The sequence below is a fragment of the Danaus plexippus genome, chromosome 8 (genome assembly GCF_018135715.1).
Source record: "Danaus plexippus chromosome 8, MEX_DaPlex, whole genome shotgun sequence".
Classification (NCBI taxonomy): domain Eukaryota; kingdom Metazoa; phylum Arthropoda; class Insecta; order Lepidoptera; family Nymphalidae; genus Danaus; species Danaus plexippus.
In genome coordinates, this window is record NC_083542.1 from 9227363 (window position 1) to 9299451 (window position 72089).

The window sequence follows — 72089 nt, forward strand, 5'->3', positions numbered from 1 at the left end:
TTTCTGAAGTAATACCTGAAAATATTTGTTAATCAAAGATTTTATTTAAATTATTCAAAAAGTGTTTGTTGCAAAATGTAATAATTTTTAAAATGTTTCGAAGTGGTCAGCAAGAAAGTTTTCATAAAATAACATTAAATTCTCTCGCAAAAGAAAATTGTTTCTTTATTTTGTGACCACCAGTACAAAAGCTTTCTTTTTAGAATCGGTTAAAAAGATTGTTTTATATAAAGAAGTATGTAAATACACTTAAAAATATGTTGGAAATCAAATTCAATATTCAAAATATTATGTTAACATTTATTATAAAGATATTACGTATGACACTATATTACTGCCATTAAAACATATTTTATTGTTTCTTGAGGAGTTGTTTTAAGCGCTAATAAATCAAGAACAATACATTTCGTTCCATGGTCATTGCTTACGCGTTTATGACCATCATCCCCCACTTACAGATATTTGGGACGAATTATGCGAGCATAGAAATCCTTATAGCAATAAAACTTTAGATATAGCACATTCATCTTATTTTTATTTTAGGTAATGTTTAATATTACATTTGAAATAAATCAAATGACTTACTTTAAATATTTTTTTCTAACTTTTCTTGATATAAATAAGGGCTTTCATTTATTTTAATAATAGTCCACTCTTGACAGACAATTGATAATGATGTGTGGGTTATCGATGGGTTACTATCATATATAGCTTTATAAAATATATATTTGCGTGTAAAGATTATATTTGTTACATTTTGGTTAGATTCACGAATAAAACTTAATCTATAGATGTTGAAATCATCGATTACTTTTACTTGTTACGCTAAAAATTTAGTAGGGCTGTACCAACCGCATTAACCTTTTTTTTATAGTTTTTTAATACCCTTTATGTTTCTAATATTGTAAAAGTCGGTAAATTGCGGAAAACCTTCTAAAGTTCACAAAAATTAACAACTATTTAATTTTTAAAGTCTTTTAATATAATCTTTGCTAAGCACGTTTGAAATAAATCTCAGTGGTTCAGACATATCACACAACTTTATTATCGTTTACAAAGATCACAAATTTTCAAAGGAACGTTATAATGTATTTGCATGAATTATTTTCAGTAATCAAGACCTTTATCATAGAAATGTATGGTCGCCATTAAGAATGAAATGCAAACCTTACCTTAAAAATTAAAAATTAAATGCAAAACCTACCTTTGATATTTAGTAAGACGTCTGTCCGTTCTACTAATACATTGTATCCCTAATTTTATTTCCCCATAATGTCAAACAATCAGTAATGTTCCAATCGGTTGTCGAACATAAAAAATACAAGGATAGATAAAGGCATGAAAAGATTTAGAAACACAAACAAAATAGGAATAAAGGCGAAAAAAGATTTAGTTCAGAAATGAAAGAAAAGCTATAATAAGAATGCAATCTTAAAGTCGAGAGGGTCTCAAACCTTTGTCACAGGCCTTTGATTACGGGATTCCAGACGGTATAAAATTCGGAATATTATCATACAAAACACCAGTAAAGATTGGAAAGCAATCCGCCAGTCACGTCTTGAATTGTCTGCGCGTTTCTGTTAAGGAAGCTTCTGACATTCGCTGAAAATACGAACAGAGATGAACACGGCTCCGAAGCAGTATGGGTTTTTAGAATTTTTTTGGAACATTCTGCGGAACTTCTTTCAACATTCTTTATCCGAGCATGTGGAGCCGAATTTACGAGATTTTATTCTCCGGAAAATTGGCGAGTCATAATAATACGCTGACTCATAAATAAGGATCGACATCGCCTCTCGAGGAATTCTTTTTACGGTTCATTCCACTGCTACGTATATAAAGGTCAGGATAAATTATTGATGTATTATTCTAAGTTCAAATGTTTATCTACAATTTAAAAAAAAGATGATATAGCCTCTTTTATTTCAAATCAAATATATAAAGACTATATTATTGTGCGGTAATCGCATTATCTTGAGACGTAAAATAATACACACCAGAAACGTTGTATTTTTTATTACAGATTTCCGCTATCGCTTATCTAATATAATCGAATGCTGTCCATGTTTTACGCTCTGCTCGTTGGAGGACATATTTTATGACTTGTTTCGTGTTTTGCATAAAATGAGTGCTATTAGAATTATATGTATATAATAAACAAGAATTAATGGTTAAACAAATAAATTACGAATATTGGTTTTAGAAAGTTTCTGTTATTGAATTTTTAATGCCTAGGAAGGATTTTGTAGAATATCTTATCATTTAAATAATTATATAATGTTTAGCAGAGGAATTCTACAACGAATCATTTATTATTTACTGGAATTTACACAATGATTTAAAAGAATATATACTTTTCAAAATTAAACCTTATTTTACAATATGGTAAAGATGTTTAAAGATTTATATAAATTTGCTGTCCAACCAATTAACGATCTTATTATTATGAAATTGTAAATTTAGTAAGTACACTTAAATGGATACACATTTCAATCATACTTTTATTTCTTTGATTTTTTCTTGATAAATAAACATGAGGTAAAAGAACCTTTGTCTTACACAATTATTTTTAAGATTCTTGATTAAAAAAAATAATTGTGGAAATAGAATTCTTGACAATTAAAGCATTAAAAACAAAACTTGTAAAAAAATCAAGTCTCTCAACACAGCTCTTCTCCCGTAAAAAGTTGTGAGATATATGTAATACCAAGTCGGTTGATTTATTCGTATAATGCTTGAGCAGAAGCAAAATGATAAAATAATGTCTTGGATGTGCTTAAAAATACAATGAATAAACATATTTATCATTATAGAGTTTAAAATTAAAATATGACTTTCGGTCCTTAATATACAGCTGAAAGTAGAGTCACATAAATTATCACAATTATCAAAGCATATCTCTGGTCATCTAAACTTAGCCAATTACGTTATCAACGATCGTCCCTTCGCTGGGACATTTTGGTCCTTTGTTTCATGCAATTACTTCCTCAGTAGTCTTGTAGACATGATAAAAATGTTGTCGGTAGTTTGCTAAATTAGCTTTATTTTATCTGACTTGATGTGTGCAATAATTTTGAGCCAATGACTCTGATAATTCATTAGCTACGGGTGTTTATAGCTCTGAGTCAACCGTTTGATGACATTATTTGTTTAAGTTTTAAATACTGTTTTGAATTTTGTGCAAAACTACTTTGAAGGTAACATTTAAGTCTTATCAAAGAATTGGTCACAAAATTGTGTGATAAATGTTTAGCAATATTGAAATTAATCCAATTATTTGGAATTTGGATTCATATTTTTTTGTTTCATATTGTTAGCACTGTTTAAATTTCATATAGCTTTAAATATATTATTTCTTCCGCAGTTTTTATAAAGGTAACAAGATCTTTAACAAAAATAAAATCCATTCAGTATTTAACAAATTCATACAATTTTTAAGTGATACTTCACTAATCTAACTAATGATATCAACTGACACTTGTATGGAGGTATGTATATGTTAGTTAATTGGATACAACATTTTAGTGTTGGGTAGTATAATAAACCAGTAATAAGAGACAGCCACTTGAGATTAAAGCTTCAATAAAAGTATCTATCCATTAATAATAGTAATCGCATTAATAATTTTGTTTAGTAAGATGTCCCGTGGAAAACATAACACAATATATTTTAGATTATTTTACACTATTTTATAATTATATTGTTAAATTTGCAGTTTTATACAGTTTATATAATCTATAAAATAATTAATGTCGTATGTAATATTAAAATTGTTGACATCATTTTATAGCAATAACAATAAGTTTAATATAAAATATTTGTTTAAGGAACTCCAATAAGATACACATTATTAAATATCATGAAACACCATGAAATAATCTCTTATCAATGAGCGTCAATGCGGGTTTTTAAATTAAAGTCCTATATTATTTTTAAACTTACGTCAATTTGATTTTTTTTATCGAGGGTCATCTTCTTAGTGATATTTTACGAATAGAGATGTATTGTAAGAAAGCACTCAAAGCACTAAAAATAAAATACGTCATTAGTGGATTTATAATAGAATGAGGTTATCTTTCAAAAATCAGCGTTGTCAGGAGGCAAAGTAAGGAGGCAAACTTTACTACTTCCAACGCGCTTCGGTAATTGCTGCGTGTAAAGAGAGCAGCTGATTGCAATTGTCAATGTGTTCAAAGCATCAGGAGTTCAAAGCAGTAAGATGATATTTGGTAGCCCAAAAGTGACAAAAGAATTTCACGACTCAACCAGACCTGTGCTTTGCTTTAACAAAGAAAGTGTCCTGGTTTGAATTACTAGAGCACATTTGTAAGAAAACAGAGTTTATTTATAGAGGCCTTAGCCTTTATCTCAATGAACCGTCCAAATTAATGGATCCCTATGGCTTTGCAAAAGCACGCTTTTTAATGGTGTTAAGTTTCACAAGATTTCCATTGCCGAATTCGATGACCGCCTAAAGTGTGATTCATACCACTTCACAACAGTGCTGTCTTCTTCTGCGTAACCAAAAACACCGAGTAAAAGCAGGTCAATAATGTGCAGCAAATATAGAGTTGCGGAGAGAACAGACACCCAAGGAACCCTTCTGGAGACCGCCAGTGGCTTAGACGAGCAGCCATTAAGAACTATTTGTATAGCAAGCTCTCACAAAAATCGGGGGATTCAGACTAGAATGTATGTCATAGCTAGAAAGCTGACCAATAAGGGTATCATGCCAGTCCCAGTTAAAAGTTTTCAAGATGTCAAGTAAAACTGCCAGAGCTTAACTGTTGTTTTCTAAAGCTCTCCCGTATTAATGTGTAGCTTGTAACAATAGATCCCCAGTAGACCTAATTCGGGAAAATCCACATTGCCGATCACTGAGGAGATCATTGTCTTCTAGGCATGCCATGTGGCGTCCGCTCAATAAACCTTCCATAATCTTGTAGATTATGGAGATAATTGAAATCAGACGATAATTAGCAGGATCTGTACTTTTCCTTTTTTCGGCACAGCAACCACGTTCATATAAATAGTATCTTTTTATTATTTACAGCTTAATAAGTACCAAACAATAATTTTCTATACTACGCTTAGTATGTATTAATTCACGCTTGAACGTAACATAGGGTTGAACAAATTTTTTGTTTATTATAAATATGTGATATTATACTCTTTAATAACAAACGTGTTATTAATATGTATTTGTATAATGTATTGATAACATATATTGTTATTTCATGATAATAATATTATTTGTCAATAAAATGGGTAAAGGAATACGACCGAGGACAAAATAAAATATATAGATTCAAAATTGCATCGGTAAATGTGACCCAATGTCATTGTTGTCGAGCTAAAATTTGAACATACAACCTCTTTTATATTAGAAAACTTATAACAATTTGAGAATTCATTTTCATTTCCTGTTTTTATGTTGAATATTTTTATTTAAAAAAATATTCAAGATCAATAACCATGTTGACATAATTTTTACAACATCTGATAAATTTGTATTATACCTTTCTTTTTAAGTAACCGGATGTTCATTAGAATAAGACATAAAAAATAGAAATATTTATAAATATTTTTGATATTCGCAGCTACACTTATATTTTGACAAGCCAAATAACCTCAAAGTGGTGTCTCTACTTGTGATTTTGTCTTTTAATACATTCTAGTGACTAGATGAGTGTTTAAAGGTAGCTAACTTTATACTCTAACGAGGTCATTAAATGTTCCATTTGGGAATGTCTTAGTGCCTTAATTCTTCTAATGTTAATGTCATAAGAGTTTCCACAGGACTTACGTGATGCTTTTTATCAACTTTTTAACTGTCTCCCTCAAGTGTTCTCGTCGTGGTCTTAGACTAAAAATATTTAATCACAGGTGTTTTCTGAGACATATATATATATGAAAATTTCAAGATTTACCTTTAAGTCCTGATATTATAATCTGGTTCTATTTCAGAAAATTAAGCAATATGAAAATAATTCCTATAGGTGTATTGAATTTTCACTGTGAATAATTATTAATTATGAAAAGTTATACCAAATATCAAATTGCAGAGGATATACAAGTTTCAGGGTATTACATTTTGTAGGGAAACAGGAATGTCATTTTTTGTCGATTGAAATAATTACATTGTAAACTTCTTTCTATGATTTTTAAGGGTTTCATTCATGATTCTAATTTTATTGTTCGTTTTATAAACAGGCAAATTAAAGTGCCGATAGAACCTTTAGTCTTCCGCGATGAAATAACAAATAAAAAGAAAAAATATATATTATAAAATAAATGAAATATATAATTTATCAGTTTGCATACTATCCAAATTAATATAACGATAATCATCAAATCATATGAAACTCAATTACCACTTTTACGAAAATTTTTAAATCTTTTTTCTTATTTCAACGCAATGCATATTTTGAATGAATTCATATTTTTTTTAGTATAAATTAGATATACAAAATAGCAATAAATACATATATGAATACGTTTTATATGATTACGTTCGATTGGAAAAAAATGTTGTTGTTGTAATGTTTGAGCGTATCAGGTATCACTGGCCTGAGATTGGTCTGCTACCTTTTGTTTTTATTTCATCCCCGGCGATATTGTCATGATACAGTTTTATGCAAGTTCAGGTCAGTATTTTATATTATCAGCAATGCAATGTGATATTGCTTGACTTAAATATAATTTTAAATTTTTAGAAACTTATTTATCTTAATTAATTTTTTTTTTTCTGATTGCTGAGAGAGACCAGTAATTAAGATTCTCTTTTTTGTTTCAATTTTGTATAATTGGCTTGAAAAACATAATATTACTTAACATGTTATAAAACGTTAAGTGTAAATAACTGTAACAGATGGTTCTACTGAATTTAGCGCCAGAGGGGAGAATAAAAACTTAACTGCACTATATCAAAAGTTTGATCGTAACTCGTCGCAACAAGTTTAAAACTTCGCGCAATGGATATTGGATTTATACTTGAGTTATCTTAAATTAAGATATATTTTTACATATTATACAGTAATGATATATCTAAATGTCATATTTAAATTAAATTTCCCTTATTGCTTACTTCGTATCTGTTTTTTTTATTAACTGATTGCTATTCAACTTTTGTTTTCCAATTGGTTCTATTAGTAAATCAAATACCTTCACTACCATGCTGCCAGCCGTCTGCCAGAAGTGTTTAAGGTTACTACACAAGGATTACACTGACAGTTAAAGTTTATCTCAGACATACCCATCAGGTTAAGGTACTTCTTAACATCTTAAAAAACATAAAAAAAGGCATTAATAACACTAAACGAGGAGAGCAGATGAATTCTTGAAAATGAAAATTATATCACGTCTTTACTAGCAAGCGTATATAACCATAAGTCGAACTGTTAAGTAACAAATAAAAAGGAACATTGATATGCAACAATTTCTCAAAACCCAAGTGTTTAGATATACCACTTTTTTTAGAAAATAGATTCAACTTATAAATATCGCAATATTACAGATACATTAGAGTATTACACTCATACAGTTTCTTACTATACAAAGTTCGCAACTACAATACTAAATACTAAAGTTTACCAACATACCTTTGAGAAAGTTTGCAGAGTTGGAATAGTTTTCGTTTGACAAGTTATATTTGATGTTCATATTCTATTTAACATACATAATATTTGATGGCAAATTTTCGAATCAATTCGTGTTCTATTCTTTATACTAAAATATTATTTTGAACATTACTATAAAACATCATTCTTGCATTCCGATAAAGACAAAATGTCTTTTTCAATGTGTATATGGTTCAATTAACTTTTTATTTAAGAGAAAATGACAGTTGTAAGAAGGTAATCATTAAGGTAAATGCTTGCTCTGTAATTGTGTAGCTCGCTGCAGCCACGTGTGACGTAATAGTTAAGTTTCCTTTGCAACTGTTCTTCTTGAAAATGTTTTTTCATAGAAGCAACAGGAACAACATTTTTAAAGTACTATAACATCAATTTAAATGATTAAGTGTTACAAATATTCTTGAAACATATGCAATTTGTTATTCGTTATGGTGTTATTTTAATTCTTCTGATTTCGTTTTCATAGTTAAGTGAATTTAATCCTAAGGTAATTATTTATTAAGGGAATAAATAACCTTTTTAAAACTGCTAGAAATTGAAACCAGTTGCTCTCAGAAAACAGAATTTGTAAGCCAAACCAAAACTTTTCGTAAATTTTGGGTTACTGACACAATTTTTATTATATATATATATGTATATATGTATATATATATATATATATATATATGTATTTGACATATAATTAACGTTCTTGGGAATGTCTTCAAGAATATAAATTATCTTAATAATTTTCTTTACATTAAAATGATTAAATAAGCGTATATGTAAATTGTAATAACTAAAGTGACATTTCTAAACCAAAATGCTATAAATGGACCGTCTGAATGAAATATATGTCTAAACAGTTGAGAGCAACCGTAAATTCACTTAAAGTTTTGAACTTTTAAAATATTTCATTCTCTTAAACACTACACCATAATTCATGTTTTCGGCGCACCGCCCCCGATGACTTTAGAATAATAAATGGTCTGTAAAGTAGAACTTATTAAACTTTTCCACATTACTTTGATGGATTTGATTGAGGACGAGTTTAGAACCGATAGACTTGAAATGTAGAATTATAACACATCACAGAACAAACATTTGGTTGTGCTTGTTATATACTAATTAATAATTAATTTGCACCCTATTTTTATATAATGCAACACTAGCTGTTTAGGTCATCTTTTTCATATCCTTGTTCATATATGTATATTTTTGTCGATAAAAGATCATAATCAATGTCAATAAACTAGACATGAAGTCGCACTAAGAACTATTCTGATTTTCAAAAAAAAAAAGAAAAGGAGTTTAAAAAGAAAAAAAGAAGGTCTTTCTGCACCGTTTTACGAAATTGTTTAAGTTTCTTATAATCCTGTAAGATTACATACGACTATATCCTCTATCAATATAATCCATACACAAAATGTCGGGTTTATTTTTAACAGTTCCAAAGTTATAAGTTACACAAAAGACATTATTTACAATAATGAAATATTTTTATTGAGATTAAACATTTTATTTTACATTTATTTATAAAGAAGACCGAGGAGTATAACTTGCCGCCTCTGTCTAGCGTTTGTGGACTACGAAAAAGCCTTTGATTCGGTCGAAACATGGAGATTCTGGAGTCTCGCGAGCGATGCCATATTGACTATCGGTATATCGAAGTCCTGAAGTATTTGTATAGAAACGCCACTATGTCGGTCCGACTTCAGAAACAGAGCTCGAGGGCGATTCCCTTAAAAAGAGGCGTAAGACAGGAAGACGTCATATCTCCGAAACTGTTAATGGCCGCTTTGGAAGACGCCTTCAAGCTTCTGGAATAGGAAGGACTGGGCATCAATATTAACGGCGAATACATTACTCACCTTCGGTTTGCCGACGCTATCGTAATCATGGCAAAAACGATGGAGGAACTCAGTACGATGCTCGAAAGCTTTAATCGAGTCTCCCAACGGGTAGGTCTTAAAATGAACATGGACAAGACGAAACTCATGTCTAATGTCCATGTTGCACCTACCCCTGTTATGGTTGAGAACTCGGTAGTTGAAGTGGTAGACGCGTATGTATACCTGGGACAGACAGTTCGGTTAGGAAGGTCTAACTTTGAGAAAGAGGTCAATCGCCGAATCCAGCTCGGATGGGCGGCGTACGGGAAGCTCCGTAACGTGTTTTCTTCCAAAATACCTCAGTGCCTTAAGACGAAGGTATTTAATCAGGTTGTTTTGTCCGGATCCGAAACGTGATTTTTCACCAAAGGGCTTATGAATCAGAGTCGCTCAAAGATCTATGGAGAGAGCTATGCTCGGAATTTCTCTACGGGATCGAATCAGAAATGATGAGATACGTAGAAGAACGAGAGTCACTGACATAGCTAAACGGATTAGCTCTTTGAAGTGGCAGTTCACGGCCGGTGCAGGCCGCTTCCGACCGAACCGCTTAGAAGTCGATGAGGGAAGCCTATGCATAGAGCGAGTCCGACCTCCGCACGGTGCAGACGTGCGGCAAAGTGTTCCGATGCTGATTGTTAGTGTGAAAGTGACAAAGTGATAGAAGAGGTTAGAAGATCAACGTGTCCGGCGTTGATCAAGCAGACTCCGAAGAGGGTAGCAGTCACCGTCGCTTAGTCGCCGTTGTTCTGCCGCCAGGTATCACAGTCGATAGGGAAGTAGGTACACCCCTGTTACCTAAAAGCAGGGACTAGTATTCGTACTTTCTTACAATTATACACCTCCCTGTCAAGGCAGGGAGGACACTCCCCGTTCCGTCGTCCATCATGGGCGACAATTATAAAGTCCGATTCGAGGGACTACTACAGTTCCTCGAAAACAAATTTCCCAATATCTACCAACAATACACCGACCCTTGCAAGCCACCGAGGATGGCCTCTTTCGACACGGATAGCCCGGCTTCACCAGGCTGCCCACAACGCCGCATTCCATCCGACATGGAATGCTCCGAAAACGAGTGGGAGTCTTCTTCTTCGCTGACTTCTGACTCCGAGGAGGACAACGACGGGTTCAGGCCCGTTGTATCTAAATCGGGGAAGAGGAAGGCGGCGAAGTCGCTGAAGGCTCCGACGCCAGTTAAGAAAACAGTGACGTCACCCGCAGCTGCCGGCGCGGCTGCGCGCGCACCTGCGGGCACACCTGTGTCTGCACCTGTGGGCACATCTGTGTCCGCACCTGCGCCCGCACCTGTTCGCACAGCTGCGGGTACAACACTACCGACCACCGCGTGGAAAAAAGACAAATCGATGTTGCCTCCGCCGCTCTACATTAGAACCAACAAAAGCTGGAACGATATTTCCAGCTTACTTAACGACAAGAATATTAATTTTACGTCAGCCCGGAACACGGCAGTAGGGATCAAGGTCTCTGCAGCCACTCCAACCGACCACCGTGCATTGACTGCGATGTTACGGAAGAAAAATATAGAGTACCACACCTATGCCCTCCCGGAGGAGCGTAGGCTTACCGTGGTCATCAAGGGTCTCCCCGCGGAGATACCTGTAAACGTCATAAAAGAGGACCTTCAGTCCCAAAATCTGCCGGTGTTGGAAGTGCATCGAATGCACAGGCCCAACAAAAACCATTCGATATGGTTTTAGTACACTTATCTCTTACCCCGGAAGGTAAGAGAATATATAATATATCTTCAGTTTGTCGATTGTCGGGCTTGGAAATCGAGCCCCCGAGAAACCGCGGCGCCCCGGGGCAATGCCACCGATGCCAACTATATGGCCATTCGCAGAGGTTCTGCTACGCACGCCCGCGCTGCGTAAAGTGCCTAGGCGACCATGGCACATCCGACTGCAGCAGGGTCGGGCCTACGGAGGAGCCGCCTAGCTGCGTCTTGTGCGGCCAGCAGGGTCATCCCGCGAACTTTCGCGGATGTCCCAAAGCGCCGCACTGGGCGAAAGCTGGGCGGAAACCCAACAAAGCCCAGGAGCCGGCTCCCATCCCTGCTGCTCCTCCTGCAAAAAACGCCTGGCATAGGCCTAGCGTTAGTAACGAACCGACAGCAACCCAGGCCCCTAAGGCACCCATGGCCCCTCAGGCAACCCAGGCCCCTAAGGCAACACAGGCCCCTCAGGCACCCGCGCACATACCGGCAACCGGCCTCGCAGCTGACTTGCAGTTAGTCTGTGACTTCGCGAGTCTTATAGACCCCGCGGAGGTGCAGACGTTCGCTGCCAAGCTGAGGGCCTCCGATGGCAATCCTCAGGCCCGCATGCTGGCAATGTGCCAGCACGCGGGCATGTTGAGTGCCATGGGAGCGTTCAAAGCCAATGGCAATTAGTACTTACGATTAGGCGTCCCAGACACCCCTCCTAGACCCTGACAGTAAACATATGACCGACAGTACAGACATAAAAGTCCTCAAGACACACAAGACAACAAGACACAAACACACCGCCTTCGCCGGCGAAGACGAAGTCCCGTTTCTAACACGTCGCTCCGGCGTTCTGCCGTCGGGGGACGTCATGTATTCCAATATCCAAATCATCCTCCACTACAACGACGTCCTAAGCCGAGGTCCGGCCTCTTAGAGGCACCCTTGGGACGGGCGTATCCCTATGTCGGGCCCTTTGGGCCCGAATTAAACGGGTAGGTCCCATCGGGCCGCCCACCCCTCCCGGTGACGCTGTAAAAGCCAATAGGGCTAACAGCTACTGTCAACTCGAAAAAAAAAAAAAAAAAAAAAAAAAGGAAGCCTATGTCCAGCAGTGGACCTCACATGGCTGAAGAGAGAGAGAAAAACATTTACGAAAAGGAATAATTTCAATTATATAAGTGATATCATATATAAACAAACTCATAAACAAGGTTTAATAAAGTCTTATAGTGCCTGATGTTTTCACCTCTTCAACATAACTCAGCTTCACAGCTGCATAAAAACTTATTACAAAACCCCTCACCCACTTACAACCTTAAAACTTTGACGTGCATCTAATTATAATTTGAAAGGGAAATTTTAAATATAATGTCGTTTTAATAAAAACCTTATCATCAAAACACTAGAGTTAAAATTATATTAGACACCCGGAACTTTCGAATCTAAGAAGTTTGTTCTAACTAATCTGAACTTTAAAACATTGTGGTAAAGTCTGTCTTAGAACAAAATGTTTTAGATTATAAATTGCGTGCGTCGCTGCTGGACGCCAGTTTCCAGTTCATTTCCAAATAAAGTCTTGTGAAGTAATAACAAAGTTTGGTCGGAGTAATATTGGGAGCTGAGATAAGAATTGCTTTTCATGGGAAAATAAAATCTGTGATTATTCTATTTTAGATAGAAAACCAAGTCAATGTCAAAAGATCTTTATTTAAAAAAGTTTTGAAGACATATTTCAGAAACATCAAAACAGATTAATCAGGATATACTATAAATACTTTCACAATGGGTTCTTCTCAAAAACGAATGACAATAACATACATTGAACAAAAACATACATATAACTTTATTTATGTTTGCTTTTTGGAGCAGAATAATATAAAAAAAAAAGTTGCAGCTTTGGTGACGCGATAAGGAATGCTAAACATCATGCAAATAACTGAAATTTGACTTAGAGAAGACAGGTTATAAAGAAGGTATAGCGACGATTTACAAAAATTTAACCATAATAGAGTATTTAATTATTGATGAACGAACAATATTTTTGCATCAAACCACAGAAGAAAATTCTTCCAGAAAACCCAATCAAGAGCGAAATTCTCGCAATATTTATTAAACGACAAATGTTGATTAATTATTATTGAATGTTATTCATCTTTATGTATCAAAAGGAGACAAACCTAAATAAACACTTATTTTATATATATGTAATTAGAAAATACATTATTTCGTTCTGGAAAGTAGCACCCTCTCGTACACATAGACACATTTTGGTATAAGTTCCCTTTTATGTGATTCATTTTGTCTTTCAATGAATAATTGATAATTTATACTTTTTCTTTAGTTTTATTTCTATATAAAGTAGATCTTTGGAAGTGAGCCCTAAACGATTTTCATTATTGAAAAATAAAACCAATGAATATTTTCTTAATATTGTTAATTTTTACGTTACAATTAATAGGATAGTAAAAGTAAAGGTTTTAAAACAACAATCAGAAGAAAAAATCCCCTAATTTTGTAAATAAACGATTTTTTAAAGTCGTCGTTGTTTTATCGAAAAATGCACTAAAATTTAAATTATACTAAAAACTTGGAATATAATAACTGCATAATAATTATACAATTAGAAAAAAAAATATCATAACCTTGCGCTGAAATCTTTGCTAACCTCATAGGATTGCACAATAATCTCTCGCCAGTTTACTATAACTAGATGACTAGTAAAACTTACTAACACTTGCTTACACTTGCTTAATTGACTGAGACGCAGGTTCAATGTCCTACAGATGCGGCGGGAAATGATTGAGTTGAAAGTATAGATCAAGGAAAATCTTGTAAATTTCACAATTAACCAGTTTTCTATGAAATTAACGGGATGATAGGAAAAGGAGTCTGTTCACTTGGACTCCAACTTTTAGAATGCCTCGTTTGAATACACTGACCATCTTTGGCTATTAGGTACAATTCTCGAATCTTAACGATTTTCAGTTTAATGAATCCAAACTTCCTGCCAGAATGGTTTTTATCTAAACAAAGTACACTCTCGGCTATAAGTCGAATACTACCATCGCATTTGTACAGGCTCTGCTAAATGTTACCTCACTGCTTTGGAATCGATGGAGTGATGACTACAACATGTTTAAAATCGAAACGATACACTTTCTTTTTTCTCGAGCTTACATCACAGGATTGTAACAGTTTTTAATCTAGATCTAGAGATTCCCAAACTTATTTTATTTACTGGCCACTTTGAAAATCAATTATTTTTTAGCGCCCCCATTTTTTCACCTACTGAAAAACGACTTATCTTAGCTAAATTACTTATCTTAGCAAAATGAAATTACAAATTACCTCCCAAGCCTCTACACAACACCCCCTTAATTTTATAGGTTTCTTACCACCAAATCTATAGGCTTGCAGCGCCCACAAAGGGGCTTCTTGCCCCCCTTTGGGAAAGGCTGATCTAGAGTGAATAGACTGTCACAAAGAAAGTGTGTTCTTCACCCACATCTTCATTTCCACCAACCAACGCATGAATAACAGTGAAACACTATCTATATTAAAAATAATATAAGAATAAATTCAATAAGAACAGTAAGAGAAGTATATTATTAACAGTTCTCATTGGTCAACTGACAAAGATGGGTTATAGGGCGAAAAAAAAAGACTAAGTTTTGCTTTTGAACGAATAGTATCTTTGTAATTTTTAATGCCAAAGAATTATACGCTATAAGTACATACATATAGCTGAAAGATAATATAATTATATAGCAATGTTTTTATACTTAAGAATGAATTTCTGCTTGAAAATAAAAAGAAAAGTTTCGGGACCAAATCCCCAAACTAGTAGGCCGCATGCAAGGTTGGGCAGTGGAAATAGACAAATTTAGGAAGTTGAGGTCTTTATCGGTTTGAAAACCTATAGCTGAGTTGTTAACACTCTGTTTCTTAAAGGTGGCGGAAGGACACGGAGTCAAGGTAATTTGGGTGAAAACTTAACTGTGTCACTGGCAACATATCCTCTATCCTTTTCTTATGATACGATAAGCCTGTAAACTTTCCGATACGGTAATTGACGAGTGTACCAGACATATGGTTAAACTGAGTAAACTTCATCGTCTGGGGAATATCAAATGCTATCCGTCGATAAATGGAGAGAAGACGACCTCTTCGAAGTAATGCTTTTACATTCCAGTACCACTATCAACGTGTACTACAATAACTCAATATTTTTACTTGCTTTAAAAAATTCTTTTATTATTTACTTTAAGGATAAATGTTTGTTTCGGTAATATATTTTTACTCTCATTAATAATTTATTAATTTTAAGCAAATACTTTTGATTCGTTTACTAGTTTGTGAAACTGAATTCAAGTTATTTCAATTTTAATACAACATTATCATAATAGTCGATCTCTAGAGAGAAATATTGTAAAGTTTATATTTTTTTCTGAATATACATTTTCGCATCCATATCATGTTACTTTATATCAAACTTATTCGATTTAAAATACTGTTATAGATTTCCAAATATAATTTACTCTTACAAATATTCAGTATCCAAATAAAAATGTATATCTCGGTTAAACATTATTCATATAAATTCTACGTACGTTTTTCTGGGCTGCCCATTAACAGCATGATCACGTACTAGCTCGGTCGGGTGTAAAATATTAACTTCTCTTGACTCATACCTGCCTGGTACAAGCTCTCTAACTAATGCATATTATTAACCATTTCCTGAAATTTAAAACCTGCTTGTTTTCCTACAAAGTTAGACCATCTTTAGTAAAGATATTTTTCAAGATTAAACACATGTACACTGTATTCATACAAAATGGTGTGAAAAAAATAATTAGATGTCTAATATATGTATATTAGTTAATAACATATGAATATAGAAATGTAATTACTTTTTAGAAGCTCATCAGCTTATGTTTGTTTAAAAGTCAAGAGGCAGAAAGCACACCCGATACCACGTAGGGTATAAATCTATTGGTACCAATCTAAGTAAAACAGAAGTAAGCCCAATGAAGCGCACGCTGCTAGTTCTTTAAAAAATGAAGTCCCGTTGAAGAAGTAAAGATAGAGCTGATTGCTCTGATGGCACTTTTTAAAAGTTATTGAAGGACCCACATTTGGATACGTTCATATGTATTTACCCAGTAACATAAAACACATGTTACATTCATAAAATAAAATTATCACACACACAACAAGATCACTATAAAAAGGACTGTATTATTGCTAACAAGCCATACCTCCGAGATAATTCAAAGATATTTCATGATATAAAATATTATCGTGAGTATTCATTTAAATAAAACTAACATTTTAGGAAATACTAAAAGTATTTTATTATTTTAAAACTAAAAAGTTCCGACGTTTCGGGTCCTTTGCAGCAAGCGTGATCACGGTCTGATAAGATGAAAAATTTAGTTTTATTTAAATGATATTTTCATTTACCAAAATGTAAAAAAGGGCCTTTGGAGGTGCTGGGATTTGAACCCAGGACTTTCAGCATGCGAAGCAGACACTCTACCACTGAGTTACACCCCCGTTGAAGTTAAGTCTGAAATTGTGTGATATATAACAGTTAATAAAATTACACATAAGAATCATGTCATTGAAATTTACAATTATATTACACAACAAGATAACAAGAAAACTATAAGAACAATATTATGTAATCTAAATATTAAAAACAATTTTAATATCCTTCACAACACCACGTGCCCTATCTTTATTATTCGACTAGAATTATTTATCGTCCATTTTTTAAAAGTAATAGCAGGTCCCTGAATATCAGGACCAATAACGTTATTGATTCTACCAACATTGGTCCAACATGGAGAGCTCGTAAAAGTCGTAAACTTAACCTCATATCAACATGTTGATATTAATATCTGAATTTACTCTCCGAATTTTCTCGTAAATTATAGAAACATATACATTTTTTGTGTATGATCTTACAAGTAATTGACAAGATATGAAAAACTTCATATTATCAAGATCATATCTATTTAGTAATAATATTACTTTTTAAACAATGAAACCAAATAATAACCGTGCTACAAAACTAGTTTAATTTATTAAGAACATTGAAAGAATATGAAGATTTAAGACATTTTATTTTCCTATATGGTAGACAGGTGACCGTAATGTTAAGGTTTTATTGCTCTTTTATATCATACTTAACCGTTATGTTTCATATGTCGTATTTTACCGCACTTCTGAGTAAAATGGTTAAATTAGCAGATATAGATTATTTTATACCAGAACATTCTTAAATAATGAAGAAGTGTTCATTAAATTTATTATATGTTATATTTCAATAAAAATGCAAGATAATAAAATTTGCCCATTGTCAATATATTCGCACGCAAGTACCTGTGCATTTTATAATTGAGGATAAGTTAGAAGTAACTCGCCCTTTGTCGATTTCCTTAAATATTTAAGGGGTTTTTGCGGTGTTGTCATTAACTTTATAAATGGATCCTAGATTATTCAGTAATTCCAAAACTGCTTATTCTTCCAGTTCTTCTGAAACTGAACTTACAACCTATCAAAACATTCAATAGATATAAAAAATATTTATTCCAACTAATGATCCTGCCCACAATCAGTACTCTTATGATAAATTCCGTTTATTTTAATGAAAAATTAAATTCTTTTCAGATGAAACAATAAAGATTTTTTCAGATATTCTTTACATTACTTACACTGAATACGGCGAGAATGGTGAATAATTAATTAACAAAGACAAGCAAAACGAACCATTGTACAATACAATATCTCGATTTAGCCGCAGACTAAATAATACAACTCTGCTCATTAGGGGACGCAATAAAATACAGCTATCTTCAGATTCAGTGACGTTTAAACAGATTCTACTTGAAATACTTTATTGTTATAATAATTTATACGGAATAAACTTTAAGTAACTAGTATTTACAATCTTAATTAAATGTCAGTTTAAAAAAATATTACTTCCTATATTTCACTTCTGTTATAAGGAAATTTAAATTAAAAATATATATTTATGAAAACGTCACAACTTAAATATTGGTGATATTACAGATTGAATCATATTCAATTATTTATGGATATTTCGACACACAATTTTATACCTGAAGAATAGCAATTTGATTCAGAAGAGACAAAAGACTAGGTTGCTGTTAATATATAGATATCAAAGTTTTCAGAGGTAGTTGTTCGAAATATTATTAAATCTTTGACATTTACGACGTACTTATATATGTAGTTAATAAAAATCTTTGCACTTCTCAAATGAGTTTCAATAATAACTGATTGCGTCCAGTGATAGTAAAACCGTTATTGGATTGTTTTATTCTCCTTAATGTCTTTATTCAATTAGTGCTTAGAAAAAAGTTCTGTTCAGCTTCATTATTGTTTTTAAATCGTTTGCTAAATTGAAAGAATGCATCATATGTTTTGTTTTGGATAATGATTATGTAAAGGTTTTATTAAAATTTTTACTTTTTATTACCATTATTGTGACAATTTATACACATATATTTCAGACAATGATAAAAATTTAAACCACTACATATTTCTTTATTTCTATTCACGTTAACGGCATAAAGGAACAGACATGATATAAGTAAATTGCAATATTTACGACGAGCAAAGTGTGGTTTCTATTTTTTATGTATTATATTTTTTATTTATATCAATTTTTTTTTGTTTATATCACATCATTGAAACACAAGTCTAATAACAATTTTAATTTGAAATTAAAGAAAATTTTAACTTGAAATTTAAAACCAAATTTTAAACATTTGTACACAATTAGAAATAAAAGCTTTTTAATAGCGTATGGATAAAATATCTGTATTAATATTTTGGTGTTTTTTATAATTGTGTGTGTGGCACGAGTGCCTGCGTGAGTATTTGTATGGACAAACATACGTGCACATCGAGTATTTTTTTTTCATTTAGGATAAAGTTTCCTTGATATGGTTTTTAGCTTTACTTCGTTTTTATCGGTTCAGCAGTGCAAGGCGTTTTGTGTCAGTGCAATTGTTAATTGACAATTAATGTGTATTTTTTTTTATAATTTAATAAAACATAGTGATAAGTCTAAGTTCTGTAATGTCAAAGAAAAAACTAATTCTTTAAAAAGGGTAGTTACACTCTCCACCAAAAGTTTGGATTTTTAAAAAGCTTGTCGGTCTTTAGCATTAATATTTAGTTGCTTCCGCCGGCAGTGGCTATATATCTAAGAAACCTAGTCTGCGCGGACTTTGTCTCTCGTAGCTGCGGGCTTAGCTCCCGCCATGAGGGTCAAATAAAACATAATGAGAACCAATTTCGTACTGTACATATTATTTATTTATTTCATCCACAATTTATTTGAACTAGCTGATAATTACTGCTCGTCACTTTGTCCAATTATTATCGAGCAATGCCCAATGGGTTCAGGGTACCAATCTAGCTTTTACCGCAAACGACCGCAAAGATATAACTCGTCACAACTATCAATCACGACTTAACTCCAAAAACCTGGACAAAAGCAAAAATGAGGCTCGAGAGGCCATCTGCACAGATCGATCGTTTCATGATTTTTATTCAAAACTTTATATCAACTACATATAAAGGTGCTATAACGACAAAAATAATTTACAGAATATAAGATCTTAAATAATGATTTATGAGAGTCATTACAACAATAACAAATAATATTATATACAACTCACAAAGACATAATCAATATAATCAACTCGATGTATGGATTCCTCCGACATGTGTGACTCATCATTCAAACTTCTGTATGAGACTACTCCCAAGTATCTTTATCAATAAAGTAACAACATGTTATTAATATTACTATTCCATTTTTTTACTCTGGTTATCTGTAAATTGTCAATCCAGATTGAGAGCGGATATGACAAAGAAAAACACAAGACACAATAAACAGATTGTCCAACTTTTATCGCATATTACATTTGCATTAACAAAATACGTTTGTGAATAGGTAAAAATCCGCCCATTCCAATTATTATTAGGAATATAGTGCAAAGAGTACAAGTTTTGTTTGTCATAACAGACGTAAATTAGCAATACAGCACCCACGTGGGTAAAATTTACAAAAAAATATATGATATTAATTTTTAACTACAAATTAAAATAAAATCATCACATTGTTATAAATTTTAATTGAAATGATCTGTTTATTTATTAAATTTCATTGAAATGTTTAATTAAATCGTTTTACCAATCGAGTTTCGTATAATGCACATTGCAAATATATGTATATGATTCTCATTCCACCTTTAAATTAATTTAATTATATAACATTACTTCAAAATTAAATATATTGCGATCAATGTAATCAAATTTAATAAATGTCTTATTACTATGTATTAATTATTATTAAAATTTTTAAGTGTTTTTTTATGTAACTGTGACGCTCGTCTAACCGAAAACAATTTCTTACTATTGAAGATATACTAACTGAATATAGTTTGTCTTTGTAAACAAATTCTTATAACTAAAGTACCTTATCAAGTCGAATTTTATTACTATAACAAATTATAAGCAACAAAACAACAATAAATAATATTTCACCGTGTTACAGTTATTCGAATAATTTATTTAGAGAGTTAGAAACCTTCACTGCTTATTAAGACTTGATCGAGTAGGGTGGGTAATTTTATTTATCAAGCCACATTAGGGTAACACCATATCGACCTGAAGATTAGAACACAAAATGTTAAAAGTCTCATTCAAATTGTAAACAAACTTTACACAAAGTTAGCAACCGATAATCAATTAAAAGGAATTAAACTATTTGAATTTATTAATATTATAAAGTTTTAATTTTCGTCGAATTTTAAAGGTAAATTATGTTGAAAATCTATTTTCAACGACAATTTGAATTGGTTATTTTAAACCTATCGTTGTTAAAGTAATGATCAATATAAATATAGTCTTCCTCATAAAATGTACTTACTTGAAAATATTATAGTTATATTCTAACTGAACATCAAGAAAATTAAATGGTCATAATTATATTTCTTTATATTTAATTCTATACATTACGTTATTATTTTTAACTAATTGAATGTTTTATCTGCTTGCAACTGAAGACAGAGATTTGTAATTTTCTCCCATTAACTGTCTTACTCTGGTTAGGGGGCAAGGCAATCATTAGGCGTAAAACCTTTTTTCCAACTTTTATTGCTTACGATGTTTTTTGTGGAATGTACATAAAATAAACACAATACTCAAGAGGGAAAAAAATATAAGCTTCGTAAAATAAAATTAGAAATAAGATTGTCACTATTACTTTCCCATCCCAGAATACTTAATACTTAATTTGCCCTAACACGTACATACATACTTATACATGTATCATATTGAATAACATTTTAGTATAATATTTATTATCGAAATTTTATGCTAATTACTTTTTGAATAAAAAAACTGATAGACATTTTTCGTGTAAATTTAAGTATTGGAACTTTTTTTATAGCAAATTTCGTCACTTCCTTGCTGTTTTATATAATATTGTATTGCAAAATTTTTAGGGAAAGGTAGTAACCTCGGCTTTCAGCAAGTCACATTATTATTTTTGTTATAATATTATAAATTCAGCATTACTATAAATTATAGAAAAGAAAATGGATTACAATGATGACAAAAGTGCAACGAGCATTAGAAATAAATGTATAGAGTATCACCTTTTGGTTTTTGTACTATTATTTTTACGTACAATTCACCATTGAACAAGTACAAGTTACGTTACTTACAGTCGGAAGGTTAAAGAAAAACCGAAAACTACTCTAAACTACATTTATTCATTAAAATTAAAGTTAATGCTACTGATCGTTGTACGACCTGCTCGATGGACGTCTGTACAATAAAATGGTTAGAAATATTATAATACTGAATTTATGTTAATAGTAAGTTGCAATTTAGCATCCCCCCCCCCCCATAAATGTACGTCTTTGTTTCTATCGAAGGAATTATATATCAGATATTTTTTTGCCTTACACAGCAAGAAAAATTACCATAAACCAAGTAGCAATTTAGCATTCTTCATAAACGAATATTATTATTTCTTTGGATGGAAATCTATATGAGCCATGTTTCACGAATACAACTTGCATGTTTAGTTTATATTTAAATAATATATATATATATTTTTTGGACAACTAATATACCAAGGACGAAATAGGAGTTGATTCTAAGTTGATTGTCGAATTGTTACTCAGTTTTGTTTTCGAAGGAGAGTTGAACATGACCAATTTAGTATAAATTCTGACCAGAATAGATGCATATTCATAACTCCTACAGCTTTGAGTATAATCTCTAACGCAGACTTGTATGTTTAGACAGAACTGTGCACGATTACACCAAGAAGTTTGTGAAAACAGAAATCTACCATTAGGGTTAAGTTTTACAATACAAATAGACCGGAACCCATTATTTCTACTATACATTGTTTTATATTCATCAAAATATTAATTTTATTCAAGAAAGGGAGAGTGGGTAAATACAAAACGGTAAGATTTTTATGAAAGTTTCTAATCTCTTAATATATTCAAAATGAAATATTTCGTATATGAAAGCGCGATTATATTATCTTATATTTAATATTTTCCCAACATTGCGATCATTTTACAGCAACCGTGATCACGGGTACATAAAAAGGTAGTGTCACAATGTATTGTCACATCTCTTGAAGTTCTCAATAGAGTTTCAAGACTTAAAAAATGTTTAGATTGGTGAAAAAACCATTTTCAAAATATTTTTATAACAGTTGATGATGTGATATTTTAACCTAACTTCACTTCTTCATCACCAAAAAATTTTTGCTTAGGCTGCTATTATTTTATAATTTACATAAAAAATATGATTAAATTTTAAAGTTAAAGTTAAAGTTAGTAAAGTCCTCGTAGAGGATATGTTAGTAAGAAAATAAGAGAAGACGATAACGTTAAATAAAATTATCTTCAAAGTTGTCTGTATGTAACTAGTCAAAAAAATATGCAAATGAAAAGCCTTTTTTCAAAATTAACTTTGAATAAAAAAAAAATATTTTAATCGATTTCTTAGAAATCAATAACACTTTTTTTTTTAAATATATAGAACACAAAATCACAACAGAAAGAAGATATGATACTTAACAAACTAATGTGACGGTCAATATGGCCATGATTAATGTTCTAGTGAAAATTAATTATTTTATTCGATATAAAAATAATAACAATAATGTTAATAATAAGGGTAGCAAAGTAAACTCCAAAAATGTTTTTGCCTTCACAATGTCTGAATATTTGAATCCCTGTTCGCTTCGCTTCACTGAAACGCTCTCTTTGCCATTCTTTTATTCTTCGCTTCGGGACGTCCACCGTGACTATAGCTTTTGTGTAAAATCCTTAGTATGATAATGTGCCTATGTGATACAAAATTTGTGCTCTATAGAGCTGAACTATTCATTGAGTGTAGAAGCAGTAGCATTTTAATGGCGAAGTATAAGTTTATAACTCTTGAACATGAATATTATTGCAAATAATTAATTTTTCATTTGCGAAAAGAAACGAAAATATGTGAGTTTATCCTATATGGCTAAATTGCAGTTTTACACTTCTTATGCAAAGTTAAGGCTATGAATTACACCACCATGCATAAAAAAATGTGGACGTTTTTCATGATTCAAACTTTATTAGAGACATATAGTTAATACACATATAAAGCAAATCTACAATTTCGTTCATTTTTTGTTTATGAAAATATAGTTGTATTTTCAATTTACACTTTTGATGTTCAAATGCTAACATTTGTTTTTATATATTTGTTGAGATTAGATTTCGTTCCTTTCACGTTGAGATATAATAGATTTCACTCCGTTCCGGATCCGGTACTTGAACTATAAAAATCACAGTGTCAGTGCTCCGAAAAATTATATCATTTATATAGTTAGTGGCTACAATCCTCACAGTTATACTTAACCCAAACCAAAAACTAAGTGCGATTGAGCGATATCAATAATAAACATCGCAATATTTGCTGGATCTGCACACAAGATTGGAATAAAAAAATTGGCAAAACATTGAGGTTAGAATTACTATAACCATAAATCATCAAACTATTATAGAGAACTGTCAGTGTCTTAATAACTGTTACAATCACATTTTCGTCAAAAGTCAAAACAGAATCGCACAGCGCCACTTCAGTGTTACCAACAATTAAAAATAATAGAATTACGTTCCATTACACTTAAAATATAGATGAACGATTTCAACTACTATTTGATAAGATGCGGATTGAAATGCAAAACCAAATGATTGAAGTAACTAATACAATACTCGAAAGTATAGATGAAAAATTAAAACCCATCTTAGAAGAAAAACAAATATTGAAACAAAAAGTAGATAAATTAGAATAGAATGTGGAACTTCTAGACAAGGAAAAAAAGAGCAACAATATTATTCATGGATTACCAGAAAGGGAGCAGACGACGCTGGATTTGATCAAACTTATTAGAAACTGTTTCCTAGATGAACTCGACATAGCCATAGAAAATTATGAAATAAATAAAATCTTTCGCATTGGCTCAAAAAATAAAAATGAGAAATCGAGGCCTACGCTCCTTTCATTGGTTAATGGATGGAATAAAATGGAAATAATGAAGAATAAAAAGAAATTAAAAGACATATATAACAGAAGATTACTCAAAAGAACCATTGTAATCAGGAAGTCATTGCAACCCAAAATAATTGAATAAAGGAAAAAAATAAAATTGGTTTATATAAAATACGATAAACTTATTGTCAAAGAAAATTCAAGGGCCATAGACAAAAGGAAGAGAAGGAAATCCACTTGACCGCAAACTGAATTAGTACAGCCATGGAAACAGCAAACGCTGAACATGTCCAGAAGTAATAGAATAAATGCATTCAATGTAATGAGAGGCCGATCTTACTCACTTTCAACAACCTAGGTAACAAAGAAGCAATAACAATTAGGTACCAGCGTAATAAATAAATACTCTCGCACAAGCCGGCTGGTCCCTGTGAGGGAAAATGACCACAACCCTCCAGCAAGGTTAGAAAAAACAAATGGAATAACACAACAACCACAACAAACTCTCAAAATTGGAGCGTTAAACGTAAGATCTCTAGCAACAACAAATAGATTTATAGAAGTAACGTATATGCTACAAAACATTAAAATTGACATACTAGGTTTGTCAGAAGTAAGGTGAAAGGGCTATGCAATTGAAGAACGTGAGGATTATACACTCTATTACAAAGGCGAAACACCCGGCTTACATAGAGTTGGATTTCTAATAAAAAAAGTAAACAGAATTAACATTGTCAGCTTTACAGCGTTTTCAGATTGGGTTGCACTACTAAAAATGACAATCAACTGCTTGCAACTATACAAGTATGTGCGCCTACTACAAAAGCTACAGATGAAGAAATTAACTCTTTCTATGAATATCTGCAGGTAGCTCAAAGCCAAGCAGGAGATAACGTATTCGTTATCTATGATTTCCATGCAAAAGTTGGCCAACTCACAACAAAAGACAGTGAAAACTTTGTTTTGGGAAAATTTGGGTACGGAAACAGAAATAAAAGAGGAGAAAAACTAATTCAATACGCCTTGGAATATAAATTGACAATTATGAACTCTTTTTTTAATGCTCGAAAAAACAGGAAATGGACTTGGCTCTCCCCTTGAGGTAACTTTAAAAACGAAATTGACTTTATACTGTCAAGCCCACCCACGAGGATCAGAAACGTAGAAGTATTACATGGTTTCGGATTCAGATCTGACCATCGACTGGTTAGAGTCACGTACATGCTATATCAATGAAAAAAGTGTAGAACGTCATTCAAATCACAACCTAAGCCACTAAAGACGGACGAGGATAAATCAACATACTTAAAAAACCTAGAGATTTACATACATCAACTAGAAACAGAACAAGAACAAGACATTCAAACTTTTAACAATAAACTAGTCAACATCATCCACACCAGCCTTATACACAGATTTAAGAATAATGAAATGAAGACTACTAACAAAATACTTTGTGAAAACTCTCCTCACAAGACGAACTGAACTATTGAAAACGAAACAAAAAACTAAAGAAGCAAGAGCTCATCATATTATTTAAAACCACAAGTAAAGCAATAGATAAAGATTACAAAGACTACAGACACAAAATAATAGAAAGTAATACACAAAATAGTAGAAAGCACAGGTCAAGTACCAGTACAGTGGAAAAGATCTGACATAATTCTATTATACAAGAAAGGAGACCCTCAAGACATTTCTAACTACCACCCCATTAGTCTTCTTTCAAGTATCTATAAATTATGCACCACAATTCCTACGCCTAGCCAAAGCGTTCGACACAATTCCTCATGACGCGATTTGGGAAGCGCTGAATAAATGCCACATAAACGAAAATTATATAAGGGTACTGAAAAACTTCTATGAGGGTAGTGTAAACCAAGTCAAACTAGAGACAAGAGGACCTGTTATACCGATTTGTAGAGGAATGAGACAAGGAGACCCTTTTTCACCCACACTATTTATAATGGTACTACAACAAATTTTTGACAATATCGACTGGCAGTCAGAAGGGATTCGTGTTAATCAAGGTCGACTTACGCACCTCAGATTTGTGGATGATATAGTCTTATTCGTTGAATCGAGTAAACGATTAGAAAAAATGATAAACACCTTAAATGAAGAAGGTGAAAAAGTGGGCCTGAAAATGAACGAGAATAAAACCAAAATAATGACAAACAGCCACATAAACGCTATAAACCTAAACGGGAAGCCGCTAGAATACGTGAACAATTACATATACCTAGGAAAACAACTGTCATTCGAGGACAAAAGTGAAGATCCAGAGGTAGACCGGCGTATAAACATGAGCTGGAAAAAATTTTGGTCTCTGAAAGAAATCTTAAAAGGGAAATATCCTGTCCACCTAAAGGAAACAATCTTGGATACCTGTGTCTTACCCAGTCTAATGTATGGTTGCCAAACGTGGACATACAACACTAAACAAAAACTAAAGTTGTAGTGAGCCAAAAAGCTATGGAGAGAAGCATACTGAAACTAGGAAGGATACAAAAAGTCAAAAGCGACAAAATAAGATGAAAAACGAAAGTTATAGACGAATTACAATATACCCTAAAACAGAGGTGGCAGTGTGCAGGACATATAGCGAGATAGACAGATAAAAGATGGACTCTAGAGACAATTTTATGGAAGGGACCAAGAGCCAAAAGGAAAAGTGGACGCCCTCAAAAGAGGTGAATAGAAGATATAGAAGGAGTAGCGGGTAGTGAATGGATGGAGAAGGCTATGGATAGAAAGGTCTGGAAGACGCTGGAGGAGGCCTTTACCCGTGAAGGGGTTCCCATCAATGGCACTGAAGAAAGTAACGATAGCGAATAGAAGAAATGAAAAACAAGACTTATATTTAAAATTACTAATGGCACGTCGATATTTGTAATATATATTCAAAAAATCATGTAAAAACAATTGTAGATTGGAAATAAACGGGCTTTATTATTTATTATTATTTAATAGATTTCATTTATTTTTCGTACAGAATTTTAAAAACTATTATGATGATTGCATTTTAAGACACAAATTAGTTAAAAATATAGTGAATTATGTTGGGAAGGCTGAGGCTGTCATTACACAAAGTTGTCGTCACACTTTATGATGCTCGGGGATAAACAAACTTTGTAATCATTTTATTAGCTTTTAAGGGAAATGAATATTAATCCCGTGCCAAGTATAAAAGATAAAGCTTTACTGAGTTCAGTGGACGTCGCCCTCGGGAGGATCCGAGCGTTACATTAGATGGAGCAATGCCGAGATAAAGGTAAGCTAACTTTTGTTTAACCCGTAATTTATAACATTACTTAGGTCGATATTCCATAGAGGGAAAATATTTCATAAAACTTTTCTTTTATTGGAATTTTTTCGTATGATACAAAATGAAATATATGCGAAAATTAAAAGGTTTTTGAACGTTCACATACAGAACTTCCTGTTTACAATAAAGGCGAACTTAATGCTAATTGATTAATCTCTAACGAATTTCTCCCATAGGCTCCTGTCGTAATTAAGTTCACCATCTGGATCGGGATAATCGCCTGGCTTTGATGTACGCTTGTATGGTTTGAATCTTCAGATTGCAGTGGCGCGAATTATTTTGTAAAGATCTAAGTATTACGTGAGTACCATTTAGGATTTAAAAGATAAACTAAGGCCAACTAATTATCGTTACGTTGAGAATAAAGGATATTATAGTTATATTGTTAATTGTTTATTATCAAATGTACTTTATATTTTTTAAATTTAGAAAGATATAAATGTAACTTATAGATTTATACTGCCAAAATTGTATGATACTGCAAGTGATGCATATTACAAAATTATTTTGAAATGGCATTTTAATTTTTTATATATCTAGTGATACTTCAGGTCCCAAGAGATTTCTAATTCCGTACAACTTCAGCTCATATGGAAACAGGAAATTCAGTAATGGCATTACACAACATTGATGCAAATATTTTTTTTGCAAAATGTAAATAAGTACAAATCATATTATCAATCAATACGTTTAATCAAGATAAAGAATTAAAACTTCTCAAACCGACTAGAAAAGCCGTAGGTAAAACCACGGTAGCCGTATTAAAATAACAGAATAAACGAGTTACACAAGGCAAACTTCCAACACAGCATTGATATTGATCTGTAATTCACAAACAAAATATTCCCAGTTCGACTCTCGACAACATGTCGCTAAAGTTTCACATAAAATATAATATAAACAAACTTGTGTTTTCTTTCCATTCGCCCCAACTTTCGGGTAAATTGTTCACAAAAAGTGGACAACTGTGTGTTACTGGCTTTATCAGCTAATATCAAATTTTTGGAAAGTTTTTTATGTCTAACACACATTTCTTTATTCCCTTGCTGTCTTTTGTTGGACCGTTTTATGTGAAAGTTATATATGTAATTTAATAAACAATGAAACAAAGCTTAGTAGGTTACATACAAATAATGAATTCTATTGAATGGAATAGTTGTAAAACATTTTTAGAACGTTAAATGTTATTTATTCCGTGTCTAATATAACAATTCGTTGTATTATATTTATGACATGTTTAAAGAATTGACAATGTGTGTCGCAATTTCTGTTTGGCACAGACGTTTGGAGCACTCTTCCTAAAGCTACGTGAATGGCATTGAGTTCACTCTTCAAGCTGCTTAGTAACACGTGCTTAAATCACATGAATGGGACGTGCGGTTTCCTTATTGTAGTGAAATGTTCTGACGAATATTTATTATGGAATTATATTCCGGTCTTGATATTAATAGTTTACTTTTTATTATTACTATATTTTTACTCCATACTAAAATCAATAAATTAAACGTACAATCCCGGTTTTTTATAAAACATACTCTACGTCTTTTTAATAACTTCCAGTTATTAAGAGTGTTTAGATAAAAATCCTTAATTATAGTAAACTTTCCTAATTTTAAGAAAGAATTTTCTACTATGGATATAAACACCAGTTTTATAGGGTTTTTTACTTACTGTAGTAACTTTAATTATATTTATGAATATATCTTTTCGTGACCTTTTCAGTCGTGGTGGCCTGGGGGTTAAAGGCCCGCCTCTCACACGTGAGGGCGCGGGTTCGAAACCTGGCAAGTACCAATGTGATCTTTTCATATGTACTTTCTAAGAGTATTTAGACACCACTGACAGACTGTGCAGGAAAACATCTTGAGGAAACCTGGTCTTATAATTTCCAATTATAAGATTGAAATCGCCAACCCGTCTTGAGCTAGCGTGGCGATTAATGCTCTTACCTTCTCCATGTGAGAAGAGGCCTTTGCTCAGCAGTGGTCTCCGATAGGCTGATGATGATGATGATGATGATGTGACCTTTTCGTTTGTCTCCACATCTTTACATCATAAAATTGTTTTTATTTAATGAAAATAAACTTCAAAACTCCTGCGGGGTTGCGATTTTCGTACGACGTTTAAGTTATTCCACAAGGTTGTAAACATCAAGCAATCTGCAAATTAAATTATACGACTAACTTCATGCGCTCCAATTCTGAGCAACCTTAATATCACAATAAAAGAATTTGAATTCAATATACTTAGTAAATATTTCTATAACAGACTCTTTTTTCAAATGTGATAAAGTTTTGTTCCTGAAATATGTTTCAAGATAAAAAATATATACATGCTAACAATTCTGACATGAATATAATATTATTTTATTACGTAAAACCTTAAAACCAATACTTTTTATATGGTATCTAAACGTATAAATTTACTATGTATGAATAATTTACGCTCTCTCCATTTATTTCTAAAACCAGAATATGTTCAACAATATAAACTAAATTAAACACAAAGGGTCAGTAAATGTAAAAACAAACAACGTTGTCAAAATGTTGTGAACAGTAACTAAGTCAGGGCTGTGCAGAGATCACAATTAAAATTAGTTAAGCAAACTAAAATTGTCTGACGGTTATAAATCTTGTTAAGTTATTTTCAATGTTCAAGTTTTGCGGTGGCCAATTTGTATACTATTAATTTAATTAGAATATACTACGGTTTCAATGTTGATTTTATTAAATTTGCTTTTATTAATAACACATCATAAAGAAATGAAATTCAAGCAAGGTTTCTGATCGAGATAACACAGGAAAGGTACGAATAATCACACATGTTTATCAAAAATTAATATGTCTGAAATATAAAGTAATTTTATTTTTACTGTTTCATAAAAAATCTTATGAAGAAAACGTTTTGTTATGACCAATTTTTGCAAATTTATCTAAATGTAGTTTTACTGAATCCATAAAAAAATTAGTTAAAAGTTTGAAGGTATTTTAAGTGATAGGCTTTTAATTCTTGCTTTAGTATACACCAAATAAACTATAAATTTGAAGCTGTTTCTTTAAGCTGGCTTTATATTTTCAATAAAGTTTGAGCAGCACATAATTTATAAATTTAAACGTTGTTCTAAATGATTCAAACAATGAAATAACAATTAACAGAAATATTAAAACAATTTTGAAATTACCAAGTCCCTACACACGAACGTAATCTAATTATTAATTACAAAGTTCAAAGCGAGCAATAACTTGAAATTCTAATTTTATTTCTTTAACTTTTCTTACGAGACACAATACAATTATTAAAATATGTCAAAAGTTGCAAAAAAATTATTCTTGTTGTATTTACATTTAATATGTGAGTAAGTTTTATTTAAATATTTTTTTTAATATAATTAAAACACACGTCGTTTAGAAAGTATTTCTTGCCTGTAATAATTTTTATTAATGTTATCAATGCTGTTTTTCTCAATATAGCCACTAGCCAAGGAAAAAAGATAATATTTCCGCTATTTCCAACATTCTTAATAACAAAAGGTTTAATGATGATCAAATATTCAACTTCCTATATATATATAATATGTATGTGATTTGTTCTAGTGTAATTTAACATTTCAATTTTGAAGAAGACTTCTGCAACCGATTGAGCTAAAATTTTGATACAAGTTTAGTTTGGGTGATAGTGCGTGGTTTTTGTGACGTCATTGCTAAACCAACATGGTGGCTTATTCAAGATGGTAGACTTAAACACATTTCTACAAAATATATAAAAAAGAAAAAGAAAGTGACGTCAGTATAACCAAAATGGCCAACTTCTAGTGCAACATGACATTATATCCAAGTTAGCAGAACAGTTATTTTTTTGGTCTTCTAAAATTTAGGTATCAAATGAAAGGCTTCGTTAAGAAAAATACAAAAATCTTGTCTAGTGATAAGTATAGGGTAAGAATAAATTAAAAGGAAAAAGGTTTTGACAAAAAACAAGCTCTTATTCGAATTTGCTAAAACCAAACAACTAAATCGTTGCTTAATTAACATTTACATTAAATAATTTATACAGTATTAAAACTTATCACGACATTTACTTATAAAGAAAACCAGCTAAATTGAATAACTTGTTCTGATTGATACTAACTATTAAGATTTCCTGACTGAGTAATTAAATCTCGCTTGTAGTTTTATATCACAAAAATGATGTTATGACTTTTATAACAGACACTAAAAGATTTTTTTTATATTTAATTTATTGTTGCTTTAAGTTTTGTCCTTTTATAGCAAGGTCAGAGTCCAGTAATACTCAAATCAATTATGACTTACAATTAGACGTTTATTACCTACCAAGTATCTTATAATTTGCGAAAAATACTAAAATGTGTAATACAAATACCTAGAAGTAAATATTGAAATAAAAACATCAAAGGGTTTAACGAGTAGAAAATTATGTAGATGGATCGCTATTCATACTTCAAAGCGCATTGTAATCAACTTCAAACTAGATATGAATTAAATTTATATGGAGAGAATTTTCTACGAATCGGAGAACAGAAGTTTAATTTGTTTTGTAACTAGGTACAATTTGGTGAGAAACTTTTATGCTTTTCATTTGATATTGCACTATTCTGAATTATTAATACAGAAATACTTTATTAGGTACTGCTACTAACGCGGCATCTATGTATCTATGTATAATAATTACATTTTCTGTTTTGAAAAAAAAAGAATATTACAATTGTAATTACAATATATAGTATCAAATACCTAATAAGGATTTCTAATACTATTAAGACAGAAATTTGTTGTTAAATAAGTCGTTGGTTTTTCACTGTTCTAAGCAGAAAAAATTCAAAAACACTATGAAACTGACCGGAACAGTTGGCCGACAATGTAATCGCAATCCTGTCCCGTCCTATCTTCTGGGATTAGCGTGATGTGGGAAACAAAAAGGCCCGATAAAGGATTCCCCTAAACCATAACCATTTCTTCTAACCATTAAATAGAACATTTCCGTATTCACTGTTCATTGCTGTACACAAGAAGCATATTTTCTACTTACCCTAATAAAAGCCGCAATGGTTAAAACGTAAATTATTATTATATGTGGTGGGTAATGTGAGAAGTTGGGTAATGGACACAGTGCCTAAGTAAACGACGTGTCGCCATTCTGTGGTCTGAATGTGCGGCCACTGAAAGAGCTCAGTAAGTTTGGGGCGTGACTTCACCTTTTGTTAAGGGTTAAATATGTTGAAACACCGATTTAGAGTTATATATGTTGAAACACCTTCTAAATAAAATTCGGGTTTATTTAGGTAACACGTAGTTTTAAAGTTTGTTACCTTATAAGTTATAGTAAAGGTAATCGTTTTTCTTAATAGCGTTATTTGTTTGTTCTTCGTAATTTTAGTAAATTTTATTGGATTTATTTTAAGTTAATTCTTTATTAATGTTAAACATATGTGAATATAAATAATACACTATTATATTAATTATTCAAGCGAAAGTTTGAATGGATGGTTGAATCTCTTTCATGGTAAACCTACGGAATAAATGTAAAATTCCATGTAGTTCATACAGGAACATGGGATAATTTTATGCATAATATTTTGTACGAAGTCACGTAACACAGACTATAGGTGGAGCTGATGTTTGGCCTCAATACAATTTTCTTAACGCCCTATTCTTTTATTTTCGAGCCCAATTTTGAAAGTCTGCACAAATTTTATCCTGTAAGTCGTGTAATATTTGTTAAATTGTACATCATCCAATACTAGACAAACGTTTAATACTATAATGCATTAATCAGTTAAATACTTCTTGGACATATTATACTTTTCAAATGACAATGAATTATGCCTCCCTGCTAATAATCGTCTGTGATTTTATTTTATCATTTAAAACAAGAACATACTTTTGTAGAATAATATCAAAGATAATCCACTGTAATAACAAATATGGCGGTACAAGGGATAAATTTCAATACAAATGGTAAATTTTGTTAGCAACTAAGTACCCCCGGGGCTTGGTGTGTTGATAACGCGCCACTTCCCCCTCGCATAGACAAGTTTTTATGCTGCAGTGGGCAACATAAAATAGCGTTTTGTAAAGAAATCGATATGACTTAAAAAGTCTCTTTGATTATTATACGCAATCGAATGATAGTGTTAATATGATCACATTATGTTTAATAGATAAAATACATTAATTTTTTAATACTGAAATTAATAATAATGGGGTTAAGATGCAAAGAACAATTCATTTTTGCAATATACAGTAATAATGAAATTTATATTTTTAGGAAATAGACTTTCCTCGGCTTTCCTTTTATGTACTAATATACAAATCAAGACACTTTGGAATACGTCGAGACAAATGAAAGTAAAATTATTAATAATGATATATTCTTAGTTACACTTAAGCGTGTTTACCGGATCCATATATCAGGGACGTCACCTCAATAACAGCCTATTAATATTCACGGGACAGGGCTCTCATCCCTTGACATATGCGATCTATCCGTGTAATACATATTAATATATACTTTATATTGTAACCTCATGTCAGTAAACACAATTTTTTTACTTCATTGTATCAAATGTAGTAAGTGAAGTAACAATGTATAAAAAAATAAGAATTTTATTTTATTTAACTTGTGGTCTCTCTGAAGTTTTCATATAGTTTGTATTCAACGGTGGCACGGCACAGCGGCGAGCTAAGAGGACGTGTGTGTAACGACAAACTTCACGGCGGACTCGGCACGGGCTCCCTCAAGCATTATGACGTGACACTTCATAACGTATTTTTTTGTGCATCTGAAGTAATAAAAAATGATAATTATATGTACTTTAATAGTGGTATATATAATTAAACAACTATACAATTAGCACCAATTACAGAATTTTTCACGTTTATTAAAAAAATATTTAAAAGAAATATTTAATTTAATCTGTCTAAGAACACGATAAAGCTAAAAGCTTATTATAAAACAGGTTTATTTAGATTTACCCGCTGATTTATTTTCCTCGATAATAAATAAAAAGAAAGAATCATAAATATTCAATAAAAGAACAAGTATTATTAATTAATAAATTATTGAATAATTCTTGTAGTAAAAAATATCTCAGTTATTTTAACACTATTCTGAAATAGAGCTATAATTTTTTATAATGTCTTAAAATCATTTACGAGGTCATTACGTCGCTTTTATTTCTTTAAGCTTAAATTTTTATTTCTAATTAATACTGACTAAAAAGTTCTTTTGAAATTTTCCCCAGTTCCCTTGGTGCTAAATTGAGATACGTACACTTTTCCCTTGGAAACTCAAGCTTTTGACGAATCCAAAAAATAAATGAAAAGGTAATGTTTTTAATTTTTTACGTTTTAAAAGTATTTTTTTTTTTATATAGATCCAAATATTGCTTACCTTATTTTTAAAAATTAAGTACACATGAATTTTCTAGCGATATGCTTAAATAGTTTTAATTATAAATAAAAACTTATAACAAAAACAATCTTTTTGATCAAAGGCCTAGAGAAAGTAAAAACTTGGACGTTTATTTTATGACTACGAATCAAGATGTCGTGTTATATAGAGACAGTTCCAATTAAACGTTGCTTTGTTTGGTTGTCCTTTTGTGTATGAAGTAATTCCATCTTTGACAGAGAACATCAGAGGCCATTATAAGAAAACATGGACCAAAGATTAAAACGAAGTCTCTCATTTGTCTCAGCTGTCTGGTAAATAAATTATTTCGTTTAAAAGTCATGTTAGGAATATAAGTTTTCACAATATACACTGAATATAGGGTGCTTTCTCTAAAGAACCAAATTAAACAAAGTGGAATTCAAATACTTATTTTCAAATAAACACCGTGAATTAACATCAATCATCCCACTGAACTGTAAATCAGATTAACTTTTATATATAGTAACGGTTCGAATTATACATTATACAGTATTTGTTTTATTTTACTAGATAAAAATAATGTTAAATGAGAGCCCTCTATACATTTTTCATCTTTGTCGCCCCCTCTATCCGGAGAACAAATAAATAATTCCGGTAATGGGACGCCAAATCGAGAGAATGACAACCGAATTACGTCAAATGCAACTTGACCTGTTCCGATGAGCAAACAGAGTTCACGTATGGCCACGTTTGATTGGTTGTGAGATTTATGTCCCGTTAAGAACTGATAAGGATATATTTATTGGGACATGTTTACTTTCTTTCTTGATGTATGATTACTTTCTTTTTTATTTATGTTTTGTTGACCCTGACTGTTTTTACTCTTGTTGACAGTATTTTTCTTTTTGTATTTTACTTAGTATTCGTTTGAATGATTAATTTAATTGAAACTAGAAATAATATAATTCGTTTTATATTTTCTTGACCCCCTTAATATTAATAATTAGTTGTTAGATATTTTGTTTCATTACAGAGAATATTTTTAATTTTTTACTGAAAGAGTTTCGTTACTTTTCTATACAGCATACAACATTTCATTCGACTTGAAAACTCGGAACGTTCATTGGAGTTAATTAAAGCAGTACAAACTTCTTTTTCATTCGCTTTGAATTAATGAAAAAATTGTTCTAAAAAGTCTCAAGACGTAACTTATTAGATCTTCTTTTAATACCTACACAGCGGTTGATAAGTTTCATAAAAAACTAAAAACTAAAAAATCTGAATGTTACCGTACGTTTCGTGAAATTAATTATTATTTATTACTACCTTTAATTTAGTTTTTATAATCGTCTATAAATTGGTATCTTTCATCGCTTTTTAGAAAACAATGGTTGAAGCTGTCCTTTTAAAATTGTATTCTTTGAAAAACAAACCGATTTAATCAAGCCTCAGTCAACTGTTACTTATGTTTGGAATTGTTTGAATTATTTTAAATATGTACAACGGATACGGCAATGAAGTTTACCTTTAACTTTCAGTCTTTTAATTATAATATTAATTCATTTATTTTTCCTGTTCTTTTTCAAATTCGCATTACGGAAACGTGGTAGAGCATTTTAGGTGGTAGAGCCTAGCTGTGGTCAAGTTGGAACATAGACTGGCTCGACCGGGGAAGCACCACCCTCTCACAGAAGATCGGCATGAAGTAGCCTTTAATGGCTGCGTTTCGTGTAATGAATGAGAGAGTCGGTGGCCTTTTCCCTGTTTCCCATCCTTTCCTGCTATCTTCTTAATCCCACTCCTCCCTTTTCTCAAAAACCAAGGTTGGCAACGCATACTCAACATATACGTTGTGGATATCCATGGTCGAAAGTCACTACTGCCCATCAAGTAGGCCGCCTGCTCGTTTGCCACTTTTCACTTTAAAAAAAACGTATACAAGTGAAACTTTATATCCGGCAATCGATTTTCAATAATAAGTCTTTATATAAACATATTTATTATATAAGAAACATCTAAAATGCTTTAATGACATACTACAGTGACTTTTCATATATATATCTACGTTTATGTTAAATGCTCGATCAAAATGTTATTTTCAGGTAAATTTAATATAAATTTATTGCTTAAATGAAGTGAACAGGAGATATTACGTACTTGACTTAATAATCTATCTCTGATAACATGATGGCTAAATCAATTCCAATCAAAGTGCAAGCTGATGCTGGTAGAAAATTAGATGTGATGGCTACAGAGTCCGATATTAATGATTAACTATATGATAATACACTATTGTTTACTATTATTTACTTATTTATTTTTATTTAAATTGGAGGCCAAAAATTCACAAAGGCATTAATGTATATTGCATATAATTTCAATCCTTTATTTTTCGTTTCTAAAACACTACATAGTATGCAGCTATCATATAAATTGGTTAATCTTTTTATAATAATAATATTGTCAGCGAAAAGAAGAAGTATTATATGTTACTTAAATCTGTAATTACCCAGAATCGATTCAATTTCACAGTTCCTCTTTGTTGCGGTATACCTTTTAATTAACTCCCCGACTTCAAATGTAACTTGAATTACGTCGCTTCCATCGGTTCTTCAAGGATTAATTTAGTATCGAACTTTTTTATGGGATATTATTCATCTATATCTTAATGATGAAATTTATTGTGTTTATAATAAAATAAGAAAGAAACCAAGACATTATTAGCAATAGGTCATTCAATACATTGCTTTCAATGCATTTCGCCTAATAGAATTCTCTGTGACATTTAAAAGGTTTTCTTTACCTTGATGTAATTTATCTAAAACACGTCAGAAAAATAGCTATTACAATGAATTTTGAAAGAGAAAGAAATAAAAATTTTCTATACTATTAAATTAAACAATCACTTCAATTATTAATGAATATACAGTATATCTGTGGTGTTTCAAAATGGCAGTATTTACTTAGGCTGAGCTCCAAATGTATCGTTAAAGTAACAAGGTGCAGCTTGATAAGAGATAGGTATTTATACTAACTTCTATGCGGGCTGAATGCGGGTGCCGTGTTTGAATTGTCTACAATGTTGCAGTGTACTCTGCGCCTAACGTCGGATTAATTTAGTGCAACGACGTTTCCGTTCCTAGTCCATGTAAGTCTGTTACTTGATGAATTATTAATTATTATTAAAATAACCGAAATATATTTAATAGCTCCTAGTTCAATTTTCCAAACATTATTCCTATAGCAATGAAAGACAAAACATTTTTTTTGTTCTCCCTCTTTTAAAAATGTTGTATGTAACTCTTTGATTAGGACAGCAGAAAATATAAAGCACACAGATTAGATTAGACAGAGATTGATAAAAATTCAGAAGCCGATGATAAACGATGGCATAAATCTCATGAACAAACAGCAAATAACATGCACGGTCGTGTCAAAGTTCAGAATAACACAACCACAGAGGCAAATTTGAGTTAGATTTTAAAATTTATTACATATTCTTGCGGGTCCGGGACATTAAAATTTACTGTTACTCATAAAATTGTAATAAAATTGGATAATCAAATTTTATGCTGATATTTCTAATAACGATAATGAAGGTTACTAAAAAAATGTGAATGAAATAAATGTAATTGATGAGAAAGATAATAATAACTATATTTTGATAGCTTTGAATCTACATTCATATTTATATAAGGTAAATATTTTACATAAACAAAAATGTGGATTTAGCAAAATATTTTATGCAGTTATGTTTTAAACTAAATATTTTGAAGGCTCTGTGAAAAATTTGTACTATACGTGACATCTGCCTGACCGTACAGACGATACATGGAGGCATTTCGAATGTAAATAGAAAACATTGGCCGTTACAGTTAACCCATTTTTATTACGAAACTTGTGATGTGCAACCTTTTATAAAATTTATTTTATAACAAAGATCATATATTGAGAAGAAAATATATCGCCGTTTTGGAATATAATTTCTCAAAATCAATTTTATACGATATCAAAAGGCATACTTGAACGAAGTCAAATAACTGGAGTCAATATCCTAAAGGAATCGCATAAATCATTGGAGGACCATTGGGTTCCTGATGCTGAAAGGCATCTCCAGTTAATGCATCTCGATAGCTTTTTGAATTTCATGAGCTTCTTAAGAGGAGACCGTCTTAATATTACTATAACGGCGCTTAAGATGAGACGAAGCGTTAGAAGTGTGGAAACTTGCAAATTTCAATAATTTTATTTGACTTAAGGATTTAGCTATAAAACCTGAATAATATTATTTCATAGCTTAATTTTTTATAAATTTTATGTTAACTATATTCTAATGTTTCAAATATAATTTTTAACCATCTTTTGTCAAAAAAAAAATTAAATTTATTTTATTCAAACGTAATCTAAATATTTTTAAATTATGTATCGACAAGCTGAATATGTTGAACAAAAATAGTATCGTTAAAAAATTATTATTATTTAATTACATTTGTGTAACATTTTAAGCAATATTTTAAAATACCAATTACTTTAACGACAATGCTTTTAAGGAATACTAACATGGAGCGAGTAATTACCTTAAAAAATTCCTCGCATGCTATTCCACTAAAAGCGTTTCCAAATACGCTCCAGATACTGTATGCGGTGGGAAAATAAGAAAATAAAGGAACCTTCTTACCTGTCTGGAGTATTCCGCTTCATCAACTAGATTAATCGGTTTTGAAGCCAAGATTTTAAATTCATTTTTTTGGCTGTTCAAGAAATAGGATGAGATTGCAAAGTATTTTGGTTCCAATTAAATTCAATGATGTTAAGAACACGATATACGTAGAAAAGTACTACATTATGTACAATAACTTCGTGTTTACATATATTTTAACTTATACACTTGTAAATAGTTTTGATAAAAGGAATCAAACATAGATCATCATGACTCATTATAAACCAGAAAATACCGTACGCATAAAATAAGCTACCTCAAATCCTTGATGCATAGTTGACGGGACATAAAAAGAAAGGAGATATAACATGAAACAGACTTTAATATGAATAATGTATCAGGTGACGCAAAAACTTGAGCATAATAGGATTGTTACGTTTAACAGAGAAAACAGTTTTTACTAGAATGGAAGGAAATGACGTCAAGGCGGTTACTAGCGGGCACGCTTTTAATGAAAGCCGAGAAACACTCTCGTGGGGTCAGAGAAACAGCGGTAATTTTATCTTTAAATACCGCATTTGCACAATAAAGCACGTTTTGCTTATGACCGAGTTACGGACAATGTAATTATATGATGTTTATATTTGTCTTTCTATTTTGGTCGGAATTATTTGTTTAAAACGTCTCAAGGCTATTTGAGTTGTTACTTAATTATGAAGCTAGCTATCAGTGATAAATAAAACAGTTAGCAATTCATTAAATAATAATCAATTAAGATATAAAAATCAGAGAAACTGTTCTGAGTACTAATTCTGTCACAGTTTTCGATTTTATTAAAAAATCAATTGATGTCTATCTCGTATTAACTGTCCTATCGCTGTTTCATTGAATGCTTTACATTCCTTTTTATCAATGTTATTTTTATTTACGCTGTTCGTTAATTTAATGGCTCCTTTGTTCTTAGTAGTTCGGAAATGGAATGTAAAGTGCATGGTACTACACTAAACACACGTCTAGTGTTACTTAATCTAAAACGGAGTACTTGATATTAGTATTCAGTGTCTTTTAGTAAACTTTTGAATGTGTTAAATTAGTTGCAGACTTTTAAATGAGGTGATATATTTCAATAAATTATAATTCCTTCAAATAAGTTCAAGTGAGTGAGTGTAACTGAGTGTGAGTGGTGACTCAGGAAGAAGAAAAATTTGTCCTGAAAATGAGAGTAAAACAATTTTCTCAAACTTGTATCAAGAATATGGACTCTTTACCTAAAGTACTACTATAACCAATAATCTAACTATAATTAGGAATCCCAATTTAAATCTTTGGATTCTAAAACTGTTAATTTTAATTTACCTGTTTGACTACCCTCATCTTAAGATTAAAAGTAAAGGCCAGTTACTTTAGGTTTTTAATAAGAAATTTCATGATATCAAAACAATTCTTTTAAATTATTTTTTTAGCTTTTTTTTTACGCGTAACAATTGCTACTTAATGAGATCTAAGATTTTCGCGAGTATTCATTTAAATGAAACTAGTATTATTCGGATTTACTACGCGGATTTTATTTTATTATTATTATACTAGTTTCATTGAATTGCTACTTATTTTGTAGATACTGTTGATGGCTTAATATATTCCTATGTATTCGTTAATTTGTGTAATGAAATAAAAGAACCTAAATATCCTAATTTTTTTTTTGAGTATCTAACTTGGAAATGAAACCGAATATGGTAAAAGCACTTCTTTATAAAATCTTATTCACTCTAGTCACCTTTAACCTTTTTACACGTCTCTACACGGAGTCAAAATTCGTGACTTAATACTCAGCAGTATCTACCCGAACGTGACGACATAAGCTCTGTTTTGGAGAGACAAAAAAGCCGCTCTTCCATAACCACTCTATCGGACCCTTTTTGATCTCAGCTTTCACGAGATCTGGACTGCTACTATTCCATAATGGGTGTGTTAACTGTGTTACTAGGAAGTCCCAACAATAGCTGGTCGATAATGTACAGCCATTATTTTCGGTCACTGAGAAAGTTGTTGCTTTTTAAGTGTGTCATGAGGGTTGTTTGACAAAACAAACTAGTTGAAGAATATTGGGTTGTCACGTTTTTTATGACACGTAAATGTGTTCGGAGTTCAGCATGAACCATTTTCGATCATAAATTAATTTAAAATCGATAATATATTTTGTTTTAAACATTATTTTTATTTTGGATACTAAAACTGTTAAAAAATTAAACTTATTTATTTTAAAATGGATTATTTAGTATATTGAATTTAGTAACTCTAAATGTTATGTTGTTTAGAGCATTTTTTGTTATCCCTTAAAAACATATGTTTACATTATGATGTACAAAAAAGGGCTGCTATTAACAAAATGATTAAAACAATTTACTCTCATACTAATAACAAGCGAATGGTAACCAACTTTTAAGTACACCCAATGGTATACCTTGCTTATTGCCAGAACACGCGATTATAGCTCTTATTGTATTATGATAAAGATCAATTTAACTTGATATGGATTTTAATGTCGTGTTGTTTGGTGAAATGTATTTGGGGAATATCATTATGGAACATGGCGGGTAAGTATTTCGTGAGTGAGAGTCGTTAATGCTGAAAATAGAAAAGATTTGATGGAACACATTTTATTTCTGTTGTGACGTAAATTTTAATTTAGGTATTGGTCTCACTAGGATTTGGAGCAAGAATTTTACATTTACCTGGCCTTTATTATTTAATGATGTGATTTTATTATACCAATGTATATATAATTTGTTATATTTCTTAACATCACTTTATAAACGTACAAAAAATACATGACGTTATTAAAACTTATACATAGAAATAAATACACAAATCCTTTTTGTACAAAAACTATCACTTGGAATACTAAATGAATTTCCCGGCACTACATCTGCGTGGAAAGTGAACTGAAAGATTAATACCTTCAAAGAAGATATACGATCCGATACGAAATATATTTAAGTGTAGAAAGACGAAGACTATGTAAAATATCCTTAATGTAATATTAACATATCTTTCACAAAAAAAAATCATACAGCAATTTGTGTATAAAACATTTGTGCATGAGAGTTAAAGATTCGATACATTAACAACATAAAGTATAAACCACTTATTAAATAGAAATATAATAAAACATGGATTTGACGTCCCCTAGCTATCATTTAATAATAAAATAGAAACCAAACAAAATAAATTTTGTTATATATATTTAACATGACATTCTTATATTCCGTTTTCCCAAATATTTTCACATTTTCAGACATTCATGAGGCGGTTTGACTCGGATTCCCAAAAGATATTGCAATGAAAATTCCTTGTATATCTCTTTTATCTCGATTCTATCCAATGTTATTAAAAGTCGAGGATATTGAAATATGAAGCTGGCGACAAGCAGAATCTTCTTCAAAATTTATATCACAAACCGGTTTGAAACACATTTTTTATTGTTCTAAACTTTAAATTTCATAATAATATATTTGGAAGTTTTACGATAACTGTATATAATACAATGTTTATTTAAGAATACATTAAAAACTTTATGTAAATATTAAAATAAGTTTTGTAATGTAATATAATGTGCAATGTTGTAACAGAAAGTGGTATTAATCAAAGCGACGGACAAAGTGTAGGCGCACTTACCCGCTAATGCAGCCTCGCACCTGGTAATGCTTTTCTTTCTTTATTTTTTAAGTGCACTTTTTGCCGCACCGCTTTATTGTAATAAGGGAGCACGTCTGCTTCGAGATACATTAACTAGGTTTGTTTTTTGCGGTGAGTGAAATATTATGAGTCTCCACAAAAAATACAACTCAATTTTTGATTGCCTCGTTTGTTGTCTGAGGTACTTATTGAATATTTTTGTTAAACTTATTTTTCTACTATTATTTTATTAATTATATTGAGTAGCTACCAGAGGTTCGAGGAAAACTTACTTATATGTATGTATAATATTGTAAGAATTACATATTAAAACTTTTAACCTTCACTTAAAATTACATGATTGCCCCGATGTTAGCATAGCAATGCCATTCCATTGCTTGTGTGGTATCAGGAATCTCCTGGTTCACACGACTTGCTGTTCGTTCCGCGGAGTTAGTAACGTCACTCGTTATATGATATTTTATCTATACAACGATGTTGCCCCGGCGATGATCATTTATTTGTTAATATGTTGCGCGTACTTAACATACTGATTTCATTATTATTTACGTTCATAAACTATTTAGACAAACTATTGATATAAACTATGATATAAATGTAATTATTGTGATTAATCTTCGTTATCCGCTTCTCAATGTTGGTTGTAATTATTAAAACTAATTGACTGACATAAAGATAGGTCCATTTTATTATTTTCCCCGGGATGGGTGTCATCTGCATAGCAAATGACACCCTCGTCATATCCCGGGGACGGAGCTACAAGGAGGCGGCGCGGCTGGCCGAGGTCGGAACTGACATCGTGAAGCCTCGTCAGCCGCATAGAAGGTTGGGGCTTCGGGTCAGAATTGACAAGACTGAAGCCCTCCTCTTCCGCGGGACTGGGAGGAAAGGTCCTCCGCCGGGTGCCACCCTCCTCATAGAAGGAGGGAGGGTCAGGGTGAGCCCCACCATGAAATATCTGGGGCTCACCCTTGACGGAGGGTGGACCTTCGTGCCCCATTTCAGGGAGTTGGAGCCGAAGGTCATGAGGACGTCAGGTGCGCTGGGGTAATTCCTTCCGAACCTCGGAGGTCTCAGCGCAGCTTGCAGGCGGCTATACTCTGGGGTCTGTCGGAGTATAGCCACGTACGGTGCTCCCGTTTGGCCCGGGGGTCAAGGCCCTACTGCGCTCGGCGCAAAGGGCACCCGCGGTGAGAGTGGTTGGGTTAGGGGATACCATACGGTCTCCTAATCCGCAGCGACGGCTCTTGCTGGCGATCCGCCTTGGGATCTTGTAGCGTCGGTTCTCGCCGAGGTGTTCTCCTACGTCTTGGGTAGAAGGTCTCTCGGAGAGAACCCTTCGTCAGAGGAGATCCGGGCGGTTCGCCGGCAGGGGGAGTCGCGCTTTATGCGAGGGGAGGACTTGGCGGGGCAGCCGTACGGTAAACGTACAACGGCAGCGCTCCGTCCGGTCCTAGAGCGTTGGATGAGGCGGAAACGCAAACCCCTCACTTTCCGTCTGACGCAGGTCTTGACCGGGCACGGGTGCTTCGGTGATTACTTGTATCGGACGGCCAGGAGAGAGCCGGGAGGAGGCTGCCATGAGTGCGGCGCTGCGTTGGACTCGGCCCAGCACACCCTCGAGGTGTGCCCGAGATGGGCTGCGCAGCGCCAAGACCTTGTGGCGGCTCTCGGCGGAGTGGAGTTGTCGCTTTCGAGTATCGCGGAGAAGATGCTCGAAAGTGACAGGTCCTGACTGGCGGTGTCCTCCTTCTGTGAGACAGTCATATCCACGAAGGTGGCATCTGAGCGGGAAAGGGAGAATGCAGTCGATGCACCCTCCCTCCGCAGACGACGGATGGGGGTGCGCCGGAGGCGATATCAACACCTCCAATAGCACCCCTGCACTATGGGCTGGGGTCGGGCTGGTAGCCCGGCTCCTGTGAAAGCCCGGCGTCGTCGGGGCGATCCTAATTGCCGAGATCGCCCCCTTTCTCCGAGGGAGTAAGTCCGGTCTTTGCCAGCACCGGCCAGTCACGGGTGGGCCCTATCGCTGACAGATCCGGGGTGCACCACCATAGCAGCCTATGGCTTTCGCAGTGGTTTTAGTGAGTAGGGGCCTGCCCAGGCCGAGTCTCACACATCCTCTCCGGCCCCACCAAGACCGGTTAGACGGCTCGCAAAAAGAGTTTCCCTGCGTCATCAAAAAAAAAGATCCATTTAATTTAGAGATCACAAGGTCACATTCAAGTAAGAAAATAATATATTTTTGTTATTCTCGTCTGGTAGATATCGTAGTCGTAGTTATCAATATTAGTAATAAATGTAAAATTATAAGTATCGCTATTCAAGAAAGGAAGGAAAAGAAACCAAAGAAAACAGAAAATAAATTTTATATGAATATATATATTTTTTTATATCCTTATATTAGGATTTCTAAAATACTCAATATTACTTGAAATTTTAGATTGTCTTTTCAATCATCTCGCGATCAACATAGAGAAATTACGAATGCAATTGCCTTCATTGATATTGTGATTTAGCAGAAAGGATCATTTTTAAAATTGGAGCATCGCTGGAGCTGCAGCTTCCATCGATGGAATGTTTTCACAGTTGAAATTTATTAACAGTGTACCTACACTATATACCTATATAAAATTATTTTTCATATTTGGCTTATATAAATCGATACACATTAGGTTATGCTTACCAATTTTGAATAATTAAATCCTATATCTCTTTTGGACACTAAATATTTAAAACGGTTTGCCATAGCTATTAATGAATCGAAAATTAATTATTTATTCAACAGTTTTGAAAGGTGTTTTCTTCTTTCTAATGAGTTTATGCTATAAATCATGCTTAAGTATACAATATATAATACATAATGAGATCTAAAACTTCCGCGAGTTTTATTCATTTAAATGAAAGCAATATATTTTCGGATTTACTACGCGGATTTTATTATTTTAAAACTACATAATCCCGACGTTTCGGTTACTTTTCAGCAACCGTGATCACGGTTTTAAAATAATAAAATCCGCGTAGTATATCCGAAAATATATTAGTTATTTAAATATATAATACAACAGCAGTCAACTAGGTTTTGTATATTTACACGGCGGATCTTCAACCTTTAGTTGTAGACTTTCTTTAAATATAGACGGAGGGATACGCTGCGACCTTCCCTGTGACCATAACAAAGGTTTGAAACAATTAGGCTGTGTCTGGGTCTTTTTCAATTTAGATTTTGAATATTAAGTTTACCACCGGCTTAACATCAGCCATAAACAGATGATATGAAACTGAATCACTAAACTTTTGGGTATTAAAAAATATATGTATTTTGAAGTTTTCCTTTTATTAAATATAAAGAATTATACTGAAGAAGAGTCTAATTAAGATCTTAATTTCATTCCTACTATGATTGAAATACTAAAATAATATTTTTTAAATTCAGTTAATTAAATTTTTTATGAAGGCAAAAAAATACAACCAATATTTTTTATCTGGATAAAGGACTTTGTTAATTTTAAATAAAATCTATATTTATAACAAAAAGAACAAAAGATATTTTATTAGTTTATATTCATTTAAATTTTTATTTTTGTTCGTATGAATTTCTGTATGCATATTCAATTTTAATCTTGCAACAGAATAATAAAGCAGTTCTCTATCAGAACTGAGTAGAATGAAATTTTGCATAGACGTTTAATTTCGATGACTACGTTATAAGCTAGGTGACCTCATTCTCAATCTAATATCGCCTAATACACCCACTACATAGTTTAAAATTAGTTAGTTGGTTATAATTGAACTGTTTCGGTTGCGATGTCTAAAAGTATTTTCTTTTAAAAATACTAATATATATTTCTGTGTAATAAAATATCACGATATAGTAAATTCTATAATATACTAACGTTAAATAAGATTTTAAGTCCTTGTGTTTCGCTTAATAATTTATTAATATGTAAAATTATATTAAACAGCTATATATGTATGTCAAGAATAAATATACATTGTAATTATTATTAATGAAGATAGAATCTATATTATTTTATAGTCAAAGTATGATGTAACATATAATAGAACCTTAAATACCGTGCCACTATTATTTTTACTGAAATAGTTTACTTTCCAAACGAAATCAAAGTATTAAAGTATTTTATATTATTTCATCACAGAAACTTTGTTACTGCTTTAGTTACATACTAAAAACTTTCAACTGACATATTCGTGTCGATCCGTATAGCGGTATAATAAAATGTGAACGAGTGAATAACTACAGTTGGTTGCAACAGTATATAAACTTGCTCTCTAAATTATCCATGAAATGTAATGAACAAAAACAGTTAAAAATCTAGTAATAAAAATAAAATCAGTTTAAACTACCTGTAAGATATTCTTTAAAAGGAACAAAACGAAAAAATTATACCCATCGAACACTTATTGAGCTAAAAAAATTGTATACAATTACAACTTGTTGCAAAAGTACAATTAAAGAATTTACGATACTGTAATGTAATGCTATTAAAACTGGCCACTGAGCTAGATAAAAGTAGGCAAAATGAGCGAAGCGCTGGACCAAGTCGGTCTCGCGATCACAAAGAGTTCAAGTTAACGACATTACTAACTTCTGAGTTCTGCCTCCGGACGTAACTCATGTCACAAGCAGAAGCGTTTGGAACTGTCTTTGATTATTTACTTAATATTAAATTATATCTGTCTCAGATCATCCCTTCAAACCAAACACATTATTAATAAAAGGTGCTAATAGAGAAAGTTTTTAAGGTAAAAATATTTTTCAAACCTTTTTTATAAACAATATATTTCTTAACACTGAAACCGCAAACAAAATGTCACCCTTCTCCCGCTACCTACTAAACTTAGTAGAAAACTATTTAACTAAAAGGTACATCGTTTGAAAACATTTCCTTAGAGAAATTATTAAATACTTAGCTGACTATGACACGGTCTTTGATATTAAACCTCTGATATCCAATTGCAAAGTTTTAGCCTTTTGCTGTTTAAATGCCTGCTTAAAAAGTTTCTAGTGATGCTGGTTACGAGGAAGGACTGGTCAAACGGAAGCTTTGACAAGAAATAAAAGAGTGATATGGCTTATTATTGATGTTCTTGAAGACAAGATGTATCAATATCGAAATAAGTAACACAGGTTGGTATTCATATATGAAGTTAAAAATAATAAATCAGGGAATGTAAGCACTTTTTTTTAAATGTTTTATTACTTAAGATATTACAACGTTATAATAAAGTAATGTAATACTTACAGTTATAAAAATGTGACCAGCTATGTTTTATAACAATCCTTGAATTGAATACTCAATTTTATAATATTAGTGTCAGTACCGTAAACATCTATCCGTACTTTCATTACACGGAATCGAGTCTGTACATGCGCAGATGACATTTTCCCCTCGTCCGTGGTTCCAGATAACCCAGATATATTGAGATTTTTTTTGTTCTTCTCTTAATCGTAGCATTTACATCGTCCTTTGATACTAGTAGAACGTCTATATCGGTGGTCTCGGGTCACATTTCACTTCTTCCTCCTGGACCATATATAGTGGAACATGTTTCGGTAACAGACATAAAACTCTCAGGTCTGAAATGGTTACTTCTCGTTATATAGAAGCCCGCTTGTTTGCCTTCTTGCTCTCTGTTTCGTTTAAAAAACTTTGCATAATTAAAAATATGTAAAAAAAAAATATATTACAAAACCAAAGAAGCATACTTTGAAATAGACAATGTTTTAGAAAATACATACAGTTTTGAAGCAAGTCAATTTAGAGTTTACTAAATTATATTGAATTGTTTAAATATTTAAAGCTTACTGCTAATTTTATTACTTTTGCTAATAATAATCAAAAGTAACTTATTCTGATTTATTTAAACTGTATACAAGTTTATTTCCTTTCAAGTCTCCTATGGATGGCAATATCTCTCCGAAAGTCAACGTTTACAAAGTACTGTGCAGTCTAAATGGTATTTTAAAAGCCCCTTCAGTTCCAGGAAATGAACAAATCTCTGTTGTATATAAACAGATACAGCATAATTATATAAGCCTGTCTATTGTCTCAGACCATTTGTTGAGCCGCCAGTCACAGCCGCGAGTGATGAGATCTTTTGTATGGTTAAGGTACTGTTTCAGTGCGGTTAAGGTAGTAACATTAAATTTATTTATTTATTTTTTTATATAAATAAGCTACACTTCCCAAATAACAAGGATATGCTTTTTATTCTAATTTTACATAACTTGGAAACAACGGTATACATTTTCATCCAACTAACATCCGCCTATCTTTTGTCTGACATGAAATATAATATATATATATATATATATATATATATATATATATATATATATATATATATATATATATATATATATATAATTTCATGTCCGTGCCCACCCACACCACAGGAACTCAAGACACAGTCAGTGCATTCTGCAGGAATCTAGAGCGGTACGCCAGGAAATTAACAAATCATTGGCGGTAGATGAAAAATGATAAGATCAACTGATAGACATGTTCATTTGGTCTGACAGTGATCACGGTTGCTGTAAAGTAACCGAAACGTCGGGGGTATGTAGTTTAAAATAATAAAAAACGCGAAGTACATCAAAAAATAATGATTTATTTAAACGTACATATTTTCTTAAGAGTACATGCTGTTTAACCAACGAGCATTCGGTTGGGTACGATGATACCATTTCACTTAAGAAAACGAATAATAAAATAATATTTAGCCACTACAACGACATTTTTTGAATATGGATAAACTAAAATGTAATTTAAGTTTATACTACAGTACAGTAATGAATAATAACTTTTTTTTTAAAAAATACACATAAGATTTTACAGGAAATGTTATTTTATTTTAAGCATGGGACAGTAGCTTTAGGTACACATCATATAAATCACGACTCTTTGTGAGATCTTAACGCTTTCTCGCGTTTATGTTTTATGAAGACAACATAGGGTGGAGATATTAATAAAATAAATATACTAGCTTTACGGTATTATGTAGAGAGAAAATTATGAAATTTAAGTAGAAACTACGCTGAATATTGATAATAAAAAAAAATTACTTGAAATTACCTTTCATTTGTAGAAAACGATTGAATTGATATAATAATAGAAAAAAGCACACAATACCCAGTAATGGAGCGACTAAAACAGACAATAACTATTTAATCGAAAGAGTCGATTCTAGTCGTAATTACTAGAAGAATAAGTATTTATACCTATCAGACTTCTTTAATTTTTTAAATAACATTGTTTCATTAGTAAACCGCAAAGTAATTTCCATCAATTCCCCGAATTTAAACTCACAATAAAACATTCTACAACTGTATTTTAAATAAAAAAAATTAAGTTAAACGGTTTTATATTGCAGATAAATGTACTAAAAGCTAAAAAATAATTTCATGGATACGGTCATGGGTACCAATATGTATACATTGTTATATATAACAAAATAAAATAAAATCGTGGGCACGTCCAATATCTACAACCGAAAGACATGGCATGTGACTTCACCCATCTAGTGGTAAGTAGCAAGTGTCGTCCATGAATGGGGGTGACGAACGAAAGTATATCAATCACAAACCGAAACCAAAACATGAGTACATTTCCATGAGCCATTTGACGGGTTTTGCCTTGTAACATCTTCTCTACCCTTAAAATTATCAAAGATTATCTTAAAGTTATCATTTCATTATTCAATGAATATGATACAGTTAATCCCAAGGTCATCCAAAATTCATTTAAAGTGGACGTGCCCCACGATTTTATTTTATTTTATTATATATAACAATGTATACCAATATGGGTCCCCATGACTGTATGCATGAAATTATTTTTTAGCTTTTAGTACATTTATTTGCAATATAAAACTTTTTAACTTAATTTTTTTTTTTACTTTTTTTTTTTCTGCTTTTTTGTGTTTTTATTTTTTGTAGAATTTGTTGTCACCATTTTGTTCCCACTGTACACTCCCACTGAGTACTGGACATTTTTACGGTCGACCCCCCCAGAGGTTCAATAGAGGGGCAAGGCTATGTACAACAAGATGTACCTGAATCTGAGGGGAAAACGCTAACGACTTATCATTTTTATCCTAATGCCATACAGTTCTCAGCGCGCTTTTACCTTTTAACTTAACTTTGGTGGTGTACCCCTAGCGACGTATAATTTTTAGCCACCCTAACTCCTCACAGTCCTCGACAGGATACCAGATCTTGACTTGGGTGGGAGATTCATATTGTAATTTTGTATAGTAAGAATCGTCTAAATCTGTGCCGGGACCCGATGGTATCACATATATAGTCTTTAAAAAATGTCCATCGGTTCGTAAACATCTCACATATATATACGATCTGGTCAAGGAAGCAAATCCCGGAGTTCTTCGGGAAAGCAATTTTTATCCTCATTCCCAAAAAAGATCGTGTCACAGATCCGAAAGATACTAGACCGATAGCCTTAACAAATACTATATTCAAAATCTTTTTCTCAGTTCTACAAACGAGAAGGACGCGATTCATGATCAGCAACAGGTATTTTAGGCCAAATCACCAGAAAGGGTTTTTACCCGGAATTTCTGGATGCCTAGAACACAACACTTTGCTGTCGGAGAAAAGGTTTGCTAGGAAAAGCGAGAGGCAAATTACAGTTTGTTGGATAGACTTAGAGAACGCGTTCGGGTCGATACAACACGAATTGATGCTATTCGCGCTGAGATGGTACAACTTTCCACCCCTAGTTAGTGATATGATCGCGTCGTATTACTCAAAATTAAAGTTTTCAATAACAACTAAAGAAGGCCATTCAAAAACTTTTAGTTACAATGTAGGACTATTTCAAGGTTGCTGTTAATGTCCAATTGTATTTAATATTGTAATTAATATCTTAGTAGATAAATTAACCAGCAACGAGAAAAAATGGGGGTATTGGTTCAAGTTTAATAATTAATACACGGAATCCATTTTAGCCTTCGCTGACAATCTCGCAATACTGACACGTAACCCCAAACACTGTCAAGTACTATTAGATGAAGTGTATAAATTCTATCAGTGGACCGATGGATTGAGGACAAAACCAAGTAAATGTCACTGTCTGTGTCTTAGTATGCGGAATACAAGATACACCTCATACGATCCGGGATCGATCGTTAGGCGGTCAATGCATTTCTACTGTTACAGAAAATGCACCATTTAAATTTTTTCGCTCGGAAGATTGATAATATAGGTCGTACTCCATCTTCAGAAGGTATAGTAGATAGCTTTTAAAACGATCTCAACAAGGTAGATAGCCAACAGATCAGTAACGTTAAAAAAGTTTGGATCTACGATAATTATCTAACTTAACGTTTAAATTGGCCTTTCCTCGTCTATGATTTTAATAAAACCCTTTTTTCAAAGTTAAATGCAGGCGTCATAAAGATGTTGAAGTAGTGGCTCGGGCTCGCGCTAACGGCTGATTCATCGGCTTTATTAAGGGATCGCCATACTTTTGGGATGAGTCTAAAAAAGCCATCGGAGCTATATAAACACCTGAAAGTTTCCAACAGATATATCCTGGGGTTATCCCATGATGACGTCGTTACATCGCTCCCAAAAGACAAAGATGCCCCAGAATTAGAGTCAAGGCTTCAATTCCACAAGCAGCTTATGATAGGAGCACAAAGTAACAGAGTAGGGTTATGATCAAGTAAGAAGGTCCAAAATACGGATATATTGAAGTCTTTTATTCATAAGATCCATGAAATAAGTCTATAAATGCAAAACGAGTGGTAACACATAGGACATTTTTGCATCCCATTAACACTAAAATGGCGCACGATTGGTCCGAATTGGCACGAATGGATAAAAATCCATGATTGGTCGCCAGCATTGCTAAAATTCTATCTCAATGCGTTCCAGATGACTCTCCTAGATCAGAGTAATTTAGTAAGATGGGGTATAGGTACCGAAAAGACTTGCTATATCTGTGGGAAGGCAGTTGGAACTGCTAGGCATTTGTTAGTGGGATGTAAGGTACTCCTCGATAGCGGTCAATGCTCGCGTCGTCACGATAGGGTTCTGGAAATCATACGTAAAGCGGTTAGTCTTTCAGTAGCCAAAGCGCTAAGGGAAATAACCACAAACGAGCGATCAGTAGGGCTATAAAAACAAATTTCAAGCCTTACTCCATCCTTAAAGCGGCTACGGATTGGACTATAATGAGGGATACGTATGAAAAACAGTACAAAATCCCCGAGGATATTTGTGCGTCGGCCTCCAGACCAGACATATTTATGTATTCGCGAATTTTAAAGCGAGTTGTGATGATAGAGCTTACGGTTCCTTGGGAAACCAACAGCCCCAAAGACCATACCATCAAGGTCAACAAATATTACGAGCTCACAAACGAACTCACTCAAAATAGGTTCGTCGTGGATTTATACGCGGTAGAAGTGGGAGCGAGAGGTAGAACGGCTAAATCTATCTACAACCTACTAAAAGACTTGGGCCTGTCCAGAACTCACATTAGTTAATTCTTGAAACGTACTTCGAAGGCAGCCCTAGTAGGTTCCTTTCAAATACGGTTAGGTAGGGAGAGGAGCTTGGATAGTGGAGGTGAGCGTTCAACTCGCGTTAATTAGGGGCCCCTTAAACCTACACCTGGGTCGCAAGTCCCAGGCACTGTTGAAGCTCCTCTCCCTGCAACGCGATGGACCCGGCACCCGCACGGTGAATCTATTGAATGCTAAGAGGTTTCGTCTCTGTATATACTTACCAAGCCCTTTATTTTTATACCCATATTGATGGGATTGAAAAATACATTATCCGCCATTTTGCAGCAGTGGCCATCTTTGATTTTGATTTTGTATAGTGCACTGAATTCTACTTAAAAAGCCCTTTTATTTGATATCCATATTGATGGGATTGAAAACAACTAAGTTGTCCGCCATCTTGTAGCGGTGGCCATCTTGGATTCACAATAATATTGAATATGGATAATTGTATTGTCACTGAATCAAAGGCGTATACCAAATTTCAGATCAATCGGTTAACGGGAAGAGGCTTAAATTTCAATTACTAAATTTGAGCCAAACAAACAAACGGGGTGAGCTAAATAAAACCGTTTAATAATATGAGGAACATAAATATTAAAATGAAATAAAAAAAAAGTTTTAAAATTCCTCATTCTATGTTATTAACAATAACTATAAGTGTGGCCTCCTAAATTTATTTAAGTATGTATTAATACATATTTAAGTCTTCTAATTTAAAGGGTAATTAAATAACAAACATAACATAAGCATAAGCCTTAAATTTATTAAAATTCATACATTTAAATATTTATTTTATTTTTACATATTCATACGTTTCCATTACTTAACAGCAGCTATGATCACAGACAAATTAATGAAAGTATGTATACCCGATCATGTTGGATATCATTACTTACAGAATATAAAACTATAATAAAATTACAAAGGCGTTGGAATATAAGGTATAGATAGCGGCCTTAGGGTTATCAATTCTCTAAATTATCAATCTTAATTTTAAGGAAATCTTTTGAGTGGGCTTATTACCACTTTCACGGAGGCGACCTACTATTATAAGATGTATTATGTCTATAGAAATAAAGATATACTACAAAAATTAATTTCATATAATAAAATTTAGCGTTTCTCGCAGTCTAGTAAATGTTATGAATTATAATAAAGTTTTCATTTGGTAATATATATATGGTTATTGAATTTTACCTCTTGATCCATTAAACTGTTCCTTTATATGAAGTCTTTTATAATGTCAATAAGAATAAACGTGTTATAGTTATTCAAAAAGATCGCACACGTAATTCGCAGAACTAAAAGCAGTAATAAATTTACTGCTAGAAACTTGGCTACAACTATTTTATTACCATCATGAATAAAAGCTGTAACTTTCTAATATAATTATGTTGAAATTGTAACATATATATATAAAATTTACGTACATTTATCATATAATTTATCTCACTACGTTTGTGTTGCGCAGTATAGTTTTGAGTTCTGGAGAATGCTTAAAATATTTGTCATTAAATTATTATTAAGATATCACAAAAATTTTACACAGTAACTAATATTGACGGATTAAAATAGTAGCATTTTATAATGAAAAAAGTTTTTGTACATTTATTAACGAGAGTATAAATTAAATTCTTATGAACCTGTTCTAGTATTTTCTTCTAAAGCCTTGCGTACATAAACATTATTAAAAACCAAGTTATTAAGGTGTTAAGTGAAATAGAGATACAATTTTCGGACGGCAAGTAACATTATATTCTGTAAAATTAACAAAAGCCCATTAACGCCATTATAAAAGCGTCATAACTCAAAAACGGCCTCATAAATGTGTTATTACAGAGTGAAACACTTCCGTCGTGCTCTGTAAAATGCTACTTTATAAAATAAAAACTAAACAAAAGTGTTATTTTTTCCAGTGACACAAATTTTATAATTTAAATAAAGACATTATCATTTGGCGAGTTTACAACTTTGTACTTTTTAATCATAGTTTTGAATTAATCAAATCGGATTAAAATACTTAATTCTACTTTTCATGCGGAAAATAATAAAATATTATTTTTAATCTTTAAATACCACTTAATCATATTTATTTAAATAATATTACACTATTCTAGTGCCTTTATTTTTTTTTAACTATGAGAAAAATATCAGTAATAGTAACAACGTGAAGTATCACTTAACAAGACTTCATTTTTTACCTTGGGTATAATTTCTAATAAGCTGTTTCACAAAAAACGATTCTTAGCGTTGCGTCCCTTGGATACAATTGGTATTGTCGATAGACGAGGGTAAGACATAACTTTGACAGTTGCCTACGACAAAGCTGTTTATCTCTCATATTCACAAGTTGAATATTGTATCTTATGTCACTACTTTTTGTTTAAGGACATAATTAGGCTTTGCTATACTTTGACGTTTCCCAGTGAAATGGAAACATAATTAAATTCGGTAATATTTACACATATGTATATCGTGTAATGTTCAAAATCAGTACGCCTCGTATATTATAATTATATTTTCTACTCGCTGTAATAGTGACTTGGGGAGTTATATCATTGTTATATTTAAAAGAAAATATATACAATTATATGTCTGTATAAACAATATTCGACGTAACAGGCTTCAAGGCATACAGGCTGCTGGGACAGGTAACCCGGACAGAGCCACATGAAATTACATAAAGAAACATATCTTATCTCATATGTTTTTCATGCACAGACAGCGATCCCTTACATTTTTATTATATATATATATATATATATATATATATATGAGCACCCCTGGTACAATTAGATTTAATATTGTCATTAATTTTTTCTCCAAAATAAATTTAGCACAGAAGATTTTTCATGAAACTGCGATGGGAAGTATTAAAATAAATAAAAACGACACTTTTAAGAGCTGTTACTTAACTAGTTCTCTTGAAACAAATCACTTGGATAGCCATCCACCTTTTATGATTTAATTTTCAGAAATAAATTTTATGAATTATTCTCATAGATCCTGGGATTTATAATAAAAAATTAAATAACAACTTAAATATCTTTTATAAAAAATATCGCAATGAATGATTTATGAATGTGAGGAATAGGATAAATATTATATTTACTGAATACAACGAACAAAAAGGATTTCTATTTCATATTTACTAACATATTTTCTCAGGAAAGAAAAAGAATAAACGAGTTATAAAATTGTTCTTCAAATGTTCCAGACCAACTCACTATAAGGGTGTTAAGTTGTTTTTGCTAGTGTTTTTCTAGACCTGTTTACTGTCACTTTAGTACAGTCAGCAATTCACGTATCGTAGAAAAAAGTATATTTTTAATTAAAATAATCATGTGAGAGTACCGAAATGTCAATGTCAAAGAGTAGCTTTTGTGAAATTTAAAAATTGCAAAATTTCTGTAACGAAGTACTATGAACCGTAAATATTGAGAGATGTCTTTTTAACATTACCTGTTTTTGAATAAATATATATCATACGTTTAAATGAAACTAGTATTTTTCGGATAAACTACGCGTGATTTATTTTTGTAAAAAACTACATACTCCCGACGTTTCGGTTACTTTACAGCAACCGTGATCACGGGATCACGTGATCTCACCTCGTCTGCCGGTACGTCGGTAACGGTAACGGTAACGTCGGGAGTATGTAGTTTTTTACAAAAATAAATCACGCGTAGTTTATCCGAAAAATACTAGTTTCATTTAAATGAATAAAACTCGCGAAAATCTTAGATCTCATTATATGTATATCATACGTACAAATTCTTGCCCCAAATAAAATAATATCCAAAAAATATATATATAAAAATTCGTAAAAGTGCAAAGGAATGTCGAGTGAACTGACATTTTTTTTTGCCAACTATACATTGAAAATGAAATGATGTACGTGCAAGCAAACTTTAAGAACACTGCGGCCACTTGCGCCTATTTCCTCAAATTACCACCTAATAACAATTCCGAGTCTTAACCACACAATTTTCGGTTTCTTTCGGGAACTTAAGTAAAAAGATTAAGGCGAAAACACTATTTGCAAACATTTCGATATATTGCTTTTTAATTTAATAGTTTCTTGTTATTTTTCTTATAAATCTATCGTATGCGCTTAATAGTACATTTATGTTTTTATAATATATTGCAACTTAATATTTTGCTATCAACTCTCCGTAATTAAATTATTTGAACAAACTTTATTGAGGTTAAGGGTTCAGCTTTATTTATACGGTTATTTTATTTACCGTTATTAATTATTGAAACTGATCCCGAATCTTATAACCTAGATGACACGCTTAAGCCCAATACCTCGTTCGGCTCGTTAGCGTTGGTAATGAAATTTTAACTTTTCCTGTGATAAGGGCAGTTCCCTCTATTATAGAAGTTTATTATCTTACAACCAAATATTTTTGAACAAAACATTCAAGTGAGCTGTTAAGATAGGTTGATGTTGTTTTATTTTATGAATTTTGCTTTATCGTGTCACCTATGTGCCCACTGTTCCTTATGTATTTTATTTAAGTGTATCATTATTTCTTACTTATAATGTTTTTAATACTCAATATTGTAATTGAATTGTTCTGTTATCAATCCGCTGCTGACTCGGTGTATGTTTGAAACTATAGTAAAATTTGTTCGACTTGATACGAGATTAAAATATCTCAAAAATATATAAGTGCTATTATTTAATAACTGTTAATTTCTAATGTGTTTTTAACAAAAAAATTTGAGGTTTTATTGTCAACTATGCTTTATTTGATAACGAAAGTATAATTCGCGCTCTTACCGAGGAAGGTTTGAATGACTCAAGAAATTTTGAAAAAATGTTATATTTTGAATTCAAAATATCGTCATTTGAGGGTTTCTTTCATTGGAAAATATTGTTTATAGAAATAAAACCTCTTCAGTATAATAAAATATATCTAGTTGTAATAAAAATCGTCAGAAAAATAATTTATATAACACTTTTAGGTCATATAAATGTTTTAACTTAACAATTTTCTAAACCAAAAAATATACTGCTCGCAAATCCAGTTAACAAGTGGTTGATAATTGACTTTTAATTATACTAATTGAACGCTCGTCAAAGTTTAGAACGGTAATGTGTCCTCAATTCTGCTTTTAAAGTGATACTCACTGATCCTACTTTAAATCACTAAACAAAATGAAATTCTGATACTGAATGAATTTTAATTTTCGAAATTTATATTTAAATAGATTATCTTCTCTAAATGAAAGCAAAAGAGTTAGAAGTAATGAAAAAATTCATATTGTTCTAAGCTTGTATAACAGGGCGTGGCGGAACATTAGCGGATCTGTTTATAAACGAAGCATGATTTCAAATTGTTTACAGGAAATAAAATGAAAGGATATAAAACCAAGAGAGATTTGAAAAAGAAAAAGTTTTTTTAATATAGTAAGTTGAAATAATACTTGACGGATGTTAAGAGAGTGAATGATGAGTTAACGGTCGTAAAGGTAGTGAAAGAAAAATATAGTGTCAGCGTACGTTCCTCAAAGTGGATGTGATGAGAGCAGGAAATTTAAGTTCAGGGAGGATTTTGAAATGGTTATGTTACTTATGCAAAGGACCTATCTTCTGATAGGTGGTGAAAAAATAAAATCAATCAAAAATTGCAAAGTTATACCGAAAGAAACTGTAGTCAAATAGTATTATAATAGAAATAGATAAAAATATGAAAGGAATAAAAAAGGTGACACAAGATGAGTGCAAAAAGCAAGGTAAAACTGAGAGAGCTAGACAAAACCACCTTTAACAAAATCAAAAGAGAAGAATGCATGAGATGCGTATCAGATGGATTGCATAAAAAATATCAATTAAAAGTGCTAAAACATACATTTAAAGATTGATAATTAAGGGAAATTAATAGGTCGCCGGATTAAAAACACCTTATAAATATGTGTGCTGTGCGTGAGGTCAGTACAGAAACAGGAATCAAGCTTAGTCTCACTCTATGAAAGTACGGAAGAAAGTGAGACCGAGATGGCTGAGAATTGAAACTGAGATGTCATCGAACCGATTCAAGTTTATATCGGGTCGCTTTATAACGGATGCCTTATTTGCACTAAGACAGCTCTGTAAAAAGCCCAGGTGGGCACACAACTCCTTGCATAATATGGTGTTCATAAAAGTAGTGTTCTTATAAATAGTACAAGTATTAATACCTAAATACCTACATATTATATTGGAGATTAATTTTATTACAAATACTTTTATTTATCGTAAACATATTATGATTTTACACAACATAAAGACAGTACTTTTTTTGTAAAAGTATTGAATTACATTTTATTATGTTTACAAACATTTAAAAATCTGACAAAGAAAAATATCTAAATAATAAGTTTTGAAATATAAACTAATGACACTCTAATCTATGTGTTATTCATTTTATATTAATAATTTTTTACGTTAACCTTATACTTTCCAACATTAAAAAGAACCTTTCAGTTCCCTCGACGTTTAATATCTTCAAACCTGTATCTTTGCTCAAAAACATAAGTTGCTTGAGATACTCTTGTATCTATGTATACCTGATGTTATAGTTATTTCATCAAAAGTTTGGTCGTTAAAATTATAGTATTAACGCCCTCGTGATATTGGAAACTCGTTGTTACTCTTTATACCAGTATTTATATAAAAATTATATTTTTTATACTCTTATTAAATTATACTCACCTCATGAAAACTATTCAATAATAATCACTAGTCTCGAGACGAAAACTGTAACTTAGTTTTTAAATCAGCAATATCTTCTGTTTTATAAAACTCACCATTACTTTGATCAAACTTTCATTCATAACTTTCGTCGTATTATTCCATATTGTTATCAGATCAGTAAAATCATCTCGTAGAACGAACTGTAATAAGTTATTTTCAAGTTTTCTTGTATCTATCTATTGCATGCACTAGTTACATTAGTTTATATGTTTCATTTTCAACTTAGACGCTGAATAGCATATTGTTACCAGTATTCTGGATGATTCAAAAGTAGATGTTCTAATTTTAATAATTGATTTTTAAGGAAAATATGCAAAGAAATGAAAAACAAATTTCATTTAGAAACATATTTCATTATATAACAATCAATCAAGATAAATGAAGAGTAAATGACAAATGTTTTCATCTTATATCTGAACTCACATTTCTAAATATATCTTGATTTAATATCACGTGAGTAAAATCAAATAAATCTTTATATGATTTGACTTACGTGAATAAGCATTCCTGTTTTTAATTTTTTTTATCGCATTTCACAAGTTTTGTACGATTAATAACAATTTAACTTTCTTCAGTGAATTGTTGAAGTATAATGATGTCACTTAAAATTGTTTTCCGTCTAGTAATACAAGATTTTGATAAATTTAAGATATAAAGTATTTATTTCATTGAACATAATTTTGTCTTTGGACATTAATAATCAAAACTTACAAGGGAAAAATTAATAGCCCTCCAAAATTGTCACTTTATGGTATTTCAATAATATCCCTCAGATAAAATAAATTAAACAGAGCTCAGCGAATTGATCTAAATGTCAAGAGGGTACAGATTAAATTACTTCTCCTTGTTCAGATCTGCCCTCGAGGCAACGCAATGAAATTTAGTCTAATAATCATTAATTTTTTGAGACCAAGACGACTTGAAGTCATAAAAGAATTCTTCTTGCTTTAATAGTGTTTATTTTACTGTTTCAAATATCATTAAATTTGCATCTCAATAAAATTATCTGGGGCACTATTCAACTTTAGACCAATTTAAGGGTATTTTCAATAGTGTATGACAACTAAATATATACATGTATATTTTTTTTAGATATATTTATTTAGATATAACTTAAAATTCTATGAGGTTTAAAATATATAACACATATCCGCATATGATTTTATTTTGATTAATATGTAAGTAATGTTTTTAAAGTTTTTTATTTTTGGCGTCGGGTTGGAAAATCCTCATGAAGCCCCGACGCCCTCAGGGTAGGGCGAAGGGGACTGTGAGACTCTTACTAACTAAAAACCAACCCGTGTTCCTCATGTACCCGTGTGTCAGAGGGGCGGGTATCACCGAAGCATTCGTCGCTACCCCTCGATAGGTATTGACATACTAGATGGTCAGTAGGGCCCCGTCACCCACTCTGCAGCCGTCATTCAGCCACAATACTCAACTATGAGGCGCGCGCGGAACATACCCCTCCGCCTCAAAGTCTGCAGCTCTTATCGGACGACAAGATACCCCAAATCTGCCGTCTCCACTCAGCCAACATATGGAGCACCGTATCGTTGCAGCTGTCACCACATTGGTGGCACTTAGAAGTCTGCTAAGAAGTTTTTAAAGTCTCAATTAACGTGTACTAACTTAACCAGGTGATGGTAACAGGTCAGAGTACATAAATATATTTTTATTTATAAATCACATGTAATTTTCTTTTATGTCACTATAATGCTATGTGTTAAGCAAATATTTTCTCCAGCTTGATCCTTTTATTCTGATTCTTTTATAACTTGTGAGACTAGGACCCAAGTTGAGTCCCCTAAGGCGATTTTTACATGAAAAAATACTTTAAGGGAGCAAATATTATCTTCAAGGCAACGTAATTTATTGTCCCATATTAAAAATAATATTATTTTGGTAACATATAACATTGTATGTTAAAGTAAAATTATATAAAAATTTTTTAGAGTTATATGGGAAGCAAAATTTGGGTTTTATGGTAAATTTATATATGGAAAACTATTAATATTATTTTTTCTCTCTAATATTAACAAGGCTATGAAGTTCATACATAAAAAAAATTAATTATATTTTAGAAACCCCTCCTTTACTAATTTTTTCCGGTCAACTAAAATAAATCATAAAATCTTATAAACTAGGTAACTTTGAGTATTCAGGCATTTTCCGCGTTTTTTTTACATAATAACTAAGAGTGACTTGTTTAATTTTATTTATAGCGTTGATATATCTAGTTTTTCATGACGGGATAAAGACGGCGGCAGAAAAAGAGTAGTTTCAAAGCAACGCTTGTATCTCATTAAAACTTACCTCAGGTTGCAGTGCTATCACACATAAAACCAAGGAACAAAATACATTCCAGTAAAAATCAGTAAAATCAGTAAAAGTGCAAAATATCTATTTAATAGAAATACCTTCATTTTTTGCATTGATAATATTAAAGATTATATGTTTTATATGCATTTGCACCCTTGAGGCACTAAATCGAGTAGTCGTAGGCCAAAAATGTCTTACATCATTTTAAACAAGAGCTAATGATGGCCCGGTGTTAACAAAACTCTACTGAGAAACACCACAATGGCTTTCAAATGAGAAAAAACCGAAGCAAAATCGTACGTTGAAGGGTTAAAAAACAGGAACAGAAATTATGTCAATATAATAGGCTTACAATATGCATTGTAGAAAAATTTGTAAATATAGAGTTCTTTTTACGATTCAGTTTTTGACCTTCAAAAAAACAGCTCATCAACAAAAACATCTTTATTTTAACAAAATAGGCATCAATACAATGCAATCATAACATTATCATTATATAACATATGTCAACATTTATAATTCGACGTTTAAAAAATAAAGAAATATAAGTCAATCTTAATAAGTAAATATGTACTATACAAATACAAATTAAAACTTTTAATTTTATTTACACACTTTTTTGCAAACCACAATGTTAAGCGTAATGGTAAAACAAAAAAAACAAATACTGTGGTATAAAAAAACGGTCTTATTTCCAAGTAGCTATCATATCTAAACACTTATTATAATAAGCTAAATATCAACTATTAAATAATATTATAAATTCATCAGTTACCTTGTCTGCTTCGAAAATTTTTCTAAAACACAATATATACTCTGCCATTATGCTAGATAACAAGGGTTAGTTGTAATTTATTTAAATGACCTCTTAGTTTTTTAGTATAAATTTATTAAATATTTTTTATTTTAATTTGTTAAGTGATAGTATGTCTGAGATAATTATTCTATAATAGAGTTCCTCTGCTCGAGCCAAACGGGAAAGTTATTACGTCAGCCATCAGCCTTTGATGTTTACGCTTCTAATGCCTACGGTTTTATTAAGAGATGGTATACTTAATGAACCTTAATAAATTTTTCATAAGGGAATTTGATATTATTACGAAAGTTTTCATTACAGTATATAATTCTAAAGCATGTGTGGAGTTAAATTTCTTAATATTTTATGATTTCTAAAGCCTGTACTGTGAGATCAAGTTAGGCGTACGAGATAAGCCAGACATGATATATATTATTCAAAACAATGACTAAAAAGAGGCATCGATTTATGCAAGCTCAAAAAAATATTGTTTAAAATATACATGTATGTAAATATGTCAATTGTTTTTTTTTTAGTTGATTATGTTATGTTGATGGCCGTTTTGAGTATTTCGGAACAATTTAATTCTCAATTCACTATTACCTCGCTTAATATAATTTGCCCGGGCAGATTCATGCGGCTCATTCACTTATTAACGGTAACCTGCTTTCATGATATCAATATATGTTTTTTGAATCTAACTGAAAATTTTACCTATTGAAACCTATAATAATCACAACTTTGAATATAAATTCTTGTGTTTATTGGTTGTTTCTTTATAAACAAAAAAATTGTTGTAGTTAAAAAATCTATTAGCCATTTACAAAACAAACTTCAGAATCATTTGTATTAATGCTGTATTTATTGAATTGAATCACGAAAAAAAAAAATTTATTTATTTTTGAAGTACTATAAATAATCACGGGTATGTTTGTATGTATTGAATTTATATAAAGAAAATCAGTTCAAGCCATATAAACATACAAACCAGCCAGGTTTTTTCATTGCCTAGGTATGCATATTTTAAACATTTCTGTCTGCTTTAAAACAGTTTTTTATTCCTTTCAGTTTGGTATTTTCAATTTCTAGGAAGAAAAACTCTAATCTGAAATATTGATGGGACAAAAAACATCTTATAGATATTCAGAGCTCCGCTATTTATTAAAACAAATTTATTTTATTCAACCAGTTAGCTTGCTCTACATCAATATTGTTCCCACTTCTTATAGAATGAAATTACAGCAAGGGAGGCAATAGCTTCCCCTAAATAAGACCTGAATATCTTAAAATAGCCACTAAAATATGTTTTCCGAAAAAAAGTGGTGGCTACAAAAAAAATTAACATCCTTCATAAAATTCATACACGCTTATCCCCTTTTGGTTTCCTTAGACCTGGTAATAAAAAATGTAATGTTATAAAGTGATGCAGAGACATCAATAGATATTTAACGTTATTTTCCTCATTCTTTAATCTTCCTTAAAAGGTACGAAAGTAAACACAAAGATAAAGTAAATTAATAATAATCTTCTTACACTGTATGAATAAGAAAAACATAAAAAATACAGAAAATTGTTTTTTTTTTAATTTCATAAGTTATTTTATATTTATGTATTGTCAAGTCACTGATTCAATATGGCGAATCATTATTTTATGTTTAAATTTCATAACAAATGTTTTTCGAAGAAAATTAGGAAAATATAACGAACAATCAAGAAATTAAACAAAATGTTTCACAAGAGGCAGTTCGTAGAAAACAATAATCCGTCTGATTGGTCTCAGAACTAGAGGGTTAGGGACAAGATTACACAGATATGCCACTCTATGTAAGTTACTAATTTCCCTTACTTTGTCTCTTATCATCCGGTATTTCTTTCATATCACACAATCCGTTCATCCATTCCTTAGTTTCTTAGTTTATTTTTACTTAGATAGGTCTCGAAACCTTGGCTTTATTTTTGACGTTACACATCTAATATGTTTACCCCATACCTTGCTACCGGTACCCAAGACATTTGCAAAACTCGTTTTTACTCTATTAGTTTAATAACTACTGTCCCATTTCTTTACGTTAGGTATTTTTTAAAACCCTTCTTTATATCGCAGTTATTCCTCAGTTACTATATAAAAAAAAATACATTCTACCAAATCAAAACAACCTTTTCATAAGTTAAGTCGGAACAAAACTTTAAATCGGAACACGAATTTTTATTTTATTGCCGAGCACAATAGATTTTATGCTTTGAATCACAACAAAGAAAAATATTTTGCACTTGATAAAATGGACCTAAATCTATTAATAGAATCACTATTGCTATTTTAGAATTCCATATAAAAACATCGACTTGTTTGCACAAGCATACAAGTAAATAACCATGACATAGCTGAAAAAAAATTACTTTAAAATTTGTGTTAAATTTTTAAAACTCGTTTATTTTTAGCGAAGTCTGAACATTCAGTTAGGATTATAAACACAATTTTATTTTTTATTTCCTTTTTAAATAAACTTTTGGAAAATGTACAATGCTAATTAAATTTTAAAATATAAATATGTCTAAAAGGGAAGACAAAGAAGTTTAAATTTGTCACATAACAAGTATTATATGTTAACGATAAGTAATAATAGCACGGTATTCAGAAGTAAAGACTTTATTTTTAGGAATAATAAAATTTTCTTTTGATTATATGAAAACATTTAAAGCTACTGTATAAACAAACAAATAAGAATTTTGAACTAAAGGATTCATTTATCGAACGACAATTTGAGAGACATTACAGATCTTCTTTTAACTTAAACTTTCTAGATTTCATCTCACTTCCTCCGGCTGAAGTACAACTCCATCTGAATAAAGTAGTGCATTATCTATTGAGATTTGCTTCCATTTCTTTAGACTCTGCAAGCAATTTGTATTTGGAAAAAAACTTAATTGAAGGAACAACTTAGATAGAATGTCTTGCAGGTTAAATGGTAAGTATCGTTACTTAGAGGTACATAGATATAGTTTAAATTTTTAAGACTGATTATGTATATCTCTTTCTTCTATAAAAATGATATTTTTCAAATAAATTAACATTAAAATTTTGCAAAGAACCATATTGAAGACATTTTTAATAGGACAGTAGTTTCCTTTTTTCAAAACTGTAACTGAGCATAGAACACATCAGATGATATAAAGTTATTGTTCTTTATTTATGTAACAATTATAAAGAAAATACATGTATATTTAATTAATATTGTAAAATTTTAACATCAAATCTCACTGAATAGTTATATGAAAATGTTCTTGAGGTTAGTTAGGTCAATTATCCATACTATATATATTATATATTATATAAAATTACTATTTTTAGTTTCGGAAGAATAATTAACTTAAAAAGAAACTTATTACAAACAAAACTATTTAATAATTCTTACAAATTAATGCATTGACTAAAGTTAGGTTTATACTATAGGTTTCTTAATACAAAAAGGTGGTTGATATCTCACAGAATCTAATAAAAACTAGGAAATGTCTCACGTTGCCGACATTACAGAGCTCCGACTGTTCCGACGGTTCACGAAGAATGCAATGACTCGATACAAGGCTACAGATCTTTTGATCTTTTTAAGAATAATTAATTAGTGGCCAGTGAGTATTTTAACAAATCAAAAAGGAGGGTTGCTTATAATATATTATTATATTATAAATGCGAAAGTAACTCTGTCTGTCTGTCTGTTACTCAATCACGCCTAAACTACTGAACCAATTTGCATGAAATTTGCTATGGAGATATTTTGATACCCGAGCAAGGACATAGGCTACTTTTTACCCCAGGAACATGACGCATTCCCATTGGAAAATATAGGTGGGCCGATCGCTTTTACGCCTAAACTACTGAACAGATTTAAATGAAGTTTGGTAAGGATATAGTTTGAGATTCAGAAAGGACATGAGTTAATTTTGACCGCGGGAAAACGACGCCCTCCCGTGGGAAAAATTACTTTCCGGGGAATCTGATCGCTTTCACTCCTAAATTACCAAAGATTTGGATAAAATTGGTATTACGGGAAAACAACGCATTCCCAACCCTTATGAAAAAGTTGTCGAACATGTTAAACTTATCATACACATATATTAACGCGGGCTTCGCGCGCCACGTGCCTCAAGCCCTTAACGTTAGACGCAAACTGTAGCTCCCACCAAGTTAACAAAAAATTAACTTAATAAATTCCAAAATCTGGCTATTTATGGCCTCTAGGGTGGAATAGAGTTCGCCCGGTTATTTATACATATATTACTAATTCTGAAATTAACGCGGATGAAGTAGCGGGTAAAACCTAGTAATTAAGTAAATAGTATGATAAAAGTATTAACCTCAGGATAATATATTATATTCTACCCATTTTAGATTTTAATGTTGAAGTCTAACAAGGTCACAAAAGCATCGATGCCGTGACTCTTCGGCCCAATGAAGTCAGTCATTGTTAAATACCAGAGCTAAATAAATACACTCAAATAAATAAGTATTTTCTATTTTGTGAGAATAAACTAATTATATTATTCTATGTAGATAGCGTATTGACTAGAATATATATGTAACTATATACCTAAAATTAATATTCGAGAAAAGAGTAATCAACACACTACTATCTTTAAACTATGTCGCTGAAATTATAGCAATGGTTAGTTTCCACTCTTACTGTTAACATTGAGTTTAGATATTTTTTGTAAGTCAATGTTTACACTGTGTATATATTTTTTTTTACAGATGTTCAATTTCTACATTTTTACCATATTAAATTAATGTTATATAATTTATATTAAAGATTTAATTTTTTTTTACCGATTAGACTTCCTTACTACTAATATATTTGTTAAGACTTGTGAGACTAGGTAGATTAATTTTTCATATTCTAATACACAAAATAACCAACTCTCTGAAGTAGTTTAATGTTTACATTAAAAAATTATTACCTGAATCAAATTAATATGAAAATATAATTCACTCTGATTTTATTATTATTAGGTAAATTTGATCAGTTGTGTCTTTTAATGGGTAATTGAACATTGACACAAAATATCCATCAAAGCTGAGAAGTTGCTTGATGGTTACATAAGTAGCTATCAACACGTATTCAGGTGGCAAACTGCAGTCGACAGCTATTATCAGGCAAGACACCTTACTTGAACACTTAATAAACTGCATTATGTATTCATGGAAACTGGGTTCAATACTATAATTTGATAACTACAAAGCTTATACTGTATTCATTGGGTAATTGAAGCAATTTAGTGGGGAATAAATGAATTATGATACAGATGTTACAAATGGAAGTCATCGCGCATACTAACTACCTACACTTTTTAAAAGATTAGTGTTAAACGTGAGATTTGAATTTATTTCGTTTCAAATATTTATACAAAAATATATTTTCAAAAACTTTCAAATTAAAACTCAAATGTTTCAGGTAAACTGCAAAGTAAAATACCGGATCAAAAGCGAGGCTTTGCTCGTTTATCACTTTGTCGATTTTCTTTCTTTTTTTACACTTATTTATTTATTTATGCAGGTACTTCGAAAGATTCTAACTAAGTTGAGTGGCTAACATGAAATAAATTTTAAAATCAACTAATATGTATTTCCAAATAGTTGATGATAAAACTCATCGAGGATAAGGCGGGCAAGAATTTTACATTTTATAAAATTATCGATTATAGCGTTTTTTAAAGTGGTGAATAGTAGTTAAATTCTCTTGTTAAAAAGTCTATATAAGTCAATATGTAGGTGGTATTGCACATTGATGGCATTATAAAAGGTTTCTCTTAATAATATACGTACATATATATATGAGTATAAGGTAAATTATCATCATCGTCGCAAGAGTTTTTACAGACTCGTCGTAGTCATCACGTATCAGTTATCCGTATAAATGATGACTTTTTTAAGAAGATAGTTACAGTGGTTTCCCCTTGCCTTCTGCACTAGCACTTTTTTTTGATGGGCTATTTAGACACCAAGGCTTGCTGTAGCCTCTTCCAGCCAGTGTTCCGGCTGAGCTTGTGGTTATCCCGCCACTGCACGGTGACACCGTCTGTCAGTGGTGTCTAAATGCTCTTAGAAGGTACATATGACTCGGAAAAGATCACATTGGTACTTTCCAGGTTTTGAACCCGTGCCTTCACGTATGAGAGGGGGGCCTTTTAACATCTAGGCCACCACGACTTATATATAAGGTATAAGACCTTGTCTTTTTGTTATTAAATAACTAAACCTTATCAAGCAGTTGTTTGATAAATTATTTACAAAAAGGTATAAAGTGATAGATACATAATAAATAAATTTACAAATTTAAAGAAACAAAATGCAAATATAAATGTTAGCCGCAAAAAGAAAAGAAATCAGAATTTAATTACAAGTACCATTTTGATAACATGTTGATGACGACTTAAAAAATTCTTAACTTTATAAACTATTTCCATTTTCCATATTTCATATTATGGAAAGTCATCTAAGTAATGAAAATTACTTTGTTTCTACAAATAAAAGAGTGTAATTTCTTTAAAAGGCTTGTTAATATAATATCATTTGTTTAGGACGGGATTTAGAGGAGTCATTAAATTAAATTTTACTCAATTATAATTACAGAAGCATTTATTGAGGCGTACATGAGACGTTATGGGTCGAATGAACGCGATAATGATGTGTTGAGGCTTTGGTGGCAGTTGACCCGAATATGGCGATACAAAGGTGCTGAACAGTGCTACATACATATACATGAAGCTGTGTACTAGAATTAGTCATAACATTTCTTTTAGCGCTTCATAAATATTTTATTTCTATCAAGTCTGCATCTAAATACAGCATGCAGAAATAAAAATTACTAATTTATTGATCTGGGAAAAATACCCGAGTGACAAAAGACTACGACGCGTTATTATCTAAGTTATAGATTTGTATCGTGCGTGTGGTGAAGAATTGTTCCATCTGTATTATTTAGTTTAAAATATAATCTTTGCTTGTCACAATAAACCCGAGTACATTCCATAATAATTTTATAAACCGTGGAGGTAATTTTAGTTGTACGATAATTTAAAGTCTCTGTACCTTTCTTCGCTACAGATACTACGTTTGAAAGCTTTCAAGATTTTGCCAATATACCCGACATTACAAACAATCAGGTCAAAATAGGCGACAACTCTTGTGGAAACGTTTTCAGTACTATAACTAAAATATCCTCCGGACTCCTAGATGCTTAAAATTATTATTATTGCTGATTAACTGGCCCCTGCAAATAAAGTTTATAAATATATTAGCTCGCTTTTAATTTATTATCTGAGGTGACGGTAACCTTTACAGCATTTAATGTACAATAAATTTTGGAGTCCTACCCTACAATAAAGTTCCACGAGATGTTACTATGAAAATTGCGAAAATAAACTAATCAAGCTGTATTCCATTATTTTTATTTTCTTACACCCTTGACAACAAGTTCGATAGCGCTGAGATTATCTACTTAAGTTGAAAGATGAGAATTCCACTGGACTTTGTTATCTAATTTCATACTCGAGTATATTTGTACTTTGGCAGTTCACACTGTAGTTAACTTGTATTGTGGTTTAAAGTAAGTTACAATTTATATTTTTAAATTGAGATGATCGAAATAAAAATTACAAAGTATTGTATTCATCATGATCAGTAAAATGGGGTATATTAAGCGTGAGACTAGTCAACTAAATAAAGATAATGTGAATATGTTCTATTC

At 31.7% G+C, this 72089-nt stretch overlaps 1 non-coding gene across 1 annotated transcript; it reads right to left on the reverse strand.

Annotated features, from left to right (window-relative positions):
- Positions 1-16721: 16721 nt before the first annotated feature.
- On the reverse strand, positions 16722-16793 carry Trnaa-cgc (transfer RNA alanine (anticodon CGC)). Its single transcript has one exon. It is a non-coding gene; the product is annotated as a tRNA-Ala (tRNA).
- Positions 16794-72089: the final 55296 nt, after the last annotated feature.